A 71,785-nucleotide genomic window follows, 5' to 3' on the forward strand; every position below is an offset into this window, starting at 1 on the left:
CCTTCGTCATGTGATAATTAGATGCTTTGATGCAAACAACAGGATATTACAGGACTTAGAAGTTATCCCCTCCCTACAATATTTGCTTCTATCATACTTTTACGATTTGTCCGAATCATTGGGAGCCATGACTTCACTTCAAAGAATACATAGTATTTCATGTACTAGGTTAAGATCGTTATCCAATAGCTTTCAGAACCTCACAAACTTGCATACTTTGATTATTGTTGGATGCCCTATGCTGGAGAAGCGATGCAAGAAAGGAACTAGGGAAGATTGGCATAAGATTGCTCACGTTCATGATTTGAAGTTAACTGTAGAAAAATAAACTTAAGTAATCTAATAAATCCCTTACTTTATTCATCTTGTTCTTTCTAACTATATATACACTTCTATACAGGGTGTACAAAAAACCGGTTATTCATAACCAAATTGGTATCCAAATTATTCCATTTTAAAAAAAAAAAATCAATAAAAATTTGGATATCCATTTTGTTATGCAAATATAAACCGTTACCCATTATAAAAATTTGGTTCTATTATTGGGTATCCAAATTTTACGCCTTAAATTTTTATATTTTATCACATTATAAATTAATTTTATATTTTAAAATTTATAAAAAAATTATTTTACAAATAAAATTCAGAATTTTTAAAAAAAAAAATTATATTTGATATTTTTTTTCGAATAAAATTATTATTTTCTTCTAAATAAAAAAATATTTTGATTTTTCTAATAAAAAAATTTAAATTTTTTTAAATAATTTTTTTTGATAATTTTTAAAATTTTCAAAAAGGTTATTTTTTCAAATTTTCAAAATAAAAAACTTTTATTTTCAGATATTTTTTAAAATTTTTTATTTTTTTTATTTTCAATTTCCATTTTTTTTTAAATAAATTTTTTTCGGTTATTTTTATTTTTTGGAATAATTTATTTTTTAAGATTTTTTTTTCATTTTCAGAATATAATTTTATTATTTTCAACTTTTTTATATATATATATTTTTCTTTTTTCTGAATATTTATTATTATTTTTTAAAAAAATTGTTTTTTTGTATGTTTTTTAAATTTAAAAAAAAACATATTTTAAAATCTCATAAAATTTGTTTATGTTTTTAAATTTAAAAATTAATATTAATTTTAAAAAAATAAAATTAAATAATTTTGATTAAAATCAAAAGCCATTTAAAACCGTTTTTAAACTGGTTCAAAATTTTAAATTGATTTTTATAAAAAATGGTTTGATTTATAAACCATAACCATAAAAATTGAGTGGTTCATATTAAATTATATTCACGCACACCCCTAATTTTATAGAATACCAATATTTTTTATTTATGATTAATCAAGTGTATGACACATAGACAACACCGACATATTTAATTATATTGAATCACTTGTATTATCTCGAATAATTATCGGTGTCTATGTGTATGATCCATGCTTAGCAAATTTTTTATGATTTTTGACATTGAAATTCTAAATGTAGGGAATGAATTTTCAACATGGAAGAGAGAAGTGAATTTGTTGCACCTTGAAGATGAGGAGTACTATTTGTTTTCAGATGATGACTTTAACAGGATGGCTGATTCATTCTCAATGTACCTAATGACATATAGATAACAGTCCTTTATGCCAAAAATGGTGAGCACTAAGAAACATTTGTAAACTATTGTAAACCAAAAAAAATACTTAAATATTTAAAGATACAATATAAAAATCCTAGGAAGTTGTTAAAATACATTGAGAATTCATCAAAAGAAAAGTTGGATAATGAATTGATATCTATCATCAAATCACTTTTTAAACATCATCTAACATATATGTTAACTAATAAATTACCAACAAAATGATTCAACCAACTCAATTGATATTCAGTCGTCAACGCCAAGGAGGAGTTGTAAATATTATACTGTTATAGTAATACTTACAATAATTAAGCAAGCCTATTAGTTATATTTTATTTATATTTAAGCATGTTAATCCTAATATTTTAATAATAACTTTGTAATATATTGGAAGCCTACGCATATTTTCAATAATGTAGGCATATTAGTCCACATCATTTTTAACATTTTTAAATATGTAATTGTAAAATAAAATTTAATTAAGATTAGTTGTGTTGAATTCTCTGAAAAAATTAAATTAAGTTGAATCTCATTGATCAATTAGCTTATTAAGTTAGTAAAATTACTATTTAAAAACACTAATATGAAACAAACTATTTAAGTAGGCTTATAGATTATACGAAACTTTTAAAAATGTAATAATAACTAAAAAAAATCTATGGCATGCTAATTTAGAATTTTTTTATTAAGCGCTAGCATAGAATTTTAGGGGTCTGTTTGGTTCAAATGAGGGGGAGGAGAGGAAGAAATTTTATTGAAGGAAAGAGAAGGGGAGGGGAGGTGAGAGAATTTTTCTAATCATATATATTTGGTTCAAAAGAGGGGAGAGAAGAAGAAGGAAAAGTGAGAAATTTTAATTAAATATATGTTTGGTTCACAGGGAGAGGGGAGAGATTTTATTAATAATTTACATTTTTATCATTATAATTTTATATAAGTCATATGATATTCAAAAAATGAAAATTTTATAAGTATTTTTTTTGATAATAACATATGCATAAATAATTAAATACAAAATTTGTATTTTTGAGTGATTAAAAAAATTATAACTTACTATATAATGTTAAAAAATATTGAATACACTTGATTCACAATATAATATATTCTCCAACACAAATTAAATTATGTGTTGATAACAATTTTTAAACCGTGATGAATCATCTAATAAAATAAATACATAAAATAACTTATTATTAAATGAATGATTTAAAAATTGATATAAAAAAATAAAATAGGATAACAAAATATAAAAAAAACCTTAATAAACATAAAACTATAAAACTATAAAAAAAAGTTAAATGATTATAATTTATATTAAATAACAAAAATACGAAAAATAATTTGAAGGTGAAGAACAATTATAATAATTTGATGGAAACAACAAATAAAAACCACACAAAAGAGAAACAGTAAACGAAAGAAAATGAATAATATTGAAATACTATAAAAAAATTGAGGATATTTTAGCAAATGTAATCATTTTAAAATATCAAAGTTCAGATTCTCTCCCCTCCCCTCCAAATCCCCCCCGATTTGGGGGACGCAAAAAATGTGTTTTGAATGGGATTTGCTTTCCTCTCCTCCCCTCCCTTCCTCTCATAAGTTTTGAACCAAACAAATTTAATTAAAAATATTCCCTCCCTTCCCATCCATTTACCCCAAACCAAACACACCTTAAATAAATGGAATTGTTTAAGGCACCTTAAAGTTTGTTACCACACCCTTGTAAGAATTAAAAAAATGTCCTTAAATTTTAGAGATGTATCTCATGACGCTTCCCAAACACATTCACTCATAAGTCGGGCTCTAAGGCTATGATTTTTTTTACAAAAATGTATCTCCATGTAATTTACGGAGATGCATCTTCGAACGCTATGAAATAAAAAACACACCAAACTCTTTTTTCTTTCTCACTTCTCAAAATACTCTCACAAACTCTAAACCTCTCAAGTCTGAAATTCTCTCAACTCACAAGCTCCCAAAATTATTCAACAAACTTTAAATCTTCTTCTATCAATATCAAATCAATCAAAAAGCTCACTCAACATCAAATTAACTTGACATTTGCTAAGTTTATGATTTTTCTAGTTTTTTATTTCGATATACACTTGTAGAAATTTAACATTAGGTTATGTAATAAGTAGTTTAGATAAGTTATTGAAATATGCAATGTCTTTGATAAGTAGTTTTAATGGTCAATGCATTGTTTTGGTTGTTGGCATGGACTTCATTTCCACCATCAACGCCATTTTGAGTTATAGAACATTTCAGAGATGCATCTTTGGAATTTTTTATTTTGATTTCCATAATCTGCAGATGCATCTCCGAAATTTTTATGTCTGTAGTTTTTTGGATTTACCTCATTGTGTTTCATCTGTGTAATGCTTGTGTGATTTACTTATATGCATTATGGTTGATAAACAAGATATATTAAGGCACGACAGAGTTGCACAACATGCATCGGTTTGGAGGGAAAGATCTCAAGCCTCGCAGGCACCTATTGTTTCTAGTATGATTGTTGCACTGACGTCAACTTATGGGACTTGTGCGTCCCCGTCTTCGTCTTCCCGTAGGAGACAAGTGTCACCTACCGAGGCACCCAAGGCACAACGGGCACCTAAGTCTCCGCAAGAGGCCCCACATAGGTTTGGAGGAGGCCCATACGACTTATCAATGTTGCCTCTATACCCCGACCACACTGCCCAACATGTCTGAGACGAAGAGATAAAACTTAATTGTATTCATTCTTTGAAAAATATATAATATTCAAAATATTCTTTGAAAGCCATGTCTTACGATGATTTTTTTTTCTTCAGGATCGTGATGCTTCAAAATTCATCGACCATGCCCGAAAGATTACGGGTCTACAAGTACCTAATGAGTAGTGGTTTATGGATGTGTTATAGCTAATTGAGTTGGGAGACTTGTGTAGGATCGGTTATGATACGGTTAACCATGGTATGTTGTCCGTGTTTGTAAAGATATGGCACTCGGAGACGTCATCATTTCATCTTCCATATGGTGAGATGTCTATAACACTGGACGATGTCTCGTACCTGTTGCATCTTCTGATAAGGGGGAAACTGTTAGACAATGGCAGGATTAACAAAGATGGTGCACTAGAGATGATGGTAGACTATCTGGGAGTTGATCCAGGGGAAGCCATGAAGAAATTAGAAGCCACTCGAGGGGCTTATGCTAGGTTTCGATTCCCTAAGAGGTTGTATACATAGTAGCTGCATAATGCAAAGCAAGATGCTGGTGATGACGAGCTGGTTGTGCAACGTAGAGCATACACTATTAGAGCATACTTGTTGTATTTAGTTGACACATACATTTTAATGGACAAGAGTGTCACTTATGTGGATGTGATTTACATGCGATACTTTGATGACTTGGAGTAGATCCATGAGTACAATATGGGGCCGCTTGTTTGGTCTACATGTACTCCGAGTTAGTCGAATACTATAATTGGAAGACCAAGCCGGTGACAGGCAATTTCACATTGTTGACGGTAATATTTCGACATCTTTTAGTGTTTCATAAAACTTTTTCTATATCAAATTTTGCATCTTTTACTAATGATTCATATGTACCATTTTCAAGCTTGGATCCTCCAACACTTCTCACATATATTCGACTGGGATCATGTGTTTTGACCTACACTGAGGGTATGTCACATGCTTTTGTACCGCTCAGAGGGAATCAGACTACGGAGCCATACAAAGTGTATCTTGAGTGCATGATAGCATAAGATATATACTTCCATACGTACATCGATCACTGTGAGACACATCCCTTGGAGGACATTGCCTTCTAATCTGGATGGTTGACTTGCGGGTCACATCTGACGTATCCTCGACTTTCTAAGCACGTCATGCGGCAGTTCGGCTACATGCAGTTTATTCCCAGAGACCCTTCCGAGACAACTCTTCCCGCCATGACATGTGGAGATATGGATACCATGTTTGATGGTTATCTTTATCATATGGTACCGTATGAGGCACATAGTACCCTGACTCCTAGCGACTGGAGTATTGTACACGACTACATCTGGTGGTATTTTAGGGTTTCACATCCTTATATGATACCAAATGCTCTAGGAGATCCACCTACGCCAGTTCTTTAGAAGATACTAGAGGAGGAGCAAATTAGGTCAGATCATATTGTTTATGTGTTTCCTAGATGTCGTCGTATCATGGAGATTGAGCATGAGGGTATAAACAGAGTATTTTTTTTCAGACGACTCTAAGGTGAAGGACATTCTAGATGTCATGATGAAGGAGACACTGCAGTACAACAGCCAGCGAGGAACAAGGGGCCCCGAGTCCGTCATACACAATAGTATATAGTATTTGTATTAGGAGCCATATTTTCGGTTGTATTTTATTTTGACTTCTTTGTGTAGTCCAGATTTATTAACTTTTATATATATATATATATATATATATATATATATATATATATATATATATATATATATATATATATATATATATATATATATATATATATATATATATATATATATAATATATATATATATATATATATATATATATATATATATATATATATATGTCTTTCATATTATTCCAAAAGTGTGTGGTTTAATTTATACAAAGCAAAGTCATATATGGTCAAATTCATCGGACCATCTCTAAATCAAAGTAAAAAATTATTGTCCGGTGTAATTCTGGAGATGCATCTCTGGATTATGTCTGGTGTAAATACGGAGATGTATCTTCGGAACAATTTAAAAAAAAAAAATGTTTCATTGAGTAATGCATGAGAGTGTACATTAAGTTGTTCAGAAAATGCATCTCTAGAATAAATTTTAGAAAAAATATGGGACGACACTAAGTTGGGGTGATGTTTGACTGATGCACATGATAAGTCCGAAAATGCATGTTCGGAAGAAAAAAAATAGACAATTTTGAATTCTCATATGATATTTTATCATCGCATAGGAGGGATTAGCAATTCCCTAAATAAATGTGATAATAACTGAAAATAAAATCTACAGCATGGTACGGGCCAACTTAGTCCTCAAATTCTTTGAACAAGTAAAACGTATTTATGTATATCCTTCCTCGAGTAAGCATATTCTCACCCCTAACTAACAACATTACAGATGCTCTCAGAAACTAGGATGGAGATACATTACAACTGCATAAACCACAGCAATAAGTTAGAGGAACAAATACCCCATTAACTTTCAAAGTGCTAAATTGTTAAATAACTTCACATGGTTCTAGAAAAAGAGAAACATGAACAATCCATTGCGTTCAAGTTGAAACTAAATGAAATCAGCCGGCTAATCTATAAATAGTAATGTTATTACTCTTTTGTTTCTATCACATGTCTCCAACCACAATAAAACGACTCCTACAAGATTTGCCAATGTTTTTCATCTATAAATAGTTAGAAAGTTGAAACTTATGATATATAGAAAACAAGTTAAGAACAAGATGAAGAAGGTTTCTCTTTATGCTTGTCTATTACTCAACTTAAGTCTTTTGGCTATTGTTCCATATAGCAAAGCTAGTCAAGCTGATAAACTTGATGAGTTGATTCTGTCCAGAAGCTCACAGAATCCTCCTAAGACTTTTACTTGGGAAGAAGAAGAAGATACATTGAAAACACAGTCTTCTTCTGCTTATGTTGTACCTCCTCAAGAGGGGAAAAGGCTTGCTGACAAGATTGTCACATTGCCTGGTCAACCCTATGGAGTTAACTTTGACCAATACTCAGGCTATGTCACAGTTGATCATGACACTGAAAAAGAACTTTTCTATTATTTTGTGGAGTCTCCCTCTAACTCTTCCACCAAACCTTTAATATTGTGGCTCAGTGGAGGTAAAAAGTCTCACAAACTTTTTATGCTTATAACTCTATTTTTATCAACTCTTACGCGTTAAAATAAACTCTAAATTTTATTAGCAAAGTTTGAGTCAAGTCTACATAAGTTCAGGATTACATAAATTTTTGAGTTTGGCAATTTGATTCTGACAAGATAATATTTGAAACTCGCAGGACCTGGTTGTTCTTCACTGGGATATGGAGCCTTTGAGGAGCTAGGACCCTTCAGAATCAACTCTGATGGAAAAACTCTACACCGTAACCCATATGCTTGGAACGAAGGTGCGACAATCATCAATATAACTGATTTTCCTTGAGAGATGAATATGTTACCAACTTGTATCATTGTGAAATACGCAGTTGCAAATGTGCTTTTCTTGGAATCTCCAGCAGGAGTAGGCTTCTCCTACTCAAACACAACTTCTGACTATGACAAATCAGGAGATAAGACAACTGCAAAGGATGCCTACGTCTTCCTAATCAACTGGTTGGAGAGGTTTCCACAGTACAAAACAAGAGATTTTTACATTACTGGAGAGAGTTATGCTGGTCACTATGCTCCTCAGCTTGCATCCACTATACTTCACAACAATAAACTCTATAACCAAACCGTTATTAACCTCAAAGGCATTTCTGTATGTTGTTCAAACTTCAAACACTGATAATGCAATATAACTAACAATCATATATCTCTAACTTTCTTATCTTGTATTTAAAAAATTTCAGATAGGAAATGCCTGGATTAATGATGCTACAGATTTAAAAGGGATATTTGATTACTTTTGGACTCATGCTTTGAACTCAGATGAAACTCATGAGTTGATTGACAAGTACTGTGACTTCACTTCTGAAAATGTTTCAGCAATATGTGCTAATGCAACAATAAGAGCTTCAGATGAGATAGGACACATAGATTTCTATAACATCTATGCTCCACAGTGTCATGATTCTTCTCTCAAAAATGGCTCAACTGGTTATGCAAGTAATGAATTTGACCCTTGTTCTGATTACTATGGTATTGCCTATCTAAATACACCAGACGTCCAAAAGGCTCTTCATGTAATACCTACTAATTGGACCTATTGCACGTAAGTAATTCATAACCCCTTTTAAGAAATTGTAAAATAGTACTGTTTGTTTTGACACCTCCATAACTGTATTTTTTTATGTTAATCAAGAATGCATTATTTTTTATGACAACTCGCAGTCGTGTTATTCGTAACTGGATAGACAGTCCAGTTACCGTCCTTCCCACCATCAAGCACCTCATTGACAGTGGCATTAAATTATGGATATACAGGCAAGCTCAATTTCATATTATATAACAAAGTGTTAACACTCCTATGAAAATTTGAATACACAAGAACAATAATATACCATGTAGACTCTTGTGAATAATGAGATGTTGCATTTTTGTATTATCTATTACAGTGGTGATACAGATGCAAGGGTTCCAGTTACATCTTCAAGATATTCTATCAACACTCTTAAGCTTCCTATCAACTCTCCTTGGCGTCCATGGTACTCCGGAAAAGAGGTACTGAAATTACTCTATTTAGTGACTTTTCTTCTAGAGCAAGTAATATAGTATTTTTGAACTGTGACCAAATTATGATAATGACAGATTGGAGGATATGTTGTTGGATACAAAGGACTGACATTTGTTACAGTAAGAGGAGCTGGACATCTCGTTCCAAGCTGGCAGCCGGAACGAGCATTGACTTTGATCTCATCATTCATCTATGGAATTCTTCCTCCTGTCTCACCATCAAATTAATGGCTTCTAAGCATGATCCATGTTTCAATTTACTTTCTTGAAATGCACTTTGTGCCTAATCTACTTGTTAGATTGTAATAACTATTGACACTCTATTACTTCTCCTCAAGTTGGTGTGTTGTATGATGAACACCCCACTTGAACACTTGTTGAGAGAAAGTATTAGTGCCCAGGGATTTTGTAAAAGTATCAGTTGGTTGTTGTTTAGTTGGGGTGTATTCAGTAGAAATTACGCTTGATTGTAAATGTTGACATATGAAATGACAATCCACCTCAATATACTTAGTTCTTTCATGAAAAATGGGATTTGTCGCGAGATGGAGTGCAACTTAATTGTCACAAACAGAGTTATGGGTGAATCACAATTAATGGGTAGACATTATAATAAGCTTCTCAGCCAAATGATTTCACTAGTGGCATGAGAAATGACTGCTTCACTAGATGATCTTGACACGATTTCTTGATTCTTTGTTTTCAAGATATTGGAGTTGAATCCAATTTCATCAAATATCATGAAATTGATCTTTGAGTCACTAGGCATGAAGCCCAATCAGAACACAAAACTCAACAAAGTTTTAGGTCATTTTCTTTTGGTAAAATGATTCCTTGTCCGGTGAGGATTTTAAATACCGTAAAACTCTCATGGTAGCGTCCAAGTCCAAATGTGCTTGTTCTTGTTGCTGCATCAATTGAATCATAATATGAAAGAGTAAGTGATCACTGGGCAAGTGATAGTGGGGTAAATGAGACATACCACGAGTCTATGATATTGAGAAGGATCTGAATAAGGTGATCTAGAAGCCAATGCAAAACGATGGTTTTGTTCCATCAGAAAGAAATAAGGTTTGCAAGTAAGCATTTTATTATGTTGCGGCCTAAAAAATACGAACGCTCGAAATACAACAGAATCATTATCGAAGTTTATTTTTAAAAAGAAAAACGTCGATAAAATTCTAAAAGAACGAAAATGGTTGTGACAACCAAATTCAAAATTGGGAGTTGGTTATGCACTCATCACATCCGTTGTATTCAACGAAATTCATTCAGTTAGTTTTACGAATAGAATGTTAGCGTATTTGTTTTCTTCCAATTATTACTGTGTGTTTATAAAAAGAAATAAATGACTAAAAATATATTTTTTATTAGAGTATTTGACAAGATTGCGAGTCTTACTCCTATATATTCTCATATGCGATGAGAAATTCAAAACAATGTAGTTCTTAGCAAGAAAACATTGTTTGTTGCTTTTAGAGAGTGATGCTTAGGTTGCATTGAGCAATTAAATATTGTTTGTTGCTCGCGCATAGTCTCGAAATGGATAAAGCATCACTCGTTTGTGAAAAAGGTTTTCGGTCGTGCTAAGGCGAAAAAAAGATAGTTTGATGGGTTAAATTTATTTTAGGTTTAAGACAAGTATTAGTATTCGAAAAGTAAGCTCTACAATTAGTATCCAAATACTCTGAAGAAAGAAGCCTACGCCCAATTAATCATTTAATCCGAACTTATTATAAAAAAGTGAGGCGAATTGAGTCACAGTTCCTTAACGGAAGATGAGTATTCGAACAGCAAACTATACCACTTCTATCCAAATAATCTAGAAAAAAAGACCTACGCGCAATTGATTTGTTTTCATCCACGAAAAAATGGAATAAATTCGGTTAATTATCGTATCTTAGTATGGAAGATAAGTATTCGAAAAACAAATTCTACAACTAATATCCAAATACTCGGGAAAAAGAGAGACCTACCTCCAATTCATCATTTTTCATCCAATTTATTTGAGAAAAGATATTTGACGTGCTTTTGAATAAGTTTGGAAAATGATGTTGAACATGAAAAAAGATTAATTTTAATTTGAAAAGAATTGATTTTTTTAATAACAGTTGGAATCCGTGACCAATTATTTGATGTTGATCCACTTTAATTTTATTATAAAACAATTTTGATTTTATTTAACAAAAGTATCTGATTTTTATTATTTTTGACGAAATAATTAATTAATCAATTTAATAAACAAAGGTAAATAATGAAAATAAAATGACTAAGAAAATAAATAAAACAAAGAAGTGGGTGCAAAAATAACATGGATCAAAACCCATCAAATTACATGAACATGAAGAACAAAACATGAATATGAAGAACACTCGGTACATATTCTATACCTTGGATAATTGACACTGGTGCCACGCACCATATTACTCCCTCCGTTTCTTTTTAAGTGTCACTTTCTTGATAAATTTGTGTTTCTTTTTAATTGTCACTTGTAGAATTCAAGGTAGTATTAAATGCACTTTTGTCAAAATTACCCCTATATAATTATTACAGAGAGAGAAAAAGTAAAATGAATGTAGAATATAATTAAGGGTATTATAGGTAAAATGAGAATTATTGTTTAAAAAGTAACAATAATAATTAGTTTTTTTGGTATGTGTAAAAAGTCAAAATGTGACACTTAAAAAGGAACGGAGGGAGTACTAATTCTTTAGCAAACTTTTCTCACTTCAAAAATATCTCACCCTTTACTATGAACATGCCCAATGGAAATACAACTAATGCTACTATTTTCGGAACTGTCATCCTCTCAAAATTTATAACTCTCCAAAATGTTTACTACATACCTGAATTTAATGTAAACTTGATTTCTGTTACACAATTGACTTCTACTTCTACTTGCTATTTTACTTTCCAACATGATAAATGTTTGATCTTGCAGAATATGTCCCAGAAAATGATTGGTTTAGCTAGGCGTTTGGGTGATCTGTATGTTTTTTATGTTGAACCTATATCATGTAACCCTCCCTCTGCCTCTACTTGTAATGCTAGCTATACTTTAGACAATGATGCCAACATATGGCATCTTAGGCTAGACCATATTTCTGATTCTGTTCATAAATATATTTCTGTACAATTTCCTTTCATTCCCTTTAATAAAATTGGACCTTACCATACCTGTCATTTTTCAAAGCATAAAAGCTTACCATATCCTGTTAGCACTAGTATCTCGTGGATGATTAGAGTAGATTCACCTCGGCCATTTTAATGAAATTAAAAAGTGAGAATCACAAACATCTCACTACCTTCTTTTCTTTCATTGAAAACCAATTTTCTACTACTTTAAAATGTCTTAGAAGTGACAATGGTCCAGAATTTCTCATGCATGATATTTTTAATTCAAAGGGCATTTTACACCAACGCTCTTGCGTTGAATGTCCTCAGTAATACAGTTTGGTTGAAAGGAAACATCTACACATCCTAAATGTGGCTCAGGCTCTGTCCTTTCAAGCAAACCTTCCTGATTTTTTTTTGGCATTTCTCGATTCAACATGTTGTGCACTTAATCAACAGGATTCCCTCTCCCTTATTGAAAAACAAATCTCCTTTTCAACTTTTATACAACGAAACTCCCACTCTATTGCACCTAAAAAGTTTTTGTTGTCTTGCTTTCGCTTCTACTTTACATGTGCATCATACTAAATTTGATTTGCGTGCTAGAAAAACTGTTTTTTAGGCTTTATAAATGGTACTAAAGGCTATTTATTATATGAATTAAACTCCCATAAATTTTTTATTTCCCCCAATGCCATCTTTTATGAAACCACCTTCCCTTTACACATTCCTTCCCCACCTCAAACTACCTCCCCCCATATTGACTTACTTGAACCAGACCTAGAACCCTTAATCCCTTCACCAACCACTACTCCTCTTCTTCCTTATGATTCTGCCCCTAACAGTCCCAACCATTCCATCCTTATCCATCCTCCCATTGATTATCCCCCAACCCATTCTGCCATTAATATTTCTCCTCCCATTGCTACTCCTCCCTTAGAAACTGCTCCCTTACGCCAATCCACTAGGACTATTCGACCCCCTAGTTACCTCAAAGATTATCACTACAACCTTCTTACAAACCATTCCACCACAACTGTCACTTTCGATGATAATCCATTCCCCATTTCCTCGGCTTTACACTATAACAACTGTTCCTCACAATATAAATTTTTTTGTCTCTCTATTTCCTCAATGGCTGAAGCAAAGACATATAATCAGACTTGTAAATCACCTTCCTGGATAAATGCTATGCAAACTGAACTAAGTGCCTTAGCATCCACTAACACCAGGTCCATAGTTACTTTACCACCCAACAAGAAACCAATAGCTTGCAAGTGGGTCTATAAAATTAAATACAATGCAGATGGTTCCACTGAGCGCTACAAAGCTCACCTTGTGGCCAAAGGCTACACCCAAATTGAAGGTATCAATTACTTCGACACATTCTCTCCGATTGTAAAGCTCACTACGGTAAGATCTCTCCTTGCTTTAGCTTCTGTTAAAGGTTGGTATCCCGAACAACTAGACGTTAACAACGCTTTTTTACATGGTGACTTACATGAGGAGGTTTATATGACTTTACCTCCCGGTTTAGTTGTTCCTGATTCTAAACCTTCGAATACCAAAGTCTGCAAGCTTCACAAGTCCCTTTATGGACTTAAACAAGCTAGCCGATAATGGTATTCCGAGTTATCTGAATCTTTAATCTCAATTGGGTATAACCATTCCCTTGCTGATTATTCTCTCTTCACAAAAAGAAACAACTCTTCATTTACTGCTTTACTAATTTATGTTGACAATATCGTTTTATCTGGCAATGATTTATCTGAAATCAAAAGTGTAAAAACATATATGCATGGCATTTTTAAAATCAAGGGCAATTCATTAATCAAGTAGCCAGAGCTTCAATGGGGATATTCATTAATCAAAGAAAATATACTCTTGAACTGTTAGAAGATTTTGGCCACCTCGCAACTAAACCATCTAAAACTCCCTATGATCCTTCAATAAAGTTACACTGCCAAGACTCAATAAAGTTACACTGCCAAGACTCTCCTTTATCTGAAAATGATTTCCAATATAGGAGACTCATAGGCATACTTCTTTATTTAACTACTATACGCCCTGATATCGCTTTTGCAGTTCAACAACTCAGTCAACATATTTCAAAACCCAAAATTGTTCACTACGAAGTTGCTTTACGTGTATTACAATATTTAAAATCTGCCCCTGGCACTGGTATTTTTTATTCTGCTTCCACTGACTTGTGCTTATCTGGCTTTGCAGATTGCGATTGGGCTACTTGCCCCATTTCCAGAAAATCTGTAACAGGTTATGCGGTGTTCCTTGGCACATCTCTCATATCGTAGAAATCCAAAAAGCAATCAACTGTTTCGCGTAGCAGCTCTGAGGCGGAATACCGTGCCCTTGCAAGTCTAGCATGCGAAATACAATGGCTCCACTACCTTTTCACAGATCTCAACAGTCCTTTCACTCATCCAACTTATGTCTATTGTGACAATAATTTTGCGATATATCTAGCTCACAATCTGTCATTCCATGAAAGATCCAAACATATCGAGATCGACTGCCACGTCATCCATGAAAAAGTCGAAGCTGACCTCCTTAAGCTGTTCCCCATCAGCACGAAGACACAAGTAGTTGACTTCTTAACCAAGCAGCTCTACAGACCCGCCTTTGAAAGCCATATTTCCAAGCTTGGACTACTCAACCTTCATAGTCCAGCTTGTGGGGGTGTCTCAATTATAGAAAATATAGACTAAGTCCTCTATTTTATATATGGCCTATATGTATTTCCGTTTCTATCTTTCCTCATATATAGGATAGTTAGTTAGTTTATATGTATATAAATATGGGACTTTCCCTTAATAATCATACAGAGAGTTCTATTGTTTGTTTGTTGTAATGACGTGTTCTATTCTAATGAGAACATTGTGATCAACACTACAGAAACCGAACCCTAACCTAACTAAAGTGCTCGGTCCGACCACATTAGCAACAAATTACAACAATTAACATGGGAAAATATTAAGGAGTGTGCAGAAATGTAAAATCAATAAGATTGTACTAAATCAGAGCTCCGGCGAGGGGTCTAAGCTCCGAAGAGTTCAAAATTCTCAGGTACCGTTTATTCTATTTCAACTTTCTTTCTTTATATTCTTCTCTTACTTATCCTTCTAATTCTTATGTTACTTCTTATTCTATGTGTGCTGCTAATGCATGTTGTTGAGGCGATCTCTAGAAGAATGTGAGCCCGACCTTATCAGCAAAAGACATGTTGGAAGACCCTGATGCACTCTATTTCCTCTAAAGAATATTCAAAGCAGTGTTAGAAGAACTTGCTTCAATTCTCGCCGACCATATCCCCATCTTAAAAGGCGTAGATTTACTTTGTCCTTCATCAAATCTGCACACAATCATGATCGTAAGAATATGCCATGAATAAGAAAAATAAAGACAAAAATTTAGAGCTTCCGAAACTTACTGAAAATGAATTTACTTTCTTCCTGGAGCGGTCCTCCATCAAAAATTGAATATCAATTAGGCGCTGCAAGCGTTTCAGGCCAGCCTCCTCCGTGGGGGTGTCTCGCTCCCTGTAACCCAGGTCACTGATAAAGCTCATAATCTATTTCTTTTGGTACAAAACTTTTGTAGTGATACCCTCATTTTTATAGACATACACCCAACTTTCCATAAGAAAGTGAGTCTGAATCCAGTACTTAGGGAACAACTGAGCAAATCTGCCCTTCACTCCATCCCCACTAGCGTAAACCGTAGCGTGAGCCTCAGGATGGATAAGGGTGACCAGAAAGACCGATCTTCAAAAGGAGGTTGCTTGGGAAGAGTCCCAAAGCCCCGGGCGATCAGCACCAGAGAAATCAATCCCCTACTCTGTGTTTGAGTTGCAGGACTCCAACGACAACAAAAGAGATGAAAGAAAAGGGCCAGAGAAGGCTTCTCTTTCAAGTATTCACACAAATACTAGAAGAATTGAACATATGCCCAACTTTATGAACGAAGTTGTGAAGGAGACATTAACGGGTGATTAATAACATGAAGATGATAAAAATACACAAGAATGAAGGGGGTTGAGTTTTGTATGCCGAAAAAATTCTTTTCACTTATGATTCTAGAACATCAGATTCTAAACTAGGTTCAGAGTCTGATACCAGAGTGAGTAACAACAATGAAAGATTTACTTCCTTTTATTAACTCTATTTTATAACATAAGGTGTCAAGCTCAGAATCTGATACAGGTAAGAGGTTGAATCAGATTAGAGTCTAACTTCTGAGTTTGTTGCACATCTGAATATAAATTTCAAAAGTAAATAAATAGACACACAATACATCTTGGTTCCTCTCAAACCGAGAGTATTCCAGCCCCCTTGCAGCACAAGAGCTTTTAACTATAATCAGATTGATTACAATTTCTTAAGCCATGATCGTGTTATTTGCAAGTGCACGAATTACGTCAAAGTAATATAAAAGAATATCGATCCCACAGACCACAGAGACCAATCGTCAATCTGTCGATTACTATCGTTACGGTGTTTATCTAAGGCAGTATAAAAGAGATATTGGGTTTGCAAAATAACGGTAAATAATAAATGCAGGTAAAGACAGGTTGAATGTATTTCACATCAGTTAAGTGATGTTTCGATTGTCTAAATAAAACTACTTATGAGGCAATATTTTCTACTCTTGAAAAGAATCCATTTAACAGGAATTGTCGCTTTCGCGTATTCAGAACCGAGTTTACCCTTAAATTAAGGTCTTTTATTGTGACTTATAAAAGGTGCGCAGAACACTAAAGTAGTAAACTTATTTTTAAGAAATGAGACTCGTAAACTTAGTTGAAAAGTTATTTTGATTTGGAAAGTTTACCCAAGGAGTTTCCTGATTTTAAATCCATCAACGCATCCGCAAACGGTTTCAAAAATAGTTTTCCTTAAAGTGATAAAAATTCCTAGTTACTAAGCCAGGGTGCTTTCGCACTCCTCGAATAATTAAAACTAACCAAGTTTGTTTTAGAAAACTTAAGTTAAAAATCAAAACAGCCTTTAAAGTATTTCTACAGATTCAATATGTGAAACATTACTTTAACCGCGATCCTTACATTCTAACCTTTAAAAGATTTAGCCAGACATGGTAACACAAAAAAACACAACGGTATTGATCATGATGAAAAGTTTGTTTTAGAATGTGAGGCGTAAAGAGCGAGTAAAGTGCGTAAAATAAATAAAGTAAAGCGAGTGCAAAAAATAAATAAAGTAAAGCGAGTGCGGAAAATAAATAAAGTAAAGCGAGTGCGGAAAATAAATAAAGTAAAGAAAGTAAATAAAATAAAAGCGATGCGAGAAATAAATAAATAAAGCGATAAATAAGAACCTGCTCCAAATGGAGGGCTTTAAATCTGATACAAAAATAAACCTCCGACTCCTGAAGCTAAAGACGACAGCAACTCGAAGTGACCCAACTCAATCTCACTAAGGTGCGATAACCCCCCGATGTGACGGATTATCGCTATTACAGATGATAAATATATGCTTAGTGTTGTAAAACTAAGTTGGATGCCTAGAAAATGAAATGAAACGAACTATTTATAGAGGATTTCAGCAGCTTGCAAAGACCATGGTGCCCTCCAACTTCTCCTTAGTGGGGACGTGATTACCAAAGGTGGCGCCCGCCATCCCTTCATGGTGCCCGCCATGTGTGTAAATGGGGTGAATCATGGGAACATGGCGGTTAGCTCCTGGTTGAGGGCTGATGACTCATGCCTTCTCCTATAGCGGTCGCCATGTGCAACTCCATGTGTGTAATTTCGCCGAAAAACCCTAATTTTAGGTCTTTTTGCTTCGTTTCTTTCAAAAGAGTCCGAAAGTGCTAAATATCTGAAAACAAGAGAAAAGAGAGCATAATACAAACAAAATGATAATAAAGTCCTAATAAACATGTGAAATCCGAGTCAAAAACACGGTGTAATTCAGTGTGATCAAGCCACCAGCTCAATGTTTCCTGCTTAATAAACCTAGATCGAGACTTATTGTTTTGCCCTCAAGCATGCGACTTTAGTGTCTGAACAAACCACTCAGAAATTCATGCTCTGCCCGCAAGTATGAAACTTCAATTCTTAATTACACTGATCGAGTCTTCCTTACTCTTCCCTAAAGCATGAGACTTCAATTCCTGAACAACCCTTTCAGGACTTCTTGCTCTTCCTGCAAGCATGTGACTTCAATGCTCAAGCACCCAACAAGAGACTTCTTTGCTCAAACACCCATCAAGAGACTTCTTTGCTCAAGCATCCAACAAGATACTTCTTTGCTCAATCTAACAGAAAGAGACATACTCTAAGCATATCAACTATAGTCTTCAGAATCTCTTAACAAAAACGTCTGGTATTAACCTTATATTTATGTGTGTGCGTCTTGGTTAAGCATATGCACAAAGATTACACACAGTTGAGTAGAATATAAGTTGATTTCTCCTAAGTGTGGAGATTGAAGTTTTCAATCTTCTTCTCTTCAAGCACATATTTCCTTCTCTGTTGTGCCTTTCTGTTCTGGTGATCTTCTTGATCATTTTCACTCTGCTCTCACACACTTAACCCTTGTAGTTATATTTTCTATTAATGTGTGTTTCTCTTATCTGTGTTTTTTAAATAAACACAATCTCTCTCTCAATCCATTTTGTGAACCGGTATCATAGTTATATGAACACAGTCATGGATTCTTCAACCCCATTCATTATTGATAAGAGACAACCAACGCTGTGAATGTTTTTAATCTTCTTTGTAAATAGATACTAAGAATAGATCCATTGAAGATTGAAACTACTAAAGGTACAAGTAGTCGTTGAAGGTATTTAGCTGTTATACAATTGAGTGAGCTAAAAACTCAGCAAGCATAAAGACGTTAAGAGGAGCAGAACAGAGTTCATAACAGTTGAAGAGATCAGATCCTGACAACATTACTTTATCTTTATTTGACATAAAGTAGTGTACCGTTGTCATATGATCTTATTTAGATAACTTCTGACCGAAAACTTCTTGTAGACGTTAGTTGAAGCTTGCTCAGAGTCATTGTTATCCTTATATTTAACTTCCTAAATCAGATGCTTTTTATAGAATTAGTTAAAGCATGAGCAGAATCTAAAGTGTGTCTTCAAAACCTGGTTGGAATGAGACTTCAGAGGCTAGAGTTCACAGGTTCTAAGCTCGCCTTCATCAAAGTCTTGATCAGAACTAGTCTGGATAATTACTTTCAGAGTTAATGACTTGATGTAGACAAATTCCTTTGAAGCAGTATCTTTAGAATTGCTGATGAAACTAGTTCAGAAGATGCATATAATAATTCCTTTACAATAGAGTCTGCTTGCTTCAAACAATTTTAGTTTTAAGAGCTTTACTGATCTTTGTATTTCAAGTAAGCTTAGGTTCAACATCTGTAATACTTGAGTAGACTCTTCAGAGTCTGAAATCTTGGTTATGATCCTTCAGATTCAAACCAACTTTTCTTTCCTTTAATGGTTCTTCTGAGTGATTAACTTGATTTATATCAAGGTTAATGTCTTTTGATCCTACACACTAGAATAACCATTACTAAACCATATTGTTCTTTAAATACTTTGTCATCATCAAAACCTTTTTGGGGCATGAACAAATCTTATTCCAACAAAATATCTATTTTAAAAGTAGTAAAGGGCAGGAGAATACCTAGAACTAAGAAGGTGCATTAAGGGATGATGCAATCACCATACTTGCTGCATATCCTTTCATCCTTGTTTCGGGTCAAGATACCTCAATGCAAATATGGACCAACTTTAAGAAAGGCTCCATCAAGATTGCCTTCTCTAGAAAATACAAAAACGATAGAAGAGTAGAAATGGTCCATCCAAGAAGATTGAGCATTCTTCTAGGATTTATGAACACTCTTCTGTAATTTTTTTACCCATAATACACTAATTTTTCAGATACAGACAAGTGAAGTGTCAAAGAGGAAGATAACCGCTAAAACGAGGAAATGACTAAGGTGAGCTAACCAAGGGTTATATGGTTCTTAACATCTCTTTAGATTATATAAATGATGAGTGGGTCATGAGGCATAATGTAGGATGATTCACTTAGACAACACAACCTCTGAGTTGGATCCATGTGTGAGTGAGTTAGGATTATGTGGTGCCACAACATTTCTATAGGGCTTAGGATAAGGGTTTATTCTAGTAGTCATGTTTGGAATGTGTGAGTTACTATGATGGATTATGCATATGATGGATTATGCAATTGTATCTCGAACCGGGTAGTAGAAGTGTAGTAAGAGACTCAATGGTTTAGTTCGGAAATTCAATGAGATTAGCATCTCATTCCATGTTGTTATATATATACTTTTTTAAAATAAGCAAGTGCATGAATTGAATTCGTAACTAAAGGTTTGACATTGAAAACCCATTGGATCACTGAAAACCCGTTGGATCATTTTTTCGACGTGCTAGAGATTTATATATGATAGATGATGTATCAGTAATAATTTAAAAAAATGAATAAATTTAATGTAATCACAAATGTCGATGTCGATTTCAGACACCGATATTAACACATTGACACCTTTCTTCAGAGATGTCAGTGCTATAGAATTTTGAGTCTGTATTCTCTCTAAAGTTTTTGTTAGTTCACAATTACCACTATAAACGGAAACTCCCTTGTCGCCAATTTTGTTCGTGTGAACTAAGTAGAGATGTTGTTCATGCATAGTGATCAATCTGTTTCGACAATCAAACTTTGCATATAAGAGATAATCAATCAATTCTGGACTGATGTGCTCACTTTGATTATTCATGATTTCTCTTAAAGTAGTTTTGTTAAATTTTTGTACATGTCATAATAGTAAAAATAATATTAGAATGGTTTGACTTATATTTATTTTTTTACTGTTAGTTCGCGTCCCATTTGATATTGGCTTGCATTGATTCGCCTTGTTTTCATAGCGATTTGTGGCCAAAGAAAGCTATGCAGAAGTTGTTTGTTACTTTTGAAGTAGGCTATAATAGATACCAAAGTTATATTAAAATCAGTTAGAACATAAAAAAACATTTAACTGAAAGTTGAAACTAATTTTTTTTATAACAATCTAACTAGTAGATTTGGCACAAATGCATTTCAAGAAAGTAAACTTGAAACATGGAGCATGCTTAGAAGCTATTAATTAGATGGTGAAACAGGAGGCAGAATTCCATAGATGAATGATGAGATCAAAATCAAAGCTCGTTCCGGTTGCCAGCTTGGAACAAGATGACCTGCTCCTCTTACTGTCACAAATGTCAGTCCTTTGTACCCAACCACATATCCTCCAATCTGTCATTATCACAATTTCGTCATGTTTCAAAAATACTATATTACTTGCTCTACAAGAAAGGTTGCTAAATAGACTAATTCTAGTACCTCTTTTCCAGAATACCATGGACGCCAAGCGGAGTTGATAGGTAGCTTGAGGGTGTTGATTGCATATCTTGAAGTTGTGACCGGAACCCTTGCATCTGTATCACCACTGTAAGGAAAAAACATCATCTAAATTTAGGAGTTGGAATTTTGATAAAAACTAAATTGCAACCTCTCATTATTCACAAGAGTGTGCATGTTATATTATTCACAATAGAGCTTGCCTGTATATCCATAATTTAATGCCACTATCGATCAGATACTTGATGGTTGGTAGGATGGTGATTGGACTGTCGTTCCATTGAGTGATAAGATCACTATGAATTGTCATAAAAAATAACATATTCTTGATCAGCATAAAAAAACACAGTTATCGGGTGTCAAAACCAGTAGTAATATTTTGCAATTTCTTAAGAGGGATTATGTATTATTACCCGCAGTGACTCCAATTTGTAGGTTTTGCATGAAGAGCCTTTTGAACCGCTGGTGTATTTAAATAGGCAATACCATAGTAATCAGAACAAGGATCAAAATCATTACTTACATAACCAGTTGAACCATTTTTGAGAGAAGAATCATGACATTGTGGAGCATATATGTTATAGAAATCTATGTTTCCTTTTTCGATTAAGGCCTTTGCGGTTGCATTGGTACATATTGCTGATTTATTTTCAGAAGTGAAGTCACAGTACTTGTCAATCAACTCATGAGTTTGATCTGAATTCAAAGCATGGGTCCAAAAGTAATCATATAGCCCCTTTGAACCTGTTGCATCATCAATCCAAGCATTCCCTATCTGAAATTATTTAAGTAAACATAATAATGAAGTTTGATATACAATAATATGGTTGTTAGTTATATTGCATTATCAGTGTGTTTCAAGTTTGAGTAACATACTGAAATTCCTTTAAGGTTGATGATGGTTTGATTAAAGAGTTTATTGCTGTGAAGAATAGTGGATGCAAGTTGAGGAACATAATGACCAGCATAACTCTCTCCAGTTATGTAAAAATCTCTTGTTTTGTACTGTGGAAATCTCTCCAGCCAGTTGATAAGGAAGACATAAGCATCCTTTGCGGTTGTCTTATCTCCTGATTTTTCATAGTCAGAAGTTGTGTTTGAGTAGGAAAAGCCTACTCCTGCTGGAGATTCCAAGAAAAGTACATTTGCAACTGCATATTTCACAATGATATAAGTTGGTAAGATATTCATGTCTCAAGAAGAAAAAAAGTTATATTGATGATTGTGTTACCTTCATTCCAAGAATATGGGTTACGATATAGAGTTTTTCCATCCGAGTTGATTCTGAAGGGTCCTAGCTCCTCAAAGGCTCCATACCCCAATGAGGAACAACCAGGTCCTGTGAGTTTCAAACAACATGTTGTCATGATACAAAAGAACAAAAGCTATTAGCATAAAAAGTTTCTTAGGCAATTTTTACCTCCATTGAGCCACAATACTAAAGGGTTAGTTGAAGAGTTATATGGAGACTCCACAAAATAATAGAAAAGCTCTCTTCCAGCCTCATGATCAACTGGCACATAGCCAGAGTATTGGTCAAAGTTAACTCCATAGGGTTGACCAGGCAAAGTGACAATCTTGTCAGCTAGCCTTTGCTCTTCTTGAGGAGGAACAACATAAGCAGAAGAAGTTTTCAATGTATCTTCTTCTTCTTCCCAAGAAAAAGTCTTAGGAGGATTCTGTGAGCTTCTGGACAGAATCAGTTCATCAAGTTTATCAGCTTGACTTGCTTTGCTATCTGAAACAATAGACAAAAGACTCAAGTTGAGTAATAAACAGGCATAAAGAGATACCTTCTTCATCTTGCTCTCAACTTGTTTTCTATATATTCAAAGTTTCTACATTCTAGCTACTTATAGATGAAAAACAGTGACAAATCCTGCAGGAGTTGTTTTATTGTGGTTGAAAGTATGCGAAAGAAACAAGAGAGTGATAACATTACTATTGACTAATTAATGACCATACATTGATTAGCCGGCTAATTTGATTTTAGCATATGATGTTATTTAAAATTTTAGCATTTTGTGATTAACTTTGAAAAGTTAGTGAGATATATGCTCATCTAGGTTATATTAGGTTCTGGTGGAGAGCTTAGGGGGTGTAACTATGCTTTTCATAATTAATTAAAATAAAGGTTTAAATGTATTTTTGGTTCAAGTAAGTTAGTGAGTTTTTAATTTTGTTCCCTGTAATTTTTTTTTAGTCACTGTATTTATTTTAGTCCTTAAAATCAAAATCTGCAGTTTTCCTTTGGATTTTTTGTTACGGATTTTATTTTTAGGGACTAAAGCCAACACAAAAATAAGATAAAGGGACTCAGACCAAAAAAAATTACAAGGACGAAAATAAAAAATTCACTAACTTACCGAGACCAAAACACTATTTAAAGCTAAAATAAATAGGTTCTTTGTTACGTTGGATCATCTTAGAGGTGTTGTGATAGAACAGAGGAAAGGTAGAATAGAATGGAGAAAATTATTTAATTAATGAATATGAAAACAAAAAAGTTCCAGAGCTACTAGCATACCTAGCTACTGCTCCATACACTCCTATTTATACAGGGAATACTAAATTAACTCCTATTTATTTGGAAATACTAACAAACTAACTGAGACTCCTATTTATTTGGAGAATACTAATTAACTGGGTCTTTCTTATTCTTTCTCACATATACCCTCCACTGTTTAGGCCCAAAATTATCTTTGTTAACTAACACATCCCCATCATCACTTGTGGGGTCCGATTCATTCCTATCATCACCCCCACCTACAACATTAGCCTTGTCCTCAAGGCGCAGATCAGGGAATTGACTCTTCAATAACAGTTCCTCTTCCCAGGTAGCATCTCCAAAATTCATCCCTTCCCATTGAATCAACCATTCTCTCTTGTGCTGTCCACCATCGAACTTATCCCTCCATGACAAAACCTTGGCCGGAGTAATGTCCCCTTTTTCTGACTCTAAACTGATAGGTAGCTGAGTAGTAGTAGTAGTATAGTTTTCCTCCGCTTTCTTCAATTGTGACACGTGAAAGGTAGGATGTATTTTAGATGTTGGTGGTAACTTGGCTATAAACTTTCTGTAATAACCAGTTAACCCCAAAAACCCTCGCACTTCTTTAACATTCTTAGGAATCGGCCATTATAACACACTGCTAACCTTGGCAGGATCTATTGAATGACTAGTGTTTCTTGGCGGAGGAAGACCCTGGATTTCTTTAAACAGAATAACAAAACGATCCAACAATCCTCCCAACTCCTTAGTCTGATGATCAGAGACACGTGACACCGGTGATCCTAGCACCTCCATCAAGGTAGGCCATTCACAGCCTGCTATCATTCGAGAAGGAGTGATAATGCTTTGGAATGTAGCCATCTTATCATCTACATCTTGACCAAGTAATTTCACCATACTGCCCTTATGGTTGAACACCATAGACATTTCTTTCCAATCCATGGTCACCTTCCCCAAAGTTTCCAGCCACACAACTCCCAAAATCAAATCCACACCTCCTAACTCCAGTACATAAGCATCAAAACAAATCTGCACCGCTCCCACGTTCAGTTGAATTCCATTGCATCTACCCCTAGTTAGGACACGATGACCATCTCCTAACTTAACACCCAAGGGATTAGAAGGCACCATAGGCAATCCGAGGGTTTCCACCACCTTAGGGGATATGAAATTGTGTGTGGCTCCACTGTCAATAAGAACCAGAATAGATGCACCTTGTAAACATCCCTCCAATTTCATCGCCTGGACCTGGTTTAGATTAGTGGATACACCAAACAGTCCCATAGTTTTACATTCTAATTCCTCTTGTGTGAGCTCTTCTTCCGACTCAGCCTCTAACACGACAATCTCTCCTTCATCGTTGACAATTTCATCATCCCCCAAGATAATCAATCGTAACTGTTTTGTTGCACATTGATGGAGAGGATCCCATCGTTCGTTGCAACGAAAACAGAGTCCTTTCGCACGACGCTCATTAACCTCTGCACTTGGTAGATGGTGGACACCACGAGAATGACGGCGCAAACTGTCACCTAAATTTGGGCGAGAAGATGCTGTAGAATTAGTAGGGCGTGTTGACCCGGTTTGAGATCCCGAACCCGAACCAGTACGCGTTTTGCCCAAATAGTTATTAGTCTGGGTCTGAATTGCAGACCCCTTTCCTTCCCCTTCGCGAAAAGCCCAATTAGGTTTTTGAGATTTTGTCCAAGAGCCATGACCCGGTTCGAAACATGAACCAGATCCATGACCTGAATTTTCAGCAAATTCACGTTCCACATCACGTGCCAATTGCATCGCCACATACCGGTTGTGCGGCTTGAATGTTCTTACTCGAGAACGGATGTCGTGACGTAAACCACCAATAAAATAACCCATAAATTATTGTTCTGGTAACCTTCCACACTGAGATGAACACAATTCAAATTCGGCGATGTAATCCTCCACCGTCTCAGATTGCCTCAAATCCTTGAGTTCTTCGAAGGGGTTCTCCAAACGCCCTCCACCAAATCTCGCCATCATTGCTTCATAGAGGTTCTCCCATGACAATTCCTCTGTTGAATCACGCCATAGGTTAAACCAATGGATAGTAGGGCCTTTCATACTTAACTTTGTCAACTGAATACGAACATCCTGAGAGATTCGTTGTACTTCAAAGTATGTCTCAGCACGAGTGATCCACGCCACCGGATCGTCGCCGGTAAATGCTAGAAACTCCACCTTCTTTGCGGACAAACGAAACTCATCCAACGGTGAGGTAACCGTTGTACCGCTTGACTGAGGTGATTCACGATTCACCATCGCCCGTTGAATCTCCGCAATAATGAAAGTACGCAAATCCTCAATACTAGTTTCCATACGTCCCAAGCGTTCCTCAACTGCAGTAATTCTCTCTGCCATTCTGGTTTGCATGAATCCGGTAGGTCGGACCAATTGATAGAACAAAGGAAAGGTAGAATAGAATGGAGAAAATTATTTTATTAATGAATATGAAAACAAAAAAGTTCCAGAGATACTGCTCCTCAGTTAGAGAAAACAATTCTCTCACTGCCCAAACCCTAATATGAAAAACAGAAAATAATAGCATACCTAGCTACTGCCCCATACACTCCTATTTATACGGGGAATACTAAACTAACTCCTATTTATTTGGAAATACTAACAAATTAACTGAGACTCCTATTTATTTAGAGAATACTAATTAACTGGGTCTTTCTTATTCTTTCTCAGATATACCCTACAAGCCTTACCACTAGGCTAGAGAGGTTGTTGTTGAATACTTATGCAATGAATAAATATTAATCTAAATCTTGATTAAGATAGATTAATGAATTAATTGAGCATTATAGCTCCGTTTTGGATGCGGACGGATGCATTAGTAAGATAATGAAAAAGGCTATTATTATGATATCATATTATAGTATATTATGTGTCTTACAAATTAAATGAATTATATTTATGATGGATGTTAAACATGGTTGATATGGTTGATTGTGAAATAACATGACTAAAGATAACGTAAATGACTATTATTATTGTTCCATGTTATAAAATAGTATGTGATTTATAAATGCCATGAATTTTATCATGATGAAAATTAAATATTGTTGTTATGTGGAAGGTGAAATAACATGATTAAAAACCTTACAAAGATGAGCGAGGAAACCTAGAAGAATAATTTGATTAATAACTTAGAAAGATAATCTAGGTTATGGAACATGTGAGATACATGTATGAGAATACGGTATTCATTCGTACGACGCTTATGTGAGGTCGTGGACGAATTGTTACCATGATTGAGAATGAGACGCATTGTATGGAACATGCCCTATTATTATTTGTGTATTATGGTGAATGAAGTCACCTATGATTGATGAATTTGTTATGGTTCGTGGAACCAATGTTTTGTGGAACCGATCATGTATTCAGAATGTGTGTTTTTCTGTGGTGGTACACATCTCTATTGGTATGCTTCGATGAGTAAGCATTGGGATGTGGGACCAATGATTCGAGCCTCAATTGGGTTTGAGCCCCAACCATGGCGGACATGGGGGAAAGGTGGACACCTATGTGGGTTAGAGTCCCATACGGTGAAAGATACCCTAGGTGGGTTAGAGTCCTATACGGGTGATGGTTCTTAAAAGTGGGTTTAAGTCCCATAGGGGAACCGGATATCCACCGCGAAAGTCGAATCATACGAGCATGCACGAACCGAGTTTGGCTTAGACGTAAGTCCGATCGGGAATTGATGTTTCGTGATCTGAATAATGATCGTGGTTGAGTTATGAGAACTCATATGCATGTTGCCATACAATTGCGAGATAGTTTCCCCATCGCTCAAGTCTTCGTTCCCTTGTTGACTTGAGTTGGATATGAGCTGAATATTGATTAGAAACCCTGTAGAGCCGAGTGGACCCATAGGATAGGAGAATTTACTGAGATTATTATCTCATCCCATCATTGTTGTTATTTTTCAGGTAATTCTTTACAGGTTGAATATAAGAGAAGCTGTTAGGGATGTTTCAAGGGTTGTTGTTTAGCATAATCTTCCGCTGTGGAGTTGTGTGCAATGAAGATATTGTACATAGTTCTTAGATTTTATTGTTTAGGCATTATTGTATAACATGTTCCATTGATGTTTTTAGTTTGGACATGTATATATATTGATGCCATTAGGCACTTATGTTGTGACAGTACCAAAATTTAACACTTGTATGATATTATTCTAGATATATATTATACGGGTTGTTAAATACTAGTTTCCACACATCCCAAGCGTTCCTCAACTGCAGTAATTCTCTCTGCCATTCTGGTTTGCATGAATCCGGTAGGTCGGACCAATTGATAGAACAAAGGAAAGGTAGAATAGAATGGAGAAAATTATTTTATTAATGAATATGAAAACAAAAAAGTTCCAGAGCTACTGCTCCTCAGTTAGAGAAAACAATTCTCTCACTGCCCAAACCCTAATATGAAAAACAAAAAATAATAGCATACCTAGCTACTGCCCCATACACTCCTATTTATACGGGGAATACTAAACTAACTCCTATTTATTTGGAAATACTAACAAATTAACTGAGACTCCTATTTATTTAGAGAATACTAATTAATTGGGCATTTCTTATTTTTTCTCACATATACCCTCCACTGTTTAGACCCAAAATTATCTTTGTTAACTAACACATCCCCATCATCACTTGTGGGATCCGATTCATTCCTATCATGTTGCGTCTCTTTTCTTTTTTGGTAGTGGCGGATCAAACTTCTGCAGGGTGCATAGGCTTGTGATTTATTTGTGTAGGCATTTGTTTTGTATGTTGGTGCCTTGATCTGTCTTGAGTGGTGTTGCTCGACAGTTTGTAATCTTTTTCTTGGCAACTAAGCTAGAGTGCTTTAATTAAATTTTGCTTTAAAAAAAGTGTTTGAAAAATTCAAGGTTTGACTCACATATGTTATATAATTTTATTTTGAGTTTTTTTTTTTACAATATTGAAAAAAGGTGTCAGAATCCTCACCATTTTCTCTCTCCATTTCCCTCTCAATTACTATAGTTTTCAAGATATTTGTAGTATAGAAAAAATAAATAAACTCATCAAATGTCACATTATTACATTCATATTTCAAAATTTTGGTAATAGACAAAATGGAGAAGGGAGAAAATAGAGAGGATATTGACTCGAAAAAGAATTTTGAGGTATCTACGAGAAACAAAAGAGTTCGGTATATGGTACACAATCAAAGCTGACTCAAGATTACTTGGCTATAGCGATAGTTATTAGGCAGGTTTGGTAGATGACATGAAAAGCACCTCTGGTTATGCTTTCTCATTAGGATCAGGAATTTTCTCTTAGACGTTGAAGAAGCAAGCTACGATTGCACAATCAAAATTAAACAGAAGCAGAAGCAACGGGTCAAAGAATCCAGTGCATCACAACATAACAAAACACATAACAATCAAGTATCACTTTATCAGAGAAGTTGAAGCAACTAAAGAGATCAAACTCGACAACTGCAGAACAGAAGATTAAATTGCAAACATATTCACGAAGGTATTTTCAAGACCAAGAGTTGTAGAGCTACGCTTGGAGTCACAAAAATTTGGATCAAGGAGGAGTGTTGAAATTGCTAGATATTTCTAGAGTATTCTTAAATAATGTATATGAAAATGGTAGAAGAGCCTAGAACGTGTATGAAAAAGGTAGAAGAACCTAGAATTATAAGTGTATGGAAATGATAGAAAAACCTAGGACTATTATGATACTAATATATCATGAAGCATCTAGAAAGAACTAAAATAATGTATAAATATTCATCACCATTGAGAGTTGGTGATTTGATCCTATAAATAGGCAATTGATACTTTGTAAATCATAATCCAAGAAACCAATCCCATAACCTTCTTTCTAAACAATTTTCTAAAACTATCTTATATCAACTATAAAATATTCAACTACTAACAAGATTGATTATCACTCTGAGAGAGAAAGTTTAACATGGGCTACTCATATTACTTCCTATTTCCAGTGAGGAACAACTAACCGATTTTATTACTAAACCACCACCACACCACATACACCTAAGTTTCAAACCTTTGCTTCAGCTTATGGGAGAGTGTTAACGTAATGGTGATATTAGTTTATTATAATTCATCATTAGTTTAACAGTTACACAGTTGTAACTACTGTAACAAACTTTGATTTTAGATAAGCTGCATTAATCTTATAGTTTCCAAGCTTAGCATCTACGTTGGATCCTGCGGTTTTAAAGTGGTTCCAAACACTCGATAAGTCACCGTCCCGTAATCAACAAATGTAATACAAATGTCATTGTATTTCAATTAATCTGATTCATACAGATGCGACATAAAAAACAAAAACATGAAACACTCTCACAACAAGGGAGGTCTTATAATATTGCCATCACATTAAAATCAATTGATAGTAAAAAACATTTAATTGAAAGTTGAAACTAATTTTTTTTATTACAATCTAACAAGTAGATTAGGCACAAAGTGCATTTCAAGAAAGTAAATTGAAACATGGATCATGCTTAGAAGCCATTAATTTGATGGTGAGACAGGAGGAAGAATTCCATAGATGAATGATGAGATCAAAGTCAAAGCTCGTTCCGGCTGCCAGCTTGGAACGAGATGTCCGGCTCCTCTTACTGTAACAAATGTCAGTCCTTTGTATCCAACAACATATCCTCCAATCTGTCATTATCATAATTTGGTCACAGTTCAAAAATACTATATTACTTGCTCTACAAGAAAAGTCACTAAATAGAGTAATTTCAGTACCTCTTTTCCGGAGTACCATGGACGCCAAGGAGAGTTGATAGGAAGCTTAAGAGTGTTGATTGAATATCTTGAAGATGTAACTGGAACCCTTGCATCTGTATCACCACTGTAATAGATAATACAAAAATGCAACATCTCATTATTCACAAGAGTCTACATGGTATATTATTGTTCTTGTGTATTCAAATTTTCATAGCAGTGTTAACACTTTGTTATATAATATGAAATTGAACTTGCCTGTATATCCATAATTTAATGCCACTGTCGATGAGGTACTTGATGGTGGGAAGGATGGTAACTGGGCTGTCTTTCCAGGTATGAAGAACACGACTGCGAGTTGTCATAAAAAAGAACACATCCTTGATTAGCATAGAAAAATACAGTTATGGAGGTGTCAAAATAAACAGTACTATTTTGCAATTTCTTAAAAGGGGTTATGGATTACTTACGTGCAATGGGTCCAATTTGTAGGTTTTGCATGAAGAGCCTTTTGAACCTCTGGTGTATTTAGATAGGCAATACCGTAGTAATCAGAACAAGGGTCAAAATCATTACTTACATAACCAGATGAACCGTTTTTAAGAGAAGAATCATGACACAGTGGCGCATAGATGTTATAGAAATCTATCTTTCCTTTCTCGATTATGGCCTTTGTGGTTGCATTGGCACATATTGCTGAAACATTTTCAGAAGTGAAGTCACAGTACTTGTCAATCAACTCATGAGTTTGATCTGAATTCAAAGCATGAGTCCAAAGGTAATCAAATAGCCCTTTTAAACTTGTAGCATCATCAATCCAAGCATTTCCTATCTGAATTTTTTTTAAATACAAGATAAGAAAGTTAGACATATATGATTGTGAGTCATATTGCATTACCAGTGTTTAAAGTTTGAACAACATACAGAAATTCCTTTGAGGTTAATAATGGTTTGGTTATAGATTTTATTGCTGTTAAGAATAGTGGATGCAAGCTGAGGAACATAGTGACCAGCATAACTCTCTCCAGTAATGTAAAAATCTCTTGTTTTGTACTGTGGAAACCTCTCCAACCAGTTGATAAGGAAGACGTAGGCATCCTTTGCAGTTGTCTTATCTCCTGATTTGTCATAGTCAGAAGTTGTGTTTGAGTAGGAGAAGCCTACTCCTGCTGGAGATTCCAAGAAAAGTACATTTGCAACTGCATATTTCACAATGATATATATCTATAAGTTGGTAAGATATTCACATCTCAAGGAAAATAGTAATTATATTGAAGATTGTGTTACCTTCATTCCAAGAATATGGGTTACGGTATAGAGTTTTTCCATCAGAGTTGATTCTGAAGGGTCCCAGCTCCTCAAAGGCTCCATACCCTAGTGAGGAACAACCAGGTCCTGCATGTTTCAAACATTATGTTGTCAGAATCAAATTGCCAAACTCAAAAGTTTATGTAAACCTGAAATTACATAGATTTGACTCGTAATCTTTACTAATAAAATTTAGAGTTTATTTTAGCGCGTAAAAGTTGGTAAAAATAGAGTATTCATGGAGTTAAATCGTTTTCAGTTTTATGCTTACATTGAATTAAATGTAAATAGAAAAGGATACATAGCCGAACATAAAAATTTGAGAGGAAAAAACACATAAAAGAACAAAAGTTATCAGCATAAAGCATTTTGTGAGACTAGTTTTACCTCCGTTAAGCCACAATATTAAAGGTTTAGTGGAAGAGTTAGTGGGAGACTCCACAAAATAATAGAAAAGTTCTTTTTCAGTGTCATGATCAACTGTAACATAGCCAGAGTAATGATCAAAATTAACTCCATAGGGTTGACCAGGCAATGTGACAATCTTGTCAGCAAGCCTTTGCCCCTCTTGAGAAGGTACAACATAAGCAGAAGAAGATTGTGTTTTCAATGTATCTTCTTCTTCCCAAGTAAAAGTCTTAGGAGGATTCTGTGAGCTTCTTGACAGAATCAACTCATCAAGTTTATCAGCTTGACTAGCTTTGGTATATGGAACAATAGCCAAAAGACTCAAGTTGAGTAATAAACAAGCATAAAGAGAAACCTTCTTCATCTTGTTCTCAACTTGGTTTCTATATATCATAAGTTTCTACTTTCTAACTATTTATAGAAGAAAAACATTGGCAAATCTTGTAGGAGTTGTTTGTTGTGGTTGGAGAGATGTGAAAGAAACAAAAGAATAACAGCATTACTATTAGCCGGCTGGTTTCATTTAGTTTCTCCTTGAATGTAATAGATTGTCCTTGTTTCTCATTTTCTAGAACCATGTGTAGTTATTTAACAATTAAACACTTTGTTATTAACATTGAAAGTTAATGGGATATTTGTTCCTCTAACTTATTTATGTGAGCATATGTAATTGGGTTAGATAGGGGGTGGGAATATGCTCATTGGAGGAAGGCTTTACATAAGTAGGTCTAAGTACTATGATTAATTGGTCTAACTGGATTTGACAGGGAAGACCACGTTTCAATCCCTCTATCTACGATTGAGATGGGACGAAACCACTTAATATCATAATTGATCCCAAATCAGATTAATCGATCCAATGAACAGGATACTGGTGGTGAAAACTAAAAAAAAAATTTAAAGTCTAAGTTGTCTCTGACATGTTGAAGATTTTATTTTCAAATTATTATCACATTTATTTAAGGTCTAAGTTAGCCGATAACATGTCTTTCTTTTATTACATTTTTCAAGTCTAATATAATCTATAAGCCTACTTAAATTTTATATTTCATATTAGTATTTCATAAGGACCTCATAGATAGCATAACGCTGGATGAGGATCTTCAAGAACAGAATTTCCAAGCCCGGCTGAACCTGAATGTGACCTTGAATATTTAGAATAACTTTTGGACAGAGAAGAGTGCGTTCATGAAAAACTGAATTTTCGACAATATGGATGGTAGCTTGATTATCACAATAAACTGTGATCGATTGAGGGTGATCAATACCTAGATTAGAGAGAAGGTATTTTAACCATTGTAACTCAGAAAATAAAGTTGCAAGGGAACGATATTCTGCTTCATCAGAAGAACGTGAAATTGTTGGTTGCTTCTTGGTTTTCCATGAAATTGGATTAGAACCCAACATGGTGAATAGTCAGTAGTGGATCGACGAGTTGTAGAACAACCGGCCCAATCAGAGTCTACATATCCAACTAAATTAATGGAGCTAGTTGCTGAGAGAAATAAGCTTTTGCCAACACTCCCTTTAAGATATCGAAAAACGTGTGTGGCTGCATCCATATGAGAGGTACATGGAGATTACATGAATTGACCGAGAGTATTAACAACATATTGAAACTGTGAGATATAATAGACGACCAATCAGGTGACGATAGAGTGTCAGATCAAGCAGAGGGCTTCAATCATTGGGCCGTAGACGAACGTGTTGTTCCATAGGAAAATCTGATGGTCGACAACCAGCCATATCAGAGTCAGATAAAATGTCAAGTGTATATTTTCTTTGACATAAGAATATTCCCTTTTTAGAACGGGATACTTCAATGCCTAAAAATTAGGAAAGATTGCCAAGGTCTTTGATGGAGAAAGACTGAGCAAGGAATCGCTTTATATCTGAGATGACATCTTCATTGTTGCCAGTGATGATGATGTCATCAACATAAACAAGGACAAATATGGTCGTTTGATCATAATTGTAAGTGAACAGACTATAATCAGAAATTGATTGACAAAAACCTTTTTGAATAAGAGTGGTGGAAAATTTTGAGAATCATTGGCGAGAAGCCTGTTTAAGACCATAAATTGATTTATTTTATTTGCAGACACATGTTTTCCCTTTATGAGAGAATCCAGGTGGTAATTTCATATAAACTTCTTCATTGAGATCTCCTTGAAGGAATGCATTGTTGACATCAAGTTGATGTAATTGCCATTTTTTAATGGCAACAATGAAGATAAGAAGTCGAACTATGACTAATTTGGAAACTCGTGCAAAGGTATCATGATAATCGATACCTTGAACTTGAGTGTAACCTTTGACTACTAATCGAGCCTTATACCTCTCAATGGTACAATCAGAGTGACATTTTATTTTATAAATCCACTTACAACCAATTGTTGATTTTCCTTCTGGGAGTGAACATATAGTCCAAGTGTTGTTTGATTCAAGGGCTTGAATTTCTTTTGTCATTGCCTCACGTCATTCAGCTGATTGCATGACTCGAGAACAAGATTTTGGTTCTTTATTTTCAATGAGAAAAGCTCGATGAGAACTACTTAGACTTGAGAATGATAAATAATTTTCCAAAGGAAAATTATTTTTTGATGTGACATTATTAATTTTAGTGACATAATCCTTGAGGCGAACTGAAGGAGTACGGATACATTGAGAATGATGATGATTTAAAGGATTTAATTCTATAGGAGGATTATTTGTAAGAGTTTCTATAGAAATTGATGGAAGATTGGATGAGGTATCATCCTGAAAAGAGGAAATAGTCACAATTATGTCATTTGGATTATCATTGTGACTATTTCTAGGAGGGCTATTTGGTTGAGTTGGTAAAGAGGAAGACGTGTCGTCAAATTCATAATCAAGAATTTGAGTGTTGATGCTTATGAAATTATTAAAGGGAGGAGATTTAAGATCTTGATAAGGAAATATAGTTTCATGAAATTGAACATCGCAAGAGACATGTATTTGACGAGTTTTCATGTCATATATACGATATCCTTTTTGATTAAAAGGGTAACCAACAAAAATACCAGGTTTGGACCGCTCATCAAATTTATGTTGAATATTCATATTTTTAGCAAAACATAGACATCCAAACACACGAATTGATGAGTATGAAGGAGGAGAACCAAGTAAAATTTGATGAGAAGATTTATATTTTAGGATAGGAGTAGGGAGTTTGTTTATAAGGTATGCTGCAGTAAGAACACATTCTCCCCAAAAAGAAAGGGGTAAGTTCGCTTGAAAGCACAACTCTCTTGCAACATCAAGAAGGTGTCGATGTTTTTGTTCCACTACTCCATTCTGTTGAGTAGTTGCAAAGCAATTGTGTTGATGAATGATTCCATGATCATGAAACCATGTTTGCATCTGTGTGGACAAGAATTCTGAACCGTTGTCGGAACGGATGATTTGGAGTTAGGGAAGAAAGATGTCCCCATTATCAGATTCGATTTGATCGATTTTAGTGTTAAATTGATGATTTATTTGAGTAAAAAAATGAACTAACATATTGAATGTTTCAATTTATATTGCATTAGATATAACCAAGTACATCGTGAATAATCATCGACAATTATTAGAAAATAATGTGATCCATTGATGGATGGTATAGAGAATGGACCCTAAGGCCAACATGAATTAATTCAAAACAATGATATGAATAAGTAGTTCTTAAGGAAAAAGCTAAACGTGGTTGTTTCGCACGCAGACAAATTTCACAAATAAAGTCTTTATTTGCTTTAATATTTGGAGAATTTTTAACAATGAAATTAAAACGAGACAACGATGGATGACCTAGGCGTGAATGTCATAGGTCAAACTTATTACAATGATTAGAACTAAAAAAAGCTTGATGGATGACTAAGGCAATAGTGATCTTTGTTATGCTTATTTGATATCGATGCATCATTTAGATAGAAGAGTCCATTTCGTTGCCCGGTCCTGAAAAATGCAACTAGAAGATGAGAAAATGCATCACAATTTATTGATTTTGTTAATTGTGAGATAAATAATAGATTATATTTGAAAGTAGGAATGTGGAAAACATTCGTAAGTGTAAGTGATGGTGAACAATTAATAGTGCCTATGTGTTTCACAAGCGCTTGAGAACCATCAGACAGTTGAACAGAGATATGAGTATGAACGGGAGAATATGAAGAAAATAAAGATAGAGATGTACATATGTGGTTTGAAGCACCATAATCAATAATCCATGAAAAAGGAATACAAGTAAAGGTTTTACCTGCCAAGTTCACTGATGGTCCCACAATCTCTTCTTTAGCTAAGAGAGATGGAAGTTTTTGATATTATACGCTTGACAGTTGATTAGCGAAAGAGGATGGTGATGGTTCTGATTTCTTTTGTGGCTTATTTGGAAAACCATGAATATGATAGGAAGTACAAATAGTGTCACCATACTTATTGCAGTGTTCACAGTAAGGACACTGACGTTTTCCTTGAGTGTGATATGGAACTTAAGAGGTATGGAGCGCAGCTGATTCTTCCGCAGGGTGAGGGCGAAAACTGATCTCTTGTTGTTTTTCTTCCTGACGAACTAGATTATAGATACGCTAAATTGATGGAAATGGATCCATCAGAAGAATTTGACCGCGAACAGCCAAAAAACGCTCGTGAACTCCTTGAAGGAATTCTATGGCACAATCTTGATTATGTTGATCAAGAATGCTTTTAGCATTACCATAAATACAAGGATTGATAGGAGCAATAGAATTGAGTTCATCCCAAAGAGATTTGAGTTGAGTGAAATAAAGAGAGACAGACGTGCCTTCTTGTTTGAGGTCAAAAAATGACTGTTTTAATTGATATATTTTAGGAGCATTTGATTGATATAATCGATTTTTTAGATCAAACCAGATTTGTGTTGTAGTTTCAGCATACAAAATGTTGGGACGAATCTTGGTTAAAACTGAGTTAAGAATCCAACTTGCAACCAGATCGTTGCAATGTTACCATTTAGGAATGTCTTCTTTCTTCTTAGGACTGATAAGTGACCCATCAACAAAACCTAATTTATTTTTGGCACGAAGTGACATTCTTACTGTGTGACTCCATGAACCATAGTTATCACCAGTAAGTAAAGGGGTAACAAGGACAATTGAAGGATTATTTGAATGGTGAATAACACAAGGATCTGTGTTTGAGGTTGTTATGGAGTGATGAACGGATTTCTAGAAGAAGGAACATGAACTGTTGGGCTTGGGATAACGGACATGGTGACAGATGAAAACAAGGGTGTCGATGAAGAATAAAAGAAGCAAAGTGATGGATATTAACCAGGAAAAAATACTGATACCATATAAATTATAGAAATAAATCAATATGTAGTAAAGGAGGAATAATTATTGTATCATAATATTATCTTTGTTTCATGTGATTTGCATTACATATATACATGATTTCATGTGATATACAAGTACTGTATAAACTAAAAATGGATACAAGGATATATGCATTGAAAGCATGCATTGAAATCCTAGCCTATATTTTGCCTATAATAAAATCTATTAATACAATTTATAACAATTTCCATATGAAGAGGTACAATTGATAAGCTTTGTCTTGTTGTATTTAATATGCATTAACCAGCTATGTACACACCTAACTTTACTGTAATTTTGATATTCATTAATTGTATAATATATTCCTAACACTATTTCATTTCAGTTTTTGGAACACCGAACAATTGTTGTAATAATGGAATTGTTAGACTCTATTCCCAGGCTGGTAACTACTGAGGAGAATTTATGGTATCCCGGGGGCCAAGGAGATACGTATGTGACATAATATTTCATATGAATGCCAGATGTGCCCCGGATCTAGATGGGTTTGGGGACACTTTTACCAAGGGAACTAGGATATAGTAGGATCAAATGTTATTTTGGCAATGCAACACTTCTTTATTTATGGAAAAATTGAGAATTCATACAATATCAATATCATTATTGTAATCCAAAAAGTGCAGGGGGCAAACAAGATGGATGACTTTAGACCTATTTCATTAGCCAACTTTCTCTTCAAAATTATCACTAAATTCTTAGCATAATGATTGGAAAAGATTGCATCAAAAATCACTTCCACTAACCAAAGATGGTTTATTCTAGGTCGGCACATCAGGAATGAGTAATCTTGGTTTCGGAGGTAGTGAATGTGTTGGATAAAAGGAATTTGGATGAAAATGTGATCTTAAAGATTGATATCAAGAAAGCTTTTGCCACTTCAGACTAGAAATTCCTAATTTAGGTGCTGAAGGCTTTCAAATTTAATGAAAAGTTCCAAGACTATATCAATGAAACCTTACTCTCCTCCAGACTTTGGATTCTAATCAACAAACACTAAAGAGGTTACTTTGAATTCAAAAGGAAGGTGAGACAAGGGGGTTCCCTATCTCCTCTGCTTTTTTTGCATAGGTGAAGACGTTCTTAATTGAGTTTTGAGGATTGTCGTTCAATAAGAAAAAATTAAACCTTTGCCTATCACGAGAGGGATGGCTCTCCCAACCTATGTGTTGCATGTTGATGGCATCATATGATGTTTTGCCAAGATAATAAAAGGGGTATTTAATGCATCCTAAATTTTTTAATGATTACGGAGCAAATAAAGTCGTTGTTGTTACATTTCAAAACAACAAAATAAAAATCAACTTCAAAACATAATAAATCTCGTCCTCTAATATTACACTATCAGAGCAGTAAACCACTAATGTATTAAAAAGAGAATTAATAAAATCGAATAGTAGCTCCAACAAGTCACCTTCCAACACGCATCAACAAGGATTTAAGTATATGCAAGATTTTCATGGTGGACAACATGAAGCAAATGGGGTGAGAAACAACATTCAATATAAACAGTATAAATAATTCTAAGGTAGAGAATATACAACAAGCACACATTCATTACACAATTAACAACAACATAGTCTCACACCCATTCAGAACAACATGCACATATTCACAACCAATCAACAACAATTGTGAACAATCAACTACATATGCAAATGTGTATGCAATATACTCTACAATTGACTCATTATGCATGCGGTACATATTATGAACACTCAGATTCACCTCGCTTTTGAATTTCCGCCATAGGACCAGAGCACACCAAATCTGGTCTTGGTCCTTGTATCTGTGAAGATAGATCTATCTTTGTTAGTAGTATTCAATGATATCAACTACTATCTGATTTTTGTGTGCATGACTAAGTATGTGAATTATTGCATGTTGATATATGTTAGTTAGTAGGATTCTATGCTACTAACTATAAGATACTAGATTCATGCATGACTAAGTCTGTGAACACTCTCATGATTTTCTATTTGGTTTGGAGAAAACTGGATGGACTTTGTGTAAGCATCTAAATGTTGATGCTTATGTCTTCTACTGTTGCTGGTGCTTAACTCTGATACCTGAATTTGCTGCTACTAAAATGCTTTGAAGATCCAATACATCTATTGGTTGTCACTTGCTCTGATTGAAGAAGGGCTTTTCTATCTTGAAGAGTTGCTTTGCCATAATTTTCCAAAGGAGAAGATTGTTGTTCCTATTGTATTGACCCTTTAGATTGGCTGCATTTTACTAAAATAACAACTTGGAGAAGTGCCAAGTGTTAAAGATTATTCTAGTTTGCTAAAGTTGTATGAAGGTACATATAAGACACATGTTGGATTTGATGCTCCAACATATTGGTACGACATCTAAGCCTTGTGTAACAGGCGCTTCAATGTTGCATTTTGGAGTGTGATTTGCGGAAGATTTGTTAAAGATTTTATTAGTATTGATTTAACAATATGATTAGATGATTTTTTTGACAAATGGATGAAGTTTAATTCATATTTAAATGAAGATTTGAATTTGAAGTTAAATTAAGATAAATCATATCTTGTTGGAGATATTCAATGAACAAATCGAATATCCAACACATTCTGCATTAATTCTGGACGAATTCAAAGATGTTATCCAAGGAAAAAAGTTTAGAGTTACATTTCTATATAGGATTAGTGTTGAATCTTTATGTACACCTCGATGTTTAAGTAACTTGGCATAGAAGGTTTATCTAGTTGAGTTGTAATCAACATTATTTATGTACACCTCTGTGTTTCAGTAACTTAGCATAAAAGGTTTGTTTAGTTGTGTTGCAATTTTTAACGTTCTTTATCTTGTAAAGATTGAAGTTGATCACTATGATTTAATTGTTGTTTTCCCCTGTCATTGGGATTGTGGCAGAGAAGAAAGTGAGTAGGTTCTCATATTTAAGGGGAGACTCTAAATAAAAAGTTATTGGATATGATTAGGAAGAGGTATTGAACAACATATGGTTTGTTGTTGCTTGTAAGTCTAATTGTACTAAACTACTAATAATGAATTTCGTTTCTTGGGTTGTGGACTCAGTCCTCTAGACGTATGTTTAGTTTCGTCGAACTGGATAAACAACATGACCATAAAATAGAAAATAATATTTGGTTGTTTGTAAGTCGCACATGCTCAGGACTTTCTCCTTGGTATTCCAATTGATGGGCTAGACCAACATATGTCACTGGCGGAGTATTGTGTTATCCTGAGATACCACCGCCTTACGATTCTCTTATTTTCTATGGATGATGTTCGCCATGTTTGTCGCAAGGGGTGTATGAATAAGTTTAAGGAATTCACAATTCATTGTAGAGAGCTTCCAAGCTTCAAATACCGATATGACCTTATTAGGGATGTCCTATTTGATATATTTTGATGGGATAGAATATCTGTGAAGAAAATAGCACTAGTGAATTTTTTGACTGACCCACATATGAGGGGAGATCAACACGTAGGCCAACAAATGTTATGATGTACAGGTGGATAGGAGGAAAACATGCATGTGTGAGCTTAACTGAGATTTCTCCACTGGTGGGACCGAGGATTGGAGGTTTTACTGTGGGATAGTCAACTCTCAAAGTTGCTTCAAATAAAGTCATCAAACATGAGAAAACGTGTTCTGACAATCAACATGTTTTTATATCATTTTCTTTTGATATTTTTGATTTCCTAAAACCATAAACAGTGATCTTTTAGAAATTCCAAAGGCTTAAACATAACAATGTTATATATCTAGATCAATGGATATATATTTTTTAAATGATTGATTTTGCCATTCAAAAAAGAGTCATGGTGCAACTTGAATTATGTTTGTCTTTTATTTACATATAAACTTTATCTTATATCACATATATTATTTTGATACAAAAATTATAAGAAACACTACTAACTTAAATGGTAACTTTCATCTGTACATTTATTTATTGTGGGAGAGAATATTAGGAGTGGAGTTAGAAGTAATTACCAATTAGTTTAGGGAGTGTATTAAATGAAATTAACTGTATTTGTCTATCTTCAAGATGTTACTTTGGTCCTAAAGAACATGTCGATACTGCTATAGTAATAAAAAATCTAGAATCTTGATTAACACGTTATACGAGTGGTATCTGCTACCCAACTAATTCCAAAAGTGTGTAAGTTTCATAGTTAAACTGTATTGTAAGTCTTTATCATGATTTGGTTCTCTTTACTTTTGCATGAGCGAGTATACATCCAAAAGATTAATAAAGAAATACATATTTTGCAGAGAGTACTCTCCCATTTTGAGCATAAGGTCAAATTTGCTTTTTGGAGTATCTTCAATTTTGTTTCCATTTTTGTGAAGGCAAAAACACAGTTTGAATGTAAAAACTAGTATGGTATGATAGTACTTGTTTTCCAAATGCTGTAAACTACCACAAGACAAAAATACACAAAACAACAAAACAGGCTTGCACAAAAGTACCAACATTATCTTCCTTGTAAGAACTGTCCACTTTTTCATGACCCTTCACGACCAAAGCATTTTCTCTGCATGCAACCGTATATCATATCATGTATTTTTAACCAATATTTTATATATATAGTTTACATTGGTTTTACTTTTCATTTTCAGTCTATCTTCACGATTGTAGTTATAGACAGAAGGAGTGAGAGTGAAAATGTACAAGACACAGCTGCAACAGCTGTGCCAACAGAGAAGATGGAGTTTGCCAAAATATTCCGCCATGAATGATGGTCCTCAACACAAGCCAAGCTATAAGGCTTCTGTTCTTGTCAACGATGCCACTTTTACTTCTTCTGATACTTTCAGTTCATCAAAAGAAGCTCAAAACCAAGCTGCAATGAGAGCTTTTCTCAACTTATCTTCTCCTTCATCTGGTACTCTACTTCTTTCTCTTTCTGAGTTTGCTTTGTTTACTTAAAAAGATGTTTGTTTTTTTAAATCTTGTAGTTGAAACGTTTGGTATTCTGAAATGTGTTTTCTTTATGATCATAACTCCTATGAAAAATCACATTTTATTTTAAAAAGTAATAGTCTAAAAAAAGTTTTAAATGAAAAACTATAGACTAGCAACTTAAAAACATTATCTTTGATAACTGATATATTTTTTTTTATAAAAAGTGATTTTATGTCTGTAAAAAATAAAAGGTTCTACTTCTTGTATTCTTGCCTGGGAGATCATGATGGTCTTGTAGTTGACACACTTTTGGTGTTTTGAAATGAGCTTCTGTTTGAGCTTCACATTGAAACATAGGTGATTGGGAGTTACCAATATTTTATGGTTGAGAGTGATCATTTTAATCATTTGTTATGAGAAAAGTTTTTAGAATTTACAAACTGTTTGATTGCAGAGATGATTATATGTGAGCTTCATATACAATGTTTTTAGAGAGTGATCATGCTGTTTTATATAGATACAAAATTGAATCAAGCATAATTTTCTGAAGTTTAGAATCACTTTTTTTAAAAATCACTTGTGTTAGAAAGTTTTTATTGTATATTCTCCATTTACAATTACATCAGCTTCACATGGTAGAAGATACTGTCTATATTTATACAATTTTACTCTAATGTTTGTGGTTCATGATTTCCATCTAGCCTCTTCAACACCAACGGAGGAAGTTGGAGCTGCCAAACCTCAAGAGACTCCGGTTATAATGACCGGTAAACATTTTCTTTCACTTCACTCACTAATGTGTTTGCAAATCTTTGAAAATCTTGTTACTATTCTTTTCTATTTAAACATTATATTTAACAAAAGTAATGAACTCATTCTTTCAGAGACGGATCGTTTGTGCAAACATCAGTTGCAAAACTATGCTCGAAAGAACAATCTCGATCAACCTGTTTTTACAATTATAACTGTTGGGCCACCTCATGACTTTCGCTACAAGGCTACTGTTGTTATTGGTGGGAAATCGTTCGACAGCCCAACATTTTTCAACACTATTAAAGAGGCAGAACAGGCTGCTGCAAAAGTTGCTTTGAAGGAATTGCCAATTTCCACTTACTTGTTTAAGAAGGCAAGTATCCTTTTAGTTTCTGATGTGATTTCCAATTGACTTCTTTAGATTCTTTTATGTTTCTTAACATATTTCTGAGCTAATGATGGCGAAAATCAAAGTTGTGTTACAACACATTTAGATGTTAATAGATAATAACTTGATTGATCAGTAATAGTATATCATGCTGTGTTTGAATGTCAAACTTATTCAAATTTACTTGTATGTTCATGCTATATATGCATTAAAAATAGTTTTAATTGGATTTTGATTTGCATTCTATTTATTCAGGATGATTCTTGTACAGCCAAGAATTTACTGCTCGAATTAACACAGAGAGAAGGTTTTTCGAAACCAATATATAAAACTACCGAGTTTCGTTCTTCTAATATGCCAAATTTTTTCTCAACTGTGGAAGTAGAGGGTGTTGAGTTTCATGGAAAGGCATCTCGATCCAAAAAACAGGCCGAACATGATGCTGCAAAGATTGCTTACATTGCCTTACAAGAGTGTAACTTCATTCATTTGACTTTGCTTTTATTCATACCAAAAGTGATTAAATATAATCACTAAACAGTAAAAACGCTTTAAATCTGATGTTCTGTGCAATTTAGATGCAACATATATCTATGAATATGATCATGTTTTGATAATATTATTGTCCTACACAGGTGGACTTCATATGGATGCTTCTTTTTCTTCCCATACCAAAGAAAACCCGGCAATAGAATCAACTCGTAAATCAGACATTTTTAAATCCAAGCAGATTCTCAACTTTGATGGTTTGTTTCTTCATCTTCATCCAAAAACATATCTTACTTATCAATAAGTTTTTCGGAATCATCACATGAAACCATTGAAGATGTTAATGACTTTGTGTTTATATTCTAACAGATGAACTTTTGGATCAGGAGATGTTAGACACTGATATCAAAGTTAAGAATGCACAGAATGGATCTTTTCCACTGCCTCCTAACAAAAAAATAAAGATAGGAAACATGTGTTGTTCATCTTCACACAATAAAGATAGGTTCAAGGTGTACACAAGGTTTCCCAATATTATATTTCCCAAGGGGATTACACTCGTGCCTATTGGTAACGATAAATGGATTGCAGCGAGCTTGGAATGTCAAAATGACAAAGACTTTTGATTCTTGTGAAAAAGTTTAATGTATGACTTTGGTTTTAAGTATTAGAAAACATGATGTTAAAGTTAGACGAAAATGGTTCTAGTAAAAAGATAGAATTGATTAGATATTTTGGATATTATCGAGTAGAATTTGATTTTGTTTATCTATCAATAAAATATATTTGATTTTTTAAAAATGTGTTACCACTGGTGCTATCAAAACAATAGATAGTGGAATTGTGAAATGGTATTGTATGAAAAAAATGAGAACACATTGATATGATATTATCTTTTCTTATTTTTCACTAACTCAGTTCATCTAAAATCTTAACTACGAGCTGGTATAAAGGTACACGAGCTGGTATAAAGGTACAAGTATACATAAATATCAATACTGTAACTACCGAGCTGGTATAAAGGTACAACTCTCTATCTATCTATATATATATATATATATATATATATATATATATATATATATATATATATATATATATATATATATATATATATATATATATATATATATATATTAGGATCCTCTCCATTTAATTTGACATTTTCAAGTTAGAATATAGTTTTACTCTATGCATTTAATCTTTATAGTGTCTATTCATGATTAAAGATATATATAGAAGTGTCCATTAAACAAATGAGCATGCATTCTGAGTTGGAAGAAAAGTTATTAAAAAACATAATTTTATACGATGTTGATGTATTGTGTTGTGTTTGTGTATGTATCGTGTTGTGTTTATGTATTTCTTTAAGCAAATTATTTTAGGCTTAAATAGTCTTTTGATTTTTATAAGGCGACGTGTTTTTTATTTCCGTCCATGTATCTTTCTTTTTTTCTGGAAATAATCCATTAATGTTAAAATTCTTTTGCTTTTAGTCTTTAAAGTTAATATTCATAGGAAAATCCAAAGAAAAATCCACAGAAAACTGCTGTAGATTTTAATTTTAGGGACTAAAACCAAATGAAATTCAACATTTAATGACTTTATCCAGAAAAAAGATATACATGGACGAAAAACAAAAACACGACAACTTACCGGGATCAAAAAACTATTTAAGTCATGATTTTAATTTGTGAAATATTGACTTCCAGATTAATATAGTTTCAAAGAGGGGGTGAGCAGAGTAGATTCTTTGGCTGACCATAAACCCTATGCTGAAAAGATGGATTTTAGGTCCAGAGCATTTGTGGACATGTGATACTTACTTAGGATTAAAAACTCTCAACTGATCCAAAAATTTATGTCCAAATGGTTTAAAGAGGGTGACATCAACTATGGTCACTTTTATGCATAAGAGTAAGAGCACAAGGAACGTTATCTTAACTCTTCGGGTTGGAGAAGGTTGGATTGAAGGGATGACTTATATAAGACAAGAAGTAGTGAAGCATTTCATTGAAATTTTTAAAGAACCAGATGTTGAAAGACCTTGTCTGGATTATGTAGTTTTCCGATCTCTTTCGGATTATGATAATTGTTGGGTTTCAAGTGTGAGATTGCTAAAGTCCCATATCGATTAGGAATTGAAGAAATATTGGGTTCATTAGAGAGGTGACACACACACCCACTGCCTTAAGGTTTTAGGTGGATATGTGGCGTCAAGGTCTCTTGGAACCATGAATGTTTTTCCCATTAACACTTTCGGGTCTCGCTCTCCAAACTTCTCCAACAAGTGGTATCATAGTCTGGTTGGCTCGGTGGGGGAGCAGAAGTGGATCCTAGTGTGGACCAAGGCTGGTGATGTGGGTGACTCACATTTGTGGGGGAGATTGTTGGGTTTCAAGTGTGAAAGTGCTAAAGTCCTACATCGACTAGGAATGGAGGAAATGTTGAGTTTATAACAGAGGTGACTCATACCCCCATTGCCTTAAAGTTTTGGGAGGATATGTGGCGTCAAGGTCTCTTGGAACCATGAACTTTTGGCCCATTAACATTTACGGACCTCTCTCCCCGAACTTCCCCAACAAGAATCTTTCTATGTTATCTCATTTTAGTCTCTAAGAATTAGATTGTCCAGTGTCCTAGTGTGATGGGAATAAAAGTTCTGGTCTAGATGATTTTAATTTCCCCTTCCTAAAAAGATTCAAGAACATGTTTTTGGTAGACCTAGGGGTTATATTCGACCAATTCCATCAGTTTGCATCTTTACCTCGTAGTTTTGAATCTTACTTCGTGACTGTGATCCCCAACCTTAACTCCATATATCGTTTGGGAGAGTTTAGGCATTTCTCTTTAGTGGGATCCTTATATAATTTGGTGGTCAAAGTGTTGGCTATTAGACTTAGATTAGTGATGGATAAATTCATTTTTCCTAATCATTCAGCTTTTCTTAAGAGAAGAATGTTGGTTGATGACGTGGTGGCAGTCAATGAGGTGGTCGACTTGGCCAAGAAATCTAAGAAATTCGTATGCGTTCTTCAGGTTGATTTTGAGAAAGTGTATGTTTCAGTTAGTTAGAACATCCTGATTACATGCTCATTAGATTTTAGGTTTAGTGAGAAGTGGAGATCTTGGATAAGGGGCTTGAAATAAGAGGATCTTACATCTCTTTTCCTTTTTCTCCTAGTGGTTGAGGGTCTTACTCAGACTGAGGAAATTTGTTTCTACTCTAGGTTCTGAATGGACACATCTGTTTGGTGGTGTCTTGCCTTTAGTATGCAAATGATACTCTTCTGGTGGGTTAGCCTACTATGAATAATTTGCGGAGTATTAAAGCTATTCTTAAAGGTTTCGAATATGCTTCAGGGATTTGAGTGAACTTCTTCAAGAGTAGCCTTAAAGTGGTTAATGTGGACTCTATCTTTTTAGTATTTGCAAGAGACTTTTTTCATTGTGTCACTGACTTTCTTCCTTTTAAGTATCTTGGATTGTTAGTGGGAGCTAATCCTCGGCTTGAAACTACTTAGGATCCTTTAGTTAATTTGCTGGGAAAGAGGTTGAACTATTAGAAGCATCGATATGTCGGTTGACTCGCATGGTTAGCACTTCAACTTCCGAGTCAGTTCAAGATGAGGGTAACGAAAATTGGATATCAAATAATGAATCTTGTATTTCGCGTGAATTGATTTTATACCTTGGTTCAAATGGAGTAGATTTGAGATGGATTGGACCTTAGCCATTTTGGCCTCCATTCGGCCTAGAACAACTGCCCCCAAGGCTTTCACATGTGTTGAAGGCACCAAAGAAGCCTCCAGTGATCTTGGTCGGCCTTTAAGGATGTCACGGGATGTATATGGAATGAAATGCTTGGAGTAAATTTAGGAATTAATGGAGGACGGGATGATTAAATACTTTGTTGTCCCTGGAGCATTTCACTTCCAACTCTTAGCAGGTCTTTCTAAAGAAGTAGACTAGGAAAATGTTCCCCTATTTAGGGTACTTGAGTACTTCTGTCACTTCGTTTTGAGTGATGGATCGGTGTGTTAACAACCCTTGGGTTGGTGTCTTGCCTTTGATCTGGTTCGTTTATTTATGGTTAACTTCCATATAAGAAATGGAGTTTTCCCCCGACATTCTATTTTGCTCCCCTGTTGCTCTTTGATGATCCCCCCTTTTGAGTTTTCGCCACCGGCTCCACTGCCCCCGCTCTAGGTCCCCGTCATACTTTCTTTCCTCCTTACACAAGAGGGTGTGTCACAAGTTCGAAGGGCGTTCTACCCCCTTCTACTCCTTCATTTTTGAGAAGTTAGGTGTACGACTTCCTTTGAGAAGGAAGTGTTAGACCATCTTCACGTTCCTTTGTCGCAACTCAATCCTTGTGCCCTGGTATTCTTAAGGGTCTTTCATTATTGGTATGGACACCAAGGAAATATGGATCCGACTTCTCTGAATCTCTTCTTTCATCATTTCGATGTTAATCCTCCATCAAAGAGTCGCGGTTGTGGGCTTTTTTCTCTTTGCCGAATAAAAAATGCGATCTTCCATGTTTATATGGTAGTTGTAAAAATTTAAAAGAGCATTATTTATTGGTTAGTCCCCTTTATCCTATTTTTCATAATGAGTTCTACATCGTTCCTTCCTTTTCTTCTATCTTGGGAGCTTATTACGAATGGAGGAGGCAATTTTGGTCCTCAGGTCATTTCTCCCCAAAAAGCTAAGGATTATTCCATCCCGTATAATGGCCTTACCGATGCAAAGAAGGCTATGAAAGAGACATTGCTTTCCTTTTTTGACTTGGAGATACATTGTAGGTACATTGTTAAAGTGAAATCTGCTGATGAGAGGAATAAACTTTTAGTATCGTCATTGTCATATCTTTATTTGTAGTTAACGATCTTGCATATTCTTCTACTGGTTGATTATCTTTTCTTTTGCATATGGTCTCAAAAAGAAAGATGCTCTGGCTGTTGAGGATGTACCAGATGTTAGGGTTGTTTTAATCGTTCTAGTGTCTTCAGAGGATCGGAGTAAGAAGAACCATGATCAACATGCTAACATAGATCGGGGCAAAGCAGTCATCCGAGGAAATATTGCAAACACAAAGGGGTCGAAACAACTTGTTCTTGCTTCACTCATACATTTGAGAGATATTGTATTTCCTTTTCCCCTTGTGATGGTTGGTCGTTTACCTCAGACGACTACAGAGATGAAAGAGTGTGTGTCAACTAAGGACTATGAACAGGTTCTCCAGCCTTCTACCATCAGAAAATCTAATATGCTAGCAAAATCAGCATTCCGAGATTTTCGGGCGGCTTACCTTCAAAATCAGCTTGCAGCTGGCCATAATGAGCTTTTGTTTTCCGTATCTTCCTCTAAAGAGGTCGAGGGTCTGAAGGGTCGTTATGCCTTAGCTGTGGAAAAAATGGCTAGCTTCAAGAGGGAGTGTTTCGTGTTGCGTGGCCACTTAGACAAAGCTTCTTCGTTTTTAGATGAAGTGAATCAATCTGGATCCCCCGCCACCTTGGTTGGTCACATAACTAAGCTTGCGAAGCTGTTAGATGAGAAGGCTTGGGGTGCTCGTTAGATGGAACTCGAGTCAAAAGATTTATTCTCTGCAATCAAGAGCATTTGATCAGAGCTTGAGGAGAAGAGGACCGACCAAACTAAGGATCTAGAGTTCTCTAAAAGGAATGTGTCACCCTGAGCAACCAGCTGCAGGATCTTTCCGAAGATGGCCTGAAAGAAGCTGTCTTTCGCAATGTTTTGGGTCAGCTAGAGTCTCTAGTTCTTGGCCTTCGGGATTTCCATGATTCCTTTTCTTTAGTGTGAGCATAATCCCATGTAACTTGCACTTTTAATGTATCAAATTATATTTTCCACAATGTATTTTGTTTTTATTAGCTTTGTCGTACTGGTATGACATATTTAGAATTTTTGGATGATGTATTTAGCGTTTTCCGTTTTACCCAGTGATGGGGCTCGAAACAGTGAGATGTGGTTGTATCCTTGAACATCACTATGTATCATAAAGTAGTGTTCCCTGGACAGTTGTTGGATACCCGTCCCTGACCCCAAGGTATAATTCGGATCAAGGTGATCGTCTTTGGGCTTCACCGCCTAACGCCCTTGGATTGGCTAGATCCAAATGGGGTGCTCCAGCTATGCAATAATGTATTTTAAGCCGTATCAGATACACAGAAAAGCGTATATTTTGTATCATATAGTGCGTCAGCTACGAAGGAATATGTTTTAAGTCGTATCAGATACACAGAAAAGCATATATTATATATCGGGTGTGCGAAAGTGAGCGTAGTCTTTGGCTCATCGCCTTTAAGATCCTACAGAAAGATAAACAGAAATGAATATAATAGAGGAACAATAATAGGACAATATTTGTATTCATATTTAAAGTAGTTAGTTAACAATAATAGGCAAATATTTGTATTCATATTTAAATAGAACTTTGCAGAACCATTATTGTATGATAGTACTTGTTTTCCAAATGTTGTAAACTAACACAAGACAAAAATACACAAAACAACAAAGTAGGCTTGCACTAAAGTACCAACATTATCTTCCTTTTAGGAACTGTCCACTTTTTCATGATCCTTCACGCCCAAGGCATTTTCTCAGCATGCAACTGTTTATTATCATCACTACTACAAAATAGAGATTTCGTAACATTCATTTTACAACAGTCTTCCTGTTAACCGTGGTAATAATTTTTTGGGGGCATTTTTTTTATTTATTTACTAAAGGACATTTCAAAACCGTCATAAGTAACAACCGTGGTAAAAAGTGGCGTCTGGTTATGCGTTTGAATCCTAACACCTACAATTTTGCTTTATTTATTTTTAAGTCACTTTTCACCACGGTTGGAACTTCCCACCGTGGTGAAAATGGTGTCTGGTCATGAATTGAAATCCTAGCACCTACAGTTTTATTTTTATTTATTTAGTAAAATACATACAACAACGGTTGTTTAAAGTAACTGTTGTGATAGGTTGAAACCTACAATTTTGTTTTTATTTATTTTTAAGCCACTTTTTATGATAGGTTGGAAATATAAGCATGTTTATTGAATTTTTTCGTCATTCTTAGACAAATATTTATCGCTCATTTAATGAGTATCAACGCTCAAGACACTACCATTAGTGATCCGTGAGAAACCTAAAACTTAAATGAAGTTCCAACTTAGACGAACTTCATCTTCTACCTCCAAACATCTTCTTCGATTTAAACACTCTATTTCTCTATTAAATCAAGCTCGAAAACATAATTTCTTTCATAAACAAAACTCGAAAACATAATTTCTTTCATAAACAAAACTCGAAAACATCATTTATTTCATTAACAAATTTCATAACTCCATCCTATCTTCTCCAACTTGAGTGAGACAAGGAAAACATATATTCAAGTTAGCAATGTTAGCTGGTGTTGTTCTTGTTGTTCTTCTTCTTCATCTTCTTCTTGTCGTTGTTGTTTTTGTTCTTGTTGTTATTCTTGTTGTTCTTGTTATTGTTCTTATTGTTGTTGTTATTGTTCTTGTTCTTGTTCTTCTTGTTATTGTTATTTTATTGTTGTTCTTGTTTTTGTTGTTGTTGTTCTACTGTTGTATTTTTTTTATTTTATTAAAACACATACAACAATGATTATTTAAAATAATCGTTGTGATAAGTTGAGACATATAATAACGGTTGTTTAAAGTAACCGTTGTGGTAGGTAGCGTGCTATTTGATATATAATCACGGTCGCACGACCGTGGTGGAAAGAATCATCCATACAATCACATCTTACCTCACAATGGTTGGTCCAGCGTGGTGATATCCTTTTTCCAATCCTTGTGATAGGTGTTTTCCGTAGTAGTACATGTAAATTTAATATATATATATATTACCTTGGTTTTACTTTTCATTTTTATTCTATGTTCAAGTTGGAGTAATAGTAGGAAGGAGTGAGAGTGAAAATGTACAAGACACAGCTACAACAGTATGCCACCAGAAAAGGTGGAGTTTGCCAAAATACTCAGCCATGAATGGTGGTCCTCAACACATGCCAAGCTATAAGGCTTCTGTTCTTGTCAACGGTGCTATTTTTACTTCTTCTGATACTTTTGGTTCATCCAAAGAAGCTCAAAACCAAGCTGCTATGAGAGCTTTTCTTAACTTAACTTGGCCTTCATCTGGTACTCTACTTTTTTCTCTTTATGAGCAAAACTTTTATGAAAAATCACTTTTTATTTTTAAAAGTGAGAATCTAAAAAATGTTTTAAAATTGGAAACTGTTGACTAGCAACTTTAAAACATTATTTTTGATAACTGATATATTTTTCATAAAAAGTGATTTATTTATGATAAACAAACACAAAATAGCTTTTATGGCTGTAAAAGATAAAAGGTTCTACTTTTGGTATTCTTGCCTAGGAGATCAACATAAAGGATTGGGAGTTACCAATACTAATTTATTAATTATTATACTTATTTATGAGATTTATTTTATGGTTGAGAGCTCTCTTGCAAAGGTACGGGTACGTACCCGGTACCCGGTATGGGTACTGTACGGAATACGGTATTTTTAGAAAAACTAAGGTACGGGTACGCGAGTATAAGTTCATATGTGTTGCGATTTCCCTTGGCAAAAGATGAAGAACTTGTTTGTGAAAGGAGTTTCAATGCAATGGATTGAAGTTTAGGGATTAAAGATCCATAAGTTATTCATCATTCCTTTTGTTTCAAGATCCACCCATCTTGCAACGAATCAAATTGGGCAAACTCTATATTAGCACTTGAAAATCCCATTAAAAAGAAAGCCTTAAACTATACCATTGGAAGAAGAAAATTGAGTCCGCGTACCCAATATGTATCCGTTGGAGTACCGACTTAAAAAAAAAGATAGGTACGGTGTCGGTACATACCATACGAGTATCGTATGCGTACCGGTACCGGTACTTTGTCTAAAATGGAGTACCCATGCTTCACAGATTGAGAGTGATCATTTTAATCATTTGTTATCAGAAAAGATTTTAGAATTTACAAGCTGTTTGATCCGCAGAGATGATTATATGTGTCTTGGTGGTATTAAAAGGTTCATGTTGTTTCATAATAGACAAAACTGAATCATGTCATTGAATCAAGCAGAATTTTCTGAAGTTTAGAATCACTTTTTTTAAAATCACTTTTGTTAAAAAGTTTTTATTGTAAATTTTCCATTTACAATCACATCAGCCTCACATGGTAGAAGATATTGTCTATATTTATACAATTTTACTCTAATGTTTGTGGTTCATGATTTCCATCTAGCCTCTTCAACACCAACTGAGGAAGTTGGAGCTACTAAACCTCAAGAGACTCCGGTTACTCGTTTGAGCAAACGTCAGTTGCAAAACTATGCTCGAAAGAACAATCTCGATGAACCTGTTTTTACAATTATAACTGTTGGGCCACCTCATAACTTTCACTACAAGGCTACTGTTGTTATTGGTGGGAAATCGTTCGACAGCCCAACATTTTTCAACACTATTAAAGATGCAGAACAGGGCGCTGCAAAAGTTGCTTTGAAGGAATTGCCAATTTCCGCTGACTTGTTTAAGAAGGCAAGTATCCTTGTAATTTCTTATGTGATTTCCAATTGACATTTTTTTAGATAGTTTATGATCATCAAATTGATAACTAGATTTTTTTTTATGTTAACATATTTCTGAGCTAATGATGGCGAAAATCAAAGTTGTGTTACAACACATTTAAATGTTAATAGATAATAACTAATAGTTTAAGAAAATAAAAGTGATTGAACATAATCATATTTCGGTGTCGTGTTGGCCTCCAAACACTAAACATGCTTTAAATCTGATGTTCTGTGCTATGTTAGATGCAACATATAGCTGAATATTTGTTAATGCAATATATCAATAAATAATGATTATGCTTTGATAATATTATTGTCCTACACAGGTGGACTTCATATGTATGTTTCTTTTTCTTCCTCTACCAAAGAAAACCTGGCAATACAATCAACTCATAAATCAAACATTCTTAAATCTAAGCAGAATCTTAACTCGGAAGGTTTGTTTCTAATCTTCGGCCAAAAACATATCTTCCCTAGTTATCAATTTCAACTCTGCTGAATCCAGCCTCCTTTAACATATTTTCTCCCTCTGTTTCGAGCACACCGTAATTGCCTAAACTAACATTTGTTTGCTCCATTCTTGTAAGATCTGAGATTCTTCCAGCAACTGCATAAGTGCTAGAAATGAGGAGGGAATCTGTAGGATGCGCGGAGTAAAAGTTGTTTAGCACATCCTTCACACATTCCCCCAAGTTAACATCTCCATGGACTCGGCAAGCAGAAAGCAGCGTACGCCATGAAGTAGCATCACCCTTAATGGGCAAGCTCTTGATAAGCTCAAATGCTTCGTGTAGCATTCCTGCTCGACCCAAGAGATCAATAAGGCATCCATAATGCTCAACCCGCGGTGAAAAGCCATGTTCCTGAACCATGCGCTTAAAAAATTCAATCCCCTCATTAACAAGTCCTCCATGACTACAAGCAGTAAGAATTGCCAAAAAGGTGACTTCATTTGGTCTAAACCCTTCATTCTCCATCCTATTGTAAAGCCTTATGGCTTCCATTGGCTGCCCGTGAATTCCATGACCCGAAATCACAGCTGTCCATGACTTCACATCTTTACTTTCCATCCTCTCAAATATGTCCATGGCCTCACCTAGAAAGCCGCATTTCGCATACACATCAACAAGAGCTGTTCCAAGAACCGCATCCAGTTCTAGTTTCTCCTCTTCAATCAAACTAGTAACATATCTAACTCCATGCATAGATCCGGATGCAGGGTACACCGAAAGCAGCCCAACGAAAGTAGAAGAGTTAGGTCTCACTCCTTCATATCTCATTTTCTGTAGTAATGCCACTGCTTCTTCAACCAGGCAATTCCTTGCATAAATTCTTATCAAACAGTTCCATAAAACAACATCCTTTTCCACAAGACCATCAAAAACTTCTCGTGCCAAATAGATATTGCCCATTTTTGCATACATATCAACCAATGCAGTAACAACATTTAAATTATAACCGAATCCAATTTTGATACAGTAACCATGAAGAGACTTCCCTAAAACAAAGTCCCCTACATCACCAGCTGCACACAAAAGACTCAACATAGTAGCAACACTAGCTTTAATCCCAATACAACACATCTTCAAGAATAACTCAAAAACCAAACAATGCTGAGAAACAAGAACACACCCACCCATCAAAGCATTCCAAGACACCAAATCATTTCTCTCAGGAAATTCATCAAACACCTTACGTGCATCTTCAATTCTTCTACAAACACAATAAAACTGCAAAAGAGTATTATTCAAATCAACAAACATCCTATTCCCAGACTTCACCGCAATCCCATGAATCCCTCTACCAAACCCAACCTCTAAACTTCGGCCACAAGCTTTAACCACGGCGACGAAAGAAAACTGATCAAGCTCAATTCCACGGTTTCTGAGTTCATTAAAAATGGGCAAAGCTTTATTAGAAAAACTGCTAACAGAATAGCCTCTAAGCATTGTATTGAACATGAAAAGATTGGGATTTTGAATATGACTGAAAATGGTGGATGCATAATCCATGTCTATGATTGATGCAGCGAGAAGCTTGCTTAATGTAAAAGGAAGATTGGTGAGAGATGTTTTGATCATGTAGCAATGAAGTTGACGAATTTCGGAGGTGTTTTTGCATGATTTTAATGCAAGTGTTAGTTTGTGAAATGCTTGTGATATAGCTGAAAACTGTGTGCTACCCATATCTGTGATATTTGCGTAACAACAATATAAGCCTACACATATTTTGCAAATTTATGTTCTCAACTTATCTAAAAGTTTTCATTTTTGGTACAAGTCAACGAACCAACAATTCAGATCTTTCAAAGATTAATGAAACAAATGCAAGGGGCTGAGAAAATACTGATTATCATTTTGAAACTAAAGGATCTTACCTTCGCTGCAGAAACAGCAGCTTGAGCCAAGTGTGCACGAAACTCAGCAGAAATGTTTGGCTGCAAATGTATGATTACAAGTTCACAACTCCAGCTAAACACTTTTAGAAAAACAATTTGTGGACTGTAAGTCATACAGCTGGAGCTTCTTCAGTTGTTCTGTCATGTTCTCATTCAAATGCTTATCCCCAAATATCTACCATGTCAAACTGAAAAGAATATGTCAATAACATATAAGCTCAAGTTCAAGTCACCAAATATCTACAATATTCACTATTTGAATTCTCATGTGTTAAGTTCTACAAAACTGGAAAAAATAAATCAGAACTAAAGAATGGAAATGCTTAATCCCGAATTGAAACACCGATCCAAACAGGTTATTAAAGAAAAGTAGAGAAATTGAAGGAGAGAAGAATTCTGAGAATATCAATGACACAAGAAACTTGTTTTAAAAATTAGACAAAGAAGAAATTATCGGGTCGAGTCGCGGACTAGGTGTCTCTCTTTAAGACGTTTCACAACACAACAACAGAGTTCTATAGTGTACGATTCCTACTTGCACTATAGATAAGGAAAAACATAAAATAAATTTTTGGTGTGTTTTGGAATGAGATAAGGAATTTCCTTATATAATGAAGTGAGGAAGGAAAAATATCCCACCTAAGCAATGTGGGACTAAAATACTTTTTCAACAAACACAAAATGTGAGACTTGACTTAAGGAACTTTTTCAAATTCATCTTCCTGTATTTGAATATTGACATAATGTTCCAACAATTCCCCACTTGAATTTAAAAAATTGTTTCAGAAGTATCGTCAGACGTTTCTAAGATTGTGCATAAACAAAGGTGTCTACGACTTGAACCATTGTGTAACAAGTAGGATTCTGATTCGACAAGAGTGACACAATTGTCTTGAACTCTATCTCAGACATCAAATCCGCACACAAATTTTTTCTTAAGGTGTATTCTAATAGTTTGTGCTTTAATGGCCCTGCACGTGTATCCCGGTTTAGTGAAGGTTCTAAGAATTCTGCCTCGCAATTCCATAGGACCCGACCTAAGTTCCACAATCACATAGGTGAGTCTATCAAGATTACTAATGTAGCATAAGTACTCCCCCATACAAATGATAGATCTCATTAAGAGTTTATATCATCTCATCCTCTTATCACTTCAGGATTCATGCTTCTCTTATTTACTCTAGCATGATCACCACATATTACTCACAACTTTTATTTACCCATTGAACCTATTTTTTGGGATCTCTAGTCATTTAGGATGGGTTACCATCATGAGAAACTCATTTCTCTATAGGCATTAGTCTCATCTTCTTTGATGTATTATGGACTTTCTCTCTAGTTAATCCTTTCGTCAAAGTACCTGCTAAATTTACATCAGTGCGTACATGATTCACTCTTACAGCTCCTTTAGAGATACAATCTCTAACAGTGATTTACTTTATTCTAATTTGACGTCTTTTACCATTATAATAATGGTTCTCAATTGTGTAATAGTCGCAGTACTATCGTAGTGGATCAACATAGTTGGCATAGGTTTTTTCAACAAAGGGATCTCAGCTAGCAAGCATCTTAACCAACTTGCTAATGTTATCATCTCAAACTCCATCGTGAACTATATTGTATATAGTCACTAGTTACTTTGAAATCATCTGATAAGATATTCCAATATGCATCACTGTTGTATCCTTCAAGTACAACAGAAAATCTGATAATGCAAACAAAGATCTTTTTAAGATACTGCATGACTCACTAAATAGCTTGCCAATGCCGATTACTCGGTCTACTAGTAAACCTGCACAAGAATCCTACGACATATGCAATGTCGAGTCTAGTACAATTAGAGACATACCTAAGACTACCAATGATGCTCGAATATTCTGTTTTTCTGACACTTTCACTTGTGTTCTTAAATAGTTTCACACTAGGATTGTATAGCGTGCACGCAGACTTACAGTCAAAGTAATTATATTTATTTAAGATCTTCTCCACAATGTGTGATTGATCCAAAGAAATTCTTTGTTCGGATCTCGTGATCTTGATACCAAGAATCACCCTCGCTTCTCCGAGGTCTTTCATATCAAAGTTGTTGCACAACAATGATATCACATCATTAACGCCCTGAATGTTTGATCCAAATATGAGTAGATCGTCTACATAGAGACATATGATAGTGCAAATGCAATTCTCAGATTTATAATAAACGCATTTGTCACTTTCATTCACTTTGTATCCATTCAATATCATTAAGTTATCAAACTTCTCATATCATTGCGTTAGACCTTGTTTTAGACCATATAGAGACTTATCTAACTTACAGACCTTGTTTTCTTACCCATAAATTACAAACCCTTTTAGTTAGTCCATATAGATTTCTTCTTCTAAGTCACCGTGTAAAAATAATTGTTTTAACATCCATTTGGTATACTATTAAGTTATAAATATCATCCATTAAAATAAGTACCCTAATGGATGTATTCAAGTGCCTGGAGAAAAAGTATTGAATACATTTATATTTTCTCTTTGTCTAAAACCTTTGGCTACAAGGCAAGTCTTGTACTTATCAATTGTTCTATCAGGTTTAGTTTCTTTTTCAAAACATGTTTACAAACGATTGGTTTACAACCATGAGGCAAGTCTACTAAGTGGAATGTCATGTTAGATTCCAAAGAATCTATCTTATTATAAATAGCTTCTTGCCACAAATTTGGATCCAAAGATGATAAGGCTTCTTGAAGATTTATTGGATCTTCTTCTACATTATAAGTCGCATAATCAGGCTCATAGTCTTTAGCAACTCTTACTATTTTACTTTGTCGAAGTTCTATTTCTACTTCATTGTTGCTTTCGGTGCTTCTTATCACATGAATGTGATTCGATTCAGTGCCCCCACTATTTATCAATTTGAAAGGAAATTTGTCTTCATAGAATTCAACATCATTCGTCTCTATGATCATTTTATTATTTAGGTCATAACACATATATGTTTCTAAATTCATATATGTTTTAAACATTTTCTTATTCAATACCGACAACATTAGTGGTGTGGACAACTCCCAACAACACTTTCTTATTCATGTATGTTTTGAACATTGCACGATCATCACAGACGTGACGAAAAGAGTCAATGTCTAACCACCAACCATCAGAATCACCAATCACGTTGATTTCAGTGATCAAAACAATAAATTGCTCATCAGTCAAGTTAAAATGTGCATTAGGGGCAACACGAGGTTCAAGCCTGATCTTACATTTTTTAATCATATGACCTAGTTTTCCATAATTAAATTAAGAAAAAACATAAGTGTCATTTCGTTATAGTGGTGGTTGTTTCCTATCAATTGGAGTAATTGGGGCCCTTGAAGGGTTCTCATTCTTAATTTGGTTCATAACATTGTGGTTCTGATTCTTTATTTATTTGCCAAATGGCTTTAGAGCTACACCAAATTTGTTTATTTTGTTTGAAACAACCAAGACTTTTTCTCTTTAATCATGTTTCTAAAATTCTTCTTCAGGCGAATAATCAGACTCTCAATTAAAAATGTTTTTATTTTGCAGCAAAGCATAATTTTAAAAACTTTCAAACTATGGGGCAGTTTGTCAATAATAAAGGAAATTTAAAATGGTTCATCTAAACATATATCTTTTGGGATGATCTCATAAACAATCTTTTGAAGTTCGTGACATTGAGTCTCCATGGATCTTTCATCTATACCATCTGATACTTGAGATAATGATTACTTGCATACTCCTTTGCTCCAACTTCTTCGTGTCACACTTATTTTTCAGAGCATCTCAAACCTATTTTACAGGATCACAACTACGGTAATAATCACAGATCATCTGCGAGTCCATTCATAAATTGATTTTGTAATTGTTCTCTTTTCATAAGGTGATTTCTTTCCTGAGCTGTGAATGTTTGCTTTAATATGGGCAAGATATTCAGCTTCAAGATTATTAAGTGCTTAATCTAAATCCACATTTTTACGGTTAATTTCTTTCGTGGTCATGACAGTTTGTTAGCTCCCAATTTCGACGCCTGGTGTGGATTAAGGGAATTAATTAAGGAAATAAAGTTTCCTGTGAAGAAATTGAATGTTTCGACAAAACTATACATTTTGAAATTTCAGCCGAAGATACCTTGATACAAGTGTAAAGATACTGTGTGGACTTAGAAATATTTCTAGCAGTTTGGGGATGTTTTCGAAAGAAGCGTCATTGGTGGTAGTTCGACAAAGGATTTAAATTCAAATAAGGGATGGAATTCTTTGTTCTTATCTAACTGCTGAGGATATACGTGGGGCGTAGTGGGCAGTTACATACATGTAGAGCGCCACTTGTCTCAATCTAGTGAATAAGCCGTTGGAAGCGTTTATTTTGATTCGTATAAATAGGAGGTCTTAGTGTTAGGATCGGGGGTGTTCAAGTGTGTACAAATTTATCAACTTACCTAATGTATCTGTGTGTAGAGAAAGTGTAAATTGAGAAAATGTACGTCTAATGTTGTACCATATTTTTACTTAAAGCAATTCGATCAATCTTTTCATTTCAGAAATTTATCTTCATCGCCATTTACTTTCCAGCACTTTCCTTGCGTTATATTTCCTTTATATTCTTTAACAAATTATTTTAAGTATGAACATTGTCGAAGTGTTTATCATTCATCAGACTTCAGCCTAAAAACGATTAGCACATGTCCTATGATCAATCTGATCGATCCTGTAAGTAACCAAAATATTTTAATTTGGAAGATCAGCGGTTGTTTACCAATTTCCACGGTAAACACAGTTTGAAACGTATTAAAATTATTGTTTCACGGTTTTGAAAATTAGCCACATAAGAAATTATCGGGTTGAGTCGCGGACTATGTCGCTCTCTTGAAGACGTTTCGCAGTACTGCCCAAAGTTATACAAATCAGTCAAACTACCGCGACACCTCCAGAATAAAATAACTCAGTTTTATAATGTACAATTACTACTTGCACGGTAGATAATCGGTCTAGAAATACACTCTTTAATGGTACAAAGATAACTCGAATATGATATAAATATCACTCATAGTATCTGGTATAACGACCGGTCGTAAAAAAACCGTATTTAACATTATCCAAAATTAGTAATATTTACATTAACAAAGTAGTCATTTGCCACTGCCGAATGCATGGGGAAATCTTATCCTTCAAGGTTCTCTATTTTGGAATATATTTTATTGTTGCAATTATTCTGTTATTTTGAAAGTGAAATCGGAAGAAATCCGCACAACAACTTCAAACTAAATAACGCATAGGAAATAACATGAATCAATAGAATCGCTCATAATAGAAAGAAGAAAGAGATTGAGACTTAGCAAAAAAATCTAAATTATGATTATTGTAATTAAAATTATAACAATTTTTTTTAAAAAAATTCTACAAAATATTCAACTCTTTATTATTGATGTTACTTACATTTTTATTTATTTTTTATTCTTAGTTTTGGCTACTAATATTTTTATTTATTCTTAAAAATTCATTAAAATTTTAAATTTTAAATAAATCAAGATTTTTACTAATGTTTTTCTAATTTCATTTTCAAATAATGTTTAGTGAATGTCCATTATTTTTAATTTTTCTTGACAATTAATTAAGTTTAATTGACCAATATCATAGTATGCATATTTTAAAGAAAAATGACAAACAATTAATGATTTTAAACTATGTATTTAGAAATTACAATTATCATTTAAAATTATTTATTTAAATTCTTAATATTAGGATGATCACTTATAATTAATGGATACTAAAATAATTATACTAATTGCATTTAACTATTGGTTTTATTTTATTATTTTTATATAATTTTCTTATTGTTCAACATTCAAACACAATTGCAATAAATTCAAACAAATCTAAATTATGATTATTGTATTCAAAATTAGAATAATCACAATTATTCATAATTATTGATTGTACATACATTTTTATTTATTTTTTATTCTTACTTTGTTCTACTAATATTTTTATTTATTCGTAAAAATTCATTAAATTTTAAATTTTAAACAAATCAGGATATCTATGGATGTTTCTCTAATTTCATTTTCAATTAATGTTAAGTGAAAATTGTGTCCATTATTTTAAATTTTTTGACAATTACATTCAATTTAATTGATCAATATCATAATATACACCTTTTAAAGAAAAACAACCCACAATTAATGGTTTAAAACTATTTATTTGAAAATTACAATTATCATTTAAAATTATTTATTTAACTTTTTAATATTAGGTTCATCAATTATAATTAATGCATACTAAAATAATTCTACTAATTGTATTTAACTCTTGATTTTATTTTATTATTTTTATATAACTTTCATAGTAACAAATCTAAATTATGTTTACGCAGATGACGTCCTTATTTTCTGCAAAGATAAAATATCCAACATTAAGACTCCCATATTTAGCTTCCAAGCGTGTGCAGCAATATCTGGACAGGAGGTCAATTGTTTGAAATCTTTCATTTTCGGTGGTTCGATGTCGAATTCCAAGCGCAACATCTTTGCGAATCTATTAGGTTTCCAGCAAGGAGTTTATCCTTTTTGGTATTTTGAAGTTCTTCTGTTCAAAGGTAAACCGAAGAAGCTTTACTTGCAGCCTATTGCGGATAAAATTATAAACAAGCTGCCTTTATGGAAATATTTACTGCTCTCTTTTGTAGGTAGGGTGGAGTTGGTTAAGTCCATCATTCCATGTATGCTTACTCATAGTATGTCTATATGTGATTGACCGTTGACTCTTCTCCGTGATCTTGAGAGGGCGGTTAGGAGATTCATTTGGAGTGGCGAAACTTCTAAAAATAAATTGGTTACGGTGGCTTGGAAAAATATTTGTAAGCCAATTCATGAAGGAGGACTTGATATTCGTTCTTTGTGTATGCTTAATGAAGCGTCTAACTTGAAGCTTTCTTGGGATATTTTAAATTCTATGTGCAGCTGGGCTACCCTTATTCAGGATAGAGTCATGCATAAAAACAAGTTAATCACTCATCATGTTTTTTCTTCCATTTGGTCAAGTGCAAAAAAAGATGACCAATGTTATTGATCCTTGGTGTATTGGTAATGGCAAGACAATTAGTTTATGGTATGATAATTGGTGTGGCTATGTGTCTTGATGAGGCTACTCCGATTTTGCTTGATGATCAAAAGGTTCATAATATCATAATAAATGGTCATTGGGATTGTGCTAAGTCTTCCACCAACATTCCTATTTCTATCCAGCTACGCATAATTAATTGTCATCTTCCTTTCGATATTCATCCGAAAAAGAGATGTTGGAATCACTCTTCTCAAGATGATTTATCCCTTAAGGTTGCTTACGGGTTTAAGAGAAATAGAGGCACTACTAAGGACTGACCGTAGGAAATGGATTTGAAACAAATTTATCCTCCCGTTTAAGTCTTTCATGTTGTGGAGGCTCCTTCACAATAGGTTGCCAATGGATGCTCAAATGAAAAAGCGAAGTTTCACCTTTCCTTCAAGATGTGATTTTTGTGGTTTGGAAGAGGAAACGAAAATCCATTCGCTTTTTTATTGTACTTTTGCTTCTAATATTTGGGGTTGGCTAAAAAATATGCTTAATCTTAATTACTTCTTCATGGCTGGTCGAATATTTGGAGACTCATTAGGACAACGGGTAAAGATCTCAATTTGGAGGCCCAAAACTTGGTGAGATTGACACTTTAACTTCTTTTTCTTTTACTACTTCACTTATTATGGCTTCCGTTTCCATTGCGGATAATGTCAACTCTGTTGGTCATCATCTTTCTATGCATGCGGATAATGTCAACTCTGTTGGTCATCATCTTTCTATGCATGCGGATAATGTCAACTCTGTTGGTCATCATCTTTCTATGCATGATTTTGAGATTCTTAAGAGGTTTAAGGTTAATATTCGGCCGTCCCGTGCTCCGAGCATATTGGAGGTTTTTGGCAGCCCCTCATAAGAATTGGATAAAGTTGAATTGTGATGGAGCTTCTAAATCCCCGTTGGGTATCTCGGGTTGTGGTGGCATGGCTAGAGACAATTATGACTCTTTTTTTTTTTTTTGATGTTTTTGCTTCGAACTTAGGTGTCTCGGATTCTCTCATTGCCGAACTCTCGGGGGTGCTATGCTAGCAATAAAGTTTGCTCATGAGAAGAATTGACGTAATGTTTGATTGGAATCAGAACCGATAGCGATGGTTAGAGCTTTCAATCCTCCTATGGGTGATTAAGAATAGATAACTTAATTGTAGAAATCTTGTTTCAAAATGGAATTTACTAGTTTCTCACATTTTTAGAGAAGATAATAGTTGTGCAGATACCTTGATAGTTTAGGTCTTACTTTGATTGATACATACCTTTGAATATTATGGCTGATTTTGTAAAGAATATGCTAGGTTTGTCTTTCTTTAGATTTCTTAACCTTGAGAAGATTTTGATATAGTTCCCCATAGTTCCCCCTTGTTTTGTGATCTGTTCTTTTTCCTATTATAATCTTATTAAAAAAAAAAGAACTCATATGAAAATAAAAAAATTATTTTATACATTTCCTACTGACCAAGACAACTTAAAATATATATGCCTTCTGGACCGAGACTACTTAGTTTTCTATTATTTATTTTTTCTAATAAAATAGACATGTCTTACGAGAAACTATTTTATATGAATTTTCTTAACCATTACTATATTATATTTATTTATTATTTATAGGAACATTACGCAGTCCGTGAAAACAGACAGATATATATGACTATTTAATTATTTTATTTATTTTTCTATTAAAATATATATTTTTGACGGAACAAAACTATTTAAATTATATATTTTATATATATATATATATATATATATATTTAACTATTATTATATTATATTTATTTATGGGTAATGCTAACTTGTGCCATAGGAGAATAAGTTAAGAACTAAATAAAAAAATATTATGTTGGAAATTGTGTTTTGATTTTAATAAAAATATAAATTTATTTTTTTAATTGTTTTTCCCAATACAAATTTATTATAACTAGGTTTCTTAACTTATGCCCTTAAGGCACAAGTTAGCATTACCCTTTATTTATTATTCATAACAACATTGTGCGACCGGTGTGAACATATGGATAAATTACTATTTAATGATTTTATTTATTTTTCTATTAAAATATATCTTCAATGGATTGATACTATTTAATTTTTATATCTTTTATATACATTTATGAATCATCATGTTAAATATTTTTTTAAATACTTTTTATAATATACATCTCTTATATATATATATATATATATATATATATATATATATATATATATATATATATATATATATATATATATATATATATATATATATATATATATATAATTTTTATTTTATATTTATTCTATATTTTATTGACTTTGTTCGTTTCACACGAAACGCACGAAATGCACAAATCTTTTATTGGATCTAAATAAAAATTCAGCAATATTATTGAGACTAAAATCATTTTTCTAAAAATGTATTAATACATTTATTTTTCTTTAGGGTACTGCCATGTTCACTCAGAATCTGGTGAAGTAAAATAAAAATAAAAATAAAAATAAAATCCATAGAATCTGGTAAAAAAATGTGGATTGATGAATGGAATGGAATAAAAAAAATATAGGTCGACTCCACTCTACCCCTATCTTATGCAAAAGCGTTCTCCAACTTGAAATATTTCTCACTCACTCGGTCGTTCATTGAAAACAGCACTGCAGCGGCGGCAAACACCACTCACTCACTCTATCACTTTTCTCGATTCCCTTTTCCTCATCCACAACTCATTCGTCATTCTCTTCCGGTGAGTTTTCTCTCTTAAACTTTTCAATTTACATCGTAATTGTTTGAATTGTTGTTGTGGTTGAGATTACGGTTACAGTTATATTACTATCAATATGGTTGAAAATTCTCGACAAATGTCTCGTCAATTGCACTATAGATGCACTTGTCAGAAACCCCTAATACGTTGCAATATAATATCCACTAGACGTGCCAATTGTAATGGGGTATGAAACTGCAAAATGTTCAATGCTAGAGTGAACGACAAAGTAAACTTTTGTTACAAACAGACTAGTCAATAGCGGTGTTATCCCGATACAGCGGCCCGGTGCAGAAGCCCGCCACTATGGGAAGATACTTAGCGGGTAGCGAGGGCGGAGCAGTTTCTGTCCAGCTATCCTTTTCCCCTTTGAAAAATTGAAATTACCCTTAAATTTAAGACGTTTCAATCAAATTTTAGTTGAGACTCAACCCTAACCTTCACCGATATTTCTACACTTTAGCTGGTCCAAACAAAAATCACAAGTTCCCTCTGCACCTCATATGTTTATAATTATTATTCATGTAATTTATCCAAAAAATGATCAAATAGCTGTCATCCTGCTATACGCCATCCCATTTTTTGGGGGTTGCCTGCTCCATGCTGCTATCTGGGATTGACTACTCTGACAGAGATGTAATGTTAGGATGGACGGGTACGTACATAAGATGGGATAGAATTAGAGATACAATTATTTTAGGGAAAATTGGCTTTGTTTCTTTAGTGGAAACGATTGCAGAACCTGGTCCTGTGTGGTTTGAACATGTGTGAAGAAAAACCGTAGAGCATGAACTAAGAAATCATATGGAGAATAATTCATTAGTGAGACTGAGAGATAAAGAGATGCGAAGAAAACTATTGTTGGTTAAACCTCTCAGAGAGATTTAGAGGACATTATTAGGGCTCAAGTCATTTAATTCGCGTAAAAATCCTCATCTAGTGGAGAAAAACTTTTATGTCGTTTGTTGCGGTTTGATACCATGATTGGCAAGGGTGGGTGCATAGTGTTTTAGTGTAGGTTGTAGGATAATGTTTTCTTGTGGTTCGGACATGTAGAGAGAAGACAAGTAGATTCTGTAGTAAGGAGGGTGGACCAGATAGAGAGAAGGCAAACAATTAGAGAAAATGGAAGACCTAGAAAGACTATCAGAGAAGTTTTTAAGAAAGATCTCGAGATTAATGATTTGGACAAAAATATGATCCTTCATAGAATATTATGGTGAAAGTTGATCCATGTAGCCGACCCCACTTAGTGGGATAAGGCTTAGTTGTTGTTGTATTTGATCCATACCTGGACTGTCCTTTTACTCTTCTAATTCTGACAGTAACAGGTCAATGTTTTGTGTATTTATTTTAAAGTTGGTTCAGTATTTAGTTCAGGCATTCTAAGAATCTGAGCATGTGACCAAATTTTCTGCAAAATTTATTTTCTTGATACAGGATAGGTTACCTGATAGGTTAGTGTTGAGACATGATTTCACATGGGTTGTTTGTTTCTGTCATTCCATGATTTTTTTAGTTCACGGTGAAGATAAATAAGTGCTAATACACGGAGCATATTAGTGTGAGTATATGTAGTTATCTTTTCACTTCTGCATCATTATAAACCAATAATTGATTTTTTGGTGATGACTAATAATAATCAATGATGAATATCTGTACTATTGACCTTGTGGGATGTGCTTTAGTTCCGTGTCCTCAAGATCACTGTTACATGCTTTGCTTATAGACATTCAAAATTATTTGCAACAACTGGACAAAGAAGCAATGAATGGCAACAACACTAAGCTAGACTGAAATGTTTTTCGATGAGAAGACTCTGTATCAATTAATATCTTATTCCTATTTCCTTTTGGTTCGGGTATACATGTTAATCTTTACTCTTTCAAATGCTCATCTGTACATATTATTTTATGTAAGGTGATATGTTAATTCTCATTACACTTTCATTGATACAAAAATTGAAATTTGTTTAACCTTAATGTGTCTGATTATACTGATCATTACTATTATAAATAGAGATCATTGAAGCATACAGCTGTAGCAACATGTGGTCAAGCATTAATTAAGCAAGAAAAACTCTTAAAAATGCTGTCTACTAGTGTTGCTGCTCAGCTTCCCAGTTGCTGGTACCGCATTCCCAGCCATCTTAATGTCCATCATCATACCCGACAAAAGAGAAAACTCACCACTCTATCACTTGCCAATGCAGATAACCAAATCCCTCTCAGAAACTTCTACAGTCAAAGTCTTCCTCAGACATACAGTTGCTGCAAAGGGATAGAAAGCAATTACAGGTCTAGATACAATTCCAATCCAAATCAGGACGACAGACACCTATTCCTTATTAAATTCTTCTCACTTGCTGACTCAGAAGACACCAATAATCAAAATTCAGAAACCAGAAACCACAACCAACATCAAGTAGACAGACAAAGGGAATTCAAGGAAAACGACAAAAAAAGTGCACTTTTCACTAAGATGTGGTGGGTAGATTTGAAAGCGGCATTTGGCCAAAGCATCAACTTTGAGGGCATTCTTTGTTCAACTATGGTGATCTTAAAAGACCCACATTTGGCACTGCCCCATATTTCAGTTCGTGATATACGATACATTGACTGGGCTGCTCTACGTAGAAAGGGATTTAAGGGCGTTGTCTTTGACAAAGATAATACTATTACAGCGCCTTACTCTTTAACGCCCTGGCCTCTGCTCGAGTCTTCATTGGAAAGTTGTAAATCAGAATTTGGTCCAGATATTGCTGTATTTAGTAACTCAGCTGGTAATTCTAACATGGAGCATTTCAAAATTATTCTGAAATTATGGCAGCAGTTGTTATTCATGTAGTCATACATCGTTTTTTTTGTGCTGATTTGTTGATATTGTAAATCAGGACTTCGTGAGTATGACCATGATGGTTCAAAAGCTAGGAATCTTGAGAGTGCAATTGGAATTAAAGTCATCAGACACAGTGAGTGGTGCCTTTTTTCTGTTTAGAATTCAGATCTATAATGTTTATTTCATTTTGAAAATAAACGTTATCTTAATCATGTGTAAAAATACTAGGATTATGAAAATTCCCATGGAGAATTGACTCTGGGATTATTGTTGATATGTGTATATGCTGCTGCAGGAGTGAAGAAGCCAGGTGGCACAGCTGAAGAAGTTGAAAAACATTTTGGCTGTGATTCATCACAGTTAATCATGGTAAAATATGAATTTTTACTGTTTATTTTCTATTAGATTAGATATTTATTATGTAGTTTGATTCTTATTTATGTTAAACCATAAATTTTCGGATGCAGGTGGGCGACCGTCCCTTCACTGACATAGTTTATGGCAATCGAAATGGATTTCTTACTATCTTGACAGAGCCATTGAGTCTTACGGAGGAGCCATTCATCGTTAAGCAGGTTTGTACTTCATATTCATTTTCTTTTTTGGGTGCTACAAGTGTTCAACACTTGAACTTGTTTTTCTGATAAGTAATGTTTTGATGATTGTGATGATAGGTGAGGAAGCTAGAAACTACATTTGTAAATTACTGGTCTAGAAAAGGATTGAAGCCACTTGAGCAGAAGCTATTGCCTGATCCCAGACATTGTGTCAAAGAGCCACGTCCTTGATAAACTTGTCTCCAAAAGACACTAATTTTTTAGGACATGAAAATGCTCCCCTTTAGTAATGCATACAAGTTAATTTTCGTTGAATTATTTAGTTTTTTTTTCCTTTTACAAAACCGGTAATGCAAGTTAAGTCATCTCTACTACTTAATTTCCGTGTTCCCTCAAAATGGAGGTAGAAAAATCATAAAATGAGTTTTCAATATAAATGAAAGTAATAAAAGTATGGCTATTTGACCTATTCTAGGACAATGTTTAATCAATATGATTATTAAAATTAAGTTTCAGATATTATTTAGAAGTATTATTTACATTCTCTAGTCGGAAAATAAGGAAGTATTTGCATTCTAAATCCGTGGTATACAGATTTCTGACATATTCAAACCACTAGCCTCCAAGTTTCAATATTCTTTTCACTTGTATGAGTACCTATAATTAATTATTTTAAATGTGTAAAATAGATTTTAGTATTTTATTGTTCTCAAATATAATTGATTATGTTTTTTTTTTAATTATCTAATTCTATCTGAAATTAGAATTATTAATATATTGAGTTTAGTCGTGATCTGAAATTTATTATTCAACTTATTTTTATAAGAATTTATTTAAATACAAATTACTTTACTTAAAACTTACTTTTTCTCATAATTAATTTTATAAAATTAATTCACTCAAATATATGTTAAATCATGAATTCTCTTTAATAAATAAGTTGAAGATATGAAGATTGAAGATATAGTTATCCAATATCTAGTGAATCATTAAATGGGTGCCACATACTCAAGGGACAAGTCCATCTCCCATGCAACCAAAAGCAAACAACTACTTTTCATTTCTCAGTCACTGATCTTACAATCCTAGCAACCATGGAAGCCATCACAAAATCTCTCTACCTAACAAAATTTCCCAACTCTCAAATCTACTCTAGTTCTTCTTCAAATTCACCAATTTCATTACACTCCAAAGCCACTTCAGTAACTTTCAATTCATCAACACATCATTTGCACAAATGCTTTCTTTTTCAGCAACCTGGTCGCGGTGTTATACATCCCATAGCAAAAAATAAGGGGAAACTAGGAGTTATACATGCATCAGAAGCTGCAACTCCAATAACAAATGCTACTGGAAGATGGATTCTTGAACCAATTGGTTAGTTACGTTTTCTTCTTCAATTTCATCAATTCTAAAAACTATAACCAAGAAATAACAATTGAAAACTAGTTAAAATCTGTATCTATTTGATAGGAGATGGTGACACAAGACATATAGGCTACAAGGTTGCGATGCCAGGTGCATATGAAATAGCTTCGGTAAGTAATTTCAAATTCAATTATTTGTGCTGCTGAGTATGCTTCAAATTAACTGGTTTGTTTTGAATTATTTAGAATGAAGTTACTGTAGGACGTGTTCCAGAGAAAGCTGATATAGTGATTCAAGTTGCAACAGGTATATAAGTTTAGATTGATTAAATTTTATGTATTTTGATTTTTTGATTCTTCTTGTTTTTCCTACAATTACAAGTATAATTGGACTTATACTACTGTCAGTGTCGGGTGCGCATGCACGCATTCGGAAAAAAGAAGACAATCTTCTAGTTATGGATTTGGATAGCACCAACGGGACATTCGTTGACGAGAAACGGCTGAGACCTGGAGTAGTTACCATTGTATCTCCGGGGAGTTTTATTACTTTTGGTACTATTCTAACTCTCTTTTATGTATGGAACTTTGTAATGTTATATCATTTTTCTACTTGTGCATTATAAATCTCCAAAGAGATTTTCAAAATGAGGAACTGATCATCACTGCATCACATCAGA

General features: G+C 34.2%; 7 protein-coding genes and 1 long non-coding RNA gene across 10 annotated transcripts in view; 5 read left to right on the plus strand and 3 right to left on the minus strand.

The window, feature by feature from the left end:
- The first annotated feature begins 7,099 nt into the window (after positions 1 to 7,099).
- On the plus strand, positions 7,100 to 9,267 carry LOC127088043 (serine carboxypeptidase 1). The gene is made up of 7 exons (XM_051028954.1): positions 7,100 to 7,487; positions 7,665 to 7,772; positions 7,851 to 8,125; positions 8,217 to 8,578; positions 8,698 to 8,790; positions 8,922 to 9,027; positions 9,115 to 9,267. The coding sequence occupies exons 1-7, from the start codon at positions 7,100 to 7,102 to the stop codon at positions 9,265 to 9,267; spliced, it is 1,485 nt and encodes a 494-aa protein (XP_050884911.1).
- A 3,570-nt stretch (positions 9,268 to 12,837) lies between these two features.
- On the plus strand, positions 12,838 to 16,482 carry LOC127083502 (uncharacterized). The gene is made up of 2 exons (XR_007788451.1): positions 12,838 to 13,566; positions 14,383 to 16,482. It is a non-coding gene; the product is annotated as an uncharacterized LOC127083502 (long non-coding RNA).
- Positions 16,483 to 21,210: 4,728 nt separating this feature from the next.
- On the minus strand, positions 21,211 to 23,471 carry LOC127083503 (serine carboxypeptidase 1). The gene is made up of 7 exons (XM_051023805.1): positions 22,992 to 23,471; positions 22,803 to 22,910; positions 22,448 to 22,722; positions 21,985 to 22,346; positions 21,775 to 21,867; positions 21,554 to 21,659; positions 21,211 to 21,466 (listed from the first exon to the last, which is right to left on the minus strand). Exons 1-7 carry the CDS (start codon positions 23,371 to 23,373, stop codon positions 21,314 to 21,316), a joined length of 1,479 nt encoding a protein of 492 aa, XP_050879762.1. The 5' UTR covers positions 23,374 to 23,471; the 3' UTR covers positions 21,211 to 21,313.
- Positions 23,472 to 30,453: 6,982 nt separating this feature from the next.
- Positions 30,454 to 32,950, minus strand: LOC127083504 (serine carboxypeptidase 1). Its single transcript, XM_051023806.1, has 7 exons — positions 32,557 to 32,950; positions 32,149 to 32,256; positions 31,786 to 32,060; positions 31,332 to 31,693; positions 31,120 to 31,212; positions 30,883 to 30,988; positions 30,454 to 30,795 (listed from the first exon to the last, which is right to left on the minus strand). The coding sequence occupies exons 1-7, from the start codon at positions 32,939 to 32,941 to the stop codon at positions 30,643 to 30,645; spliced, it is 1,482 nt and encodes a 493-aa protein (XP_050879763.1). The 5' UTR covers positions 32,942 to 32,950; the 3' UTR covers positions 30,454 to 30,642.
- A 9,510-nt stretch (positions 32,951 to 42,460) lies between these two features.
- LOC127083506 (double-stranded RNA-binding protein 1) lies at positions 42,461 to 45,097 on the plus strand. Its single transcript, XM_051023809.1, has 6 exons — positions 42,461 to 42,821; positions 43,543 to 43,601; positions 43,701 to 43,967; positions 44,238 to 44,457; positions 44,618 to 44,728; positions 44,841 to 45,097. The coding sequence occupies exons 1-6, from the start codon at positions 42,602 to 42,604 to the stop codon at positions 45,095 to 45,097; spliced, it is 1,134 nt and encodes a 377-aa protein (XP_050879766.1). The 5' UTR covers positions 42,461 to 42,601.
- A 9,138-nt stretch (positions 45,098 to 54,235) lies between these two features.
- Positions 54,236 to 56,447, minus strand: LOC127083507 (pentatricopeptide repeat-containing protein At1g26900, mitochondrial). Its single transcript, XM_051023810.1, has one exon. It carries the CDS (start codon positions 56,276 to 56,278, stop codon positions 54,566 to 54,568), a length of 1,713 nt encoding a protein of 570 aa, XP_050879767.1. The 5' UTR covers positions 56,279 to 56,447; the 3' UTR covers positions 54,236 to 54,565.
- A 9,644-nt stretch (positions 56,448 to 66,091) lies between these two features.
- LOC127083508 (phosphatidylglycerophosphate phosphatase 1, chloroplastic/mitochondrial) lies at positions 66,092 to 70,207 on the plus strand. Of its 3 annotated transcripts, XM_051023811.1 has the most exons (7): positions 66,109 to 66,325; positions 68,073 to 68,204; positions 68,363 to 69,125; positions 69,237 to 69,314; positions 69,477 to 69,550; positions 69,649 to 69,756; positions 69,856 to 70,207. In XM_051023811.1, exons 2-7 carry the CDS (start codon positions 68,142 to 68,144, stop codon positions 69,967 to 69,969), a joined length of 1,200 nt encoding a protein of 399 aa, XP_050879768.1. In that variant the 5' UTR covers positions 66,109 to 66,325; positions 68,073 to 68,141; the 3' UTR covers positions 69,970 to 70,207. The 3 variants fall into 3 exon arrangements, with proteins under 3 accessions (XP_050879770.1, XP_050879768.1, XP_050879769.1); XM_051023813.1 differs by lacking the exon at positions 68,073 to 68,204 and having other exon boundaries at positions 66,092 to 66,325; positions 68,556 to 69,125; XM_051023812.1 differs by lacking the exon at positions 68,073 to 68,204 and having other exon boundaries at positions 66,110 to 66,325; positions 68,365 to 69,125.
- Positions 70,208 to 70,685: 478 nt separating this feature from the next.
- Positions 70,686 to 71,785, plus strand: part of LOC127083509 (uncharacterized) — a 1,561-nt gene continuing 461 nt past the window's right edge. The window contains exons 1-4 of the mRNA XM_051023814.1: positions 70,686 to 71,115; positions 71,212 to 71,276; positions 71,352 to 71,412; positions 71,514 to 71,660. Coding sequence (XP_050879771.1) covers positions 70,833 to 71,115; positions 71,212 to 71,276; positions 71,352 to 71,412; positions 71,514 to 71,660 — 556 coding nt within the window. The 5' untranslated portion in view covers positions 70,686 to 70,832. The remainder of the gene's footprint in view (positions 71,116 to 71,211; positions 71,277 to 71,351; positions 71,413 to 71,513; positions 71,661 to 71,785) is intronic.

The sequence above is a fragment of the Lathyrus oleraceus genome, chromosome 5 (assembly GCF_024323335.1).
Source record: "Lathyrus oleraceus cultivar Zhongwan6 chromosome 5, CAAS_Psat_ZW6_1.0, whole genome shotgun sequence".
Taxonomy (NCBI): Eukaryota; Viridiplantae; Streptophyta; class Magnoliopsida; order Fabales; family Fabaceae; genus Lathyrus; species Lathyrus oleraceus.

Coding starts and splice junctions, on each gene's coding strand:
- LOC127083504 (XM_051023806.1), bottom strand. CDS start 32,941: ATGAAGAAGGTTTCTCTTTATGCTTGTTTATTACTCAACTTGAGTCTT. Junction 31,694..31,785: donor TTAACCTCAAAGGAATTTCT/GTATGTTGTTCA, acceptor AAAAAAATTCAG/ATAGGAAATGCTTGGATTGA. Junction 31,213..31,331: donor ACAAATTGGACCCATTGCAC/GTAAGTAATCCA, acceptor GACAACTCGCAG/TCGTGTTCTTCATACCTGGA.
- LOC127083507 (XM_051023810.1), bottom strand. CDS start 56,278: ATGGGTAGCACACAGTTTTCAGCTATATCACAAGCATTTCACAAACTA.
- LOC127083503 (XM_051023805.1), bottom strand. CDS start 23,373: ATGAAGAAGGTATCTCTTTATGCCTGTTTATTACTCAACTTGAGTCTT. Junction 22,723..22,802: donor CCCATATTCTTGGAATGAAG/GTAACACAATCA, acceptor TGAAATATGCAG/TTGCAAATGTACTTTTCTTG. Junction 22,347..22,447: donor TCAACCTTAAAGGAATTTCA/GTATGTTACTCA, acceptor AAATAATTTCAG/ATAGGGAATGCTTGGATTGA.
- LOC127088043 (XM_051028954.1), top strand. CDS start 7,100: ATGAAGAAGGTTTCTCTTTATGCTTGTCTATTACTCAACTTAAGTCTT. Junction 7,488..7,664: donor AATATTGTGGCTCAGTGGAG/GTAAAAAGTCTC, acceptor TGAAACTCGCAG/GACCTGGTTGTTCTTCACTG. Junction 8,579..8,697: donor ACTAATTGGACCTATTGCAC/GTAAGTAATTCA, acceptor GACAACTCGCAG/TCGTGTTATTCGTAACTGGA.
- LOC127083506 (XM_051023809.1), top strand. CDS start 42,602: ATGTACAAGACACAGCTGCAACAGCTGTGCCAACAGAGAAGATGGAGT. Junction 42,822..43,542: donor CTTATCTTCTCCTTCATCTG/GTACTCTACTTC, acceptor ATTTCCATCTAG/CCTCTTCAACACCAACGGAG. Junction 44,729..44,840: donor GCAGATTCTCAACTTTGATG/GTTTGTTTCTTC, acceptor ATATTCTAACAG/ATGAACTTTTGGATCAGGAG.
- LOC127083508 (XM_051023811.1), top strand. CDS start 68,142: ATGTTTTTCGATGAGAAGACTCTGTATCAATTAATATCTTATTCCTAT. Junction 68,205..68,362: donor CCTATTTCCTTTTGGTTCGG/GTATACATGTTA, acceptor TATTATAAATAG/AGATCATTGAAGCATACAGC. Junction 69,315..69,476: donor AATTAAAGTCATCAGACACA/GTGAGTGGTGCC, acceptor ATGCTGCTGCAG/GAGTGAAGAAGCCAGGTGGC.